At 37.6% G+C, this 72,089-nt stretch overlaps 5 protein-coding genes and 1 pseudogene across 6 annotated transcripts; 5 read left to right on the forward strand and 1 right to left on the reverse strand.

Moving 5' to 3' along the window:
• The first annotated feature begins 8,712 nt into the window (after positions 1–8,712).
• Positions 8,713–15,387, forward strand: LOC101522162 (olfactory receptor 5AC1-like). Of its 2 annotated transcripts, XM_058661275.1 has the most exons (2): positions 8,713–8,730; positions 14,482–15,387. In XM_058661275.1, exons 1-2 carry the CDS (start codon positions 8,713–8,715, stop codon positions 15,385–15,387), a joined length of 924 nt encoding a protein of 307 aa, XP_058517258.1. The 2 variants fall into 2 exon arrangements, with proteins under 2 accessions (XP_058517258.1, XP_004596611.2); XM_004596554.2 differs by lacking the exon at positions 8,713–8,730 and having other exon boundaries at positions 14,464–15,387.
• Positions 15,388–28,970: 13,583 nt separating this feature from the next.
• Positions 28,971–29,894, forward strand: LOC131479818 (olfactory receptor 5AC1-like). Its single transcript, XM_058661276.1, has one exon. It carries the CDS (start codon positions 28,971–28,973, stop codon positions 29,892–29,894), a length of 924 nt encoding a protein of 307 aa, XP_058517259.1.
• A 2,077-nt stretch (positions 29,895–31,971) lies between these two features.
• LOC101521906 (large ribosomal subunit protein uL15-like) lies at positions 31,972–32,410 on the reverse strand (annotated as a pseudogene).
• A 7,688-nt stretch (positions 32,411–40,098) lies between these two features.
• LOC101521658 (olfactory receptor 5H2-like) lies at positions 40,099–41,037 on the forward strand. Its single transcript, XM_004596553.4, has one exon. It carries the CDS (start codon positions 40,108–40,110, stop codon positions 41,035–41,037), a length of 930 nt encoding a protein of 309 aa, XP_004596610.1. The 5' UTR covers positions 40,099–40,107.
• Positions 41,038–56,064: 15,027 nt separating this feature from the next.
• Positions 56,065–57,000, forward strand: LOC101521427 (olfactory receptor 5H8-like). The gene has a single exon (XM_058661277.1). The coding sequence runs from the start codon at positions 56,071–56,073 to the stop codon at positions 56,998–57,000; it is 930 nt and encodes a 309-aa protein (XP_058517260.1). The 5' UTR covers positions 56,065–56,070.
• A 10,947-nt stretch (positions 57,001–67,947) lies between these two features.
• Positions 67,948–68,913, forward strand: LOC101527013 (olfactory receptor 5H2-like). The gene has a single exon (XM_004596569.4). The coding sequence runs from the start codon at positions 67,984–67,986 to the stop codon at positions 68,911–68,913; it is 930 nt and encodes a 309-aa protein (XP_004596626.2). The 5' UTR covers positions 67,948–67,983.
• Positions 68,914–72,089: the final 3,176 nt, after the last annotated feature.

Here is a 72,089-nt window from a genome sequence, read left to right on the forward strand (position 1 = left end):
TTGGCCACTTGCATTTTTTTCTTTAGGGAATTGTCTATCAAAGTCCTTTGCTCATTTCTTAACAGCAATTGTTTATTTTAAATATTTATTTATTTATTTTCCTTGAAAGGTATAGTTGGAGATTGAGAGAGAGTGAGAGAGAAAATGCTTCCATCCATTTTTTTCACTTTCTGAAGAGTTGCAAGCTAGGCTGCAATGGCCAGAGCTAGGGTTGATCTGAAGTTGGGAGCCAGGAGCTTCTTTGGGTTGTTCACATGATTGCAGGGCCCAAGACCTTGGGCCATCCTCTGCTGCTTTCCCAGGCCATTAGCAGGGAGCTGGATCAGAAGTAGAACAGCCATATGATACTCTGGCGCCACTAGTGGAGAATAACCTTTTATATCACTGTACCAGCCCAATTGTTTTTGTTGTTGGGTTTTCTAACTTGCTGATATTTTCCAGATATCAATCTTTGTTGGATAGGTACTTTGCAATTTTTTTTCAAATTGTATTGGATGTCTCTTCACTCTATTGAGCATGTCTTTGTTGTGAAGATGTTTTGGAGTTTGATGTAGTCCTTTTGTTTAGTTTTGCTTTTTTGTCTGTGTTTTGGGTTTCTGGTTCAAGAAGTCATTCCCTACACCAACGTTTTGGAGTGTTTCTTCTACAGTTTTTCCAGCTAATTCAATCGCTAGTCTTAAATTTGGATCTTTGGTTCAATCTGAGTTGCTTGCAAATAGTGAGAAATAGGTGTTGAATTCCATAAGTATATTTTTGTAGCTTTGTTTTGTACCTTTGCTAATTTAATGGTTTAGAATGCTGTACTACTAGTTTAAAGATCTGTTACTTGGGCCCGGCGGCGTGGCCTAGCGGCTAAAGTCCTCGCCTTGAAAGCCCCGGGATCTTATATGGGCGCCAGTTCTAATCCCGGCAGCTTAACTTCCCATCCAGCTCCCTGCTTGTGGCCTGGGAAAGCAGTTGAGGACGGCCCAATGCATTGGGACACTGCACCCGCGTGGGAGACCCGGAAGCGGCTCCAGGTTCCCGGCATCGGATTGGCGCGCATCGGCCCGTTGTGGCTCACTTGGGGAGTGAAATATCGGATGGAAGATCTTCCTCTCTGTCTCTCCTCCTCTCTGTATATATCTGGCTGTAATAAAATGAATAAATCTTTAAAAAAAAAGATTTATTACTTTAAAATTTACACTCTTTGGGTTATAATGTAGCCATGGTCTACATTTCCACTACTCTAGAATATTTTCTGAACTACACAGGGTATTCTTTTCTCAGGCCACCACCAAATAAGATTATAGAAACAACTAGAGGGCCCGGCAGCGTGGCCTCGCGGCTAAAGGCCTCGCTTTGAATGCGCCGGATCCCATATGGGCGCCGGTTCTAATCCCGGCGGCTCCACTTCCCATCCAGCTCCTTGCTTGTGGCCTGGGAAAGCAGTCGAGGACGGCCCAATGCATTGGGACCCTGCACTTGCGTGGGAGACTCGGAAGAGGTTCCTGGTTCCTGGCTTTGGATCGGCGCGCACCGGCCCGTTGCGGCTCTCTTGGGGAGTGAATCATCAGACGGAATATCTTCCTCTCTGTCTCTCCTCCTCTGTATATCTGGCTTTGTAATAGAATAAAATAAATCTTTTTTTTTTTTAAAAAAAAAAGAAAGAAACAGCGAGAGAAGAATGCCCATAGGCAGCTCTAAGTCCATACACCAACATAAAGAAAATGCACAAGATGGAACTTCACCCATGCTACCCATAAAAAGATTATGGTTTACTTCTCTTGAGGAAAGAAAATGAAAGTAGCTAGGTGAACATTAGCCTATGCATTCAAGAGGCTAAGGAAATGGGATTTTTTTGGGGAAGAAAATAGAAATTTCTTTTGTATGGTTGAATGAGAGAAGAAATGTAGAAGCAAAAGTCGTGCCAGTGTTCCATAACCTTGTTTTCTGGTTACCATCCTTCTCTATGGTGAAGCTTAAGGAAACCTTTCTTGCCCTACACCAAGGGGAATATTGGAGCTGTTGTGAAGTTTTTAGAGGAATTTCAGAAATTTCATGTCCAGGAATTCTTCTATTCAAGGTGTCCCAGGTGGACAGGGACTGGGTGAAACTGAGGGCCCATATTCCTATGAAAACTCCCCTCTGGATACCAACTGGGCTCTCAGTTCTTTACTGAGATGATTTCCTGGTCTGCTAGATGTCTTCAACCCACAAATTCCCAGTATGTCTGCCAATATTGGTGAAACTCCAAGGAATTTTTAAAAGGATTTGTTTATTTGAAGTGCAGTTAGTGCAAGAGCACACACCAAAGACAGATTAATGCTAAAATAAAGATCTTCCATGTGCTTGTTTGTGCTGTAATTCAGCAGTGTAGAGTAGTAGGTACTGTTTTCTTGTGGACTTGGCTCACTTATAGGAGACAAAAGAAACTGTATTTATTGACAACATGGGGCATGGGTAGATGTGAGTTCCCCCAGGTCCCTAACCAGTTCCTAGGGAATGGCTGCTCTACCTAGTCACACAAAGACTTATAAATGTGTGCCACTTTTGTCCAGAATAATTTTAAGGGAATTTTGGATGCAGAAACTTTGGAATCTTACCCATGGAGAGGACTCCCTGCCTGTGATCTCCAAATTGAGACCCTGAAGAAATTGTTCTGGAAATCCTTAACCATGATACTTCAGGTGTTGATAGCTTTCTCCCGATATGGCAAGGTTCTCTTAATATTTTTATGTTTGTTTCTGTTTAACTGCAAATGTATCTCTGAGTATTGAATCTGTGTTGGGTTTTGTTGCCTATGAATCCAGTCTTGCTAAATTCTGAGGCTGCACCATAAATTTTATTTTCAGTGCTACAGCCCCAAAGACAGAATCCTCCACAGAATCCTCTTCAAAATATCTGAGTCACTAAGGCGGAGCCAAGCTGAAGTCAGGAGGCTGGGAATTCCATCTGAGGCTCTCACATGGGAGTCAAGTGCCCAAGCAGTTGGGTGCTCCTCTGTTGCTCTCCCAGCCCTACTGGTAGGGAGTGTGGTCAAAAGTGAAGCTCATGTAGAATACTGGTGTTGCAAGTGGTGGCTTAATATATCTTGCTGCAACACTCATCCCCAAATTTCTTTTTAAAAAGGAATTATTTATTTGCATTTGAAAGGCAGATTTACAGAGACAAGGAGAGACAGAGAGAAGTTCTTCCATCCACTGGCTCACTCTGCAAATGGCTGTAACTGGTCAGAACTGAGTCAATCTGAAGCCGTGAGCCAAGGGCCTCTTCAGGTCTCTCAGATAAATGCCGAGTCCCAAGGGCCTGGGCTGTCCTACACTGCTTTCTGGGGTTCCAAGCAAAGAGCTGGATGGGAAGTGCAGAAGCCAGGACATCAACTGGTGCCCATAAGGGATGTCACTGCCACAGAATGAAGAATTAGCTTGTTGAATCATAGAGCTGGTTCAAACCCCAGAATTTCTTATTAAATCACTTGCAAAGTTTACCTAAGTCAACAAGAATCATGTAAATTTGAATAAACAGAAAAATCATATTGCACTAATCGATCCCGGAAAAATTCTCTACTTGGAGCTCCACCTTGATGTATCACAAACCCACCCAATTACAATTCGATTAAACAGTTTCTTTTCTGGAATGCATATTGTTTCTCTTGGCCATTTTACTGGAGATCACTCTTTTCTACTTAAATCGTACTTCTATGAATCCCCTTGGAAGAAATCTTTGAAAACTAAAATGGAGAACAAACTAAGTTTTCTTTGCACAAATAACCTTAAGAATCCAAGATTGTTCAGACACTGAGACATGTTCTTTTTTGAGGCATGTTCTTCATGCCCAAATGGACAGTTCCATGGAGATTATTTAATCCCATAATTCCATAAAATACAGAAGCAATGAGTCTTCTTGATGTTGTTGGGAATTCTGTTCTATTTTTCCATAGATATGGGGGAAATCATATCAGAACCAATTAAAATTCAGATTGACCTTTCAAAATAGCTTCTTATGCCACTTAGTACCCCTTAAAACTTAAAGCCATATTGTGGCTTGTTTTCATAAGAGGATTTTTTTTCAATTAATAATTATTATTTATGGCACTAGTCATTTCAATGCTTATAGCCTACCTTTTAAAATAGTCAAACAGTTGGGGCTGGCTCCTTGACATAGTAGGCTAAACCTCTGCCTGTGACATCAGCATCACAATGGATGCCAGTTTGGGTTCCAGATGACTCATTTCTAATCCACTTCTACACTTACGCCCTGGAAAATCAGCAGAGAATGGTTCAATGGTTCAAATTTTTGGGACCCTGCATCCACATGGGAGACCTGGAGGAAGCTCTTGGCTTCTGGCTTCAAATTAGCTCCGTTCTGGCCATTGTGGCCACCTAAAGTGTGACCTAGCAGATGGAAGCTCTCTTCCACTCTATCTTTCCTGCTGTTTCTGTACATCTACTTTTCAAAAAAAAATCTTCTAAAGTTCAAATAAGGATGGCTTTGTACAAGATCTTAAAGTCATAAATATAATTGTTATTTTCAGATTTTCTATAGTGCATAATCAAAATATCTTGTCAGTGATACAACTAAAATCAAGTAGGAAAGAGACCAATATTTGTTTGTTGGTACTTTGAAAAAATAAAGAATTTGCCTGAATGACAGTTTCTCAGTGATTCACCAAGGATCCTTCATACTTTTCCAAAGAGTTATAGTAGTACTTAAAATATTTTGAATTTCCCAATTATTAACCTTGACACATTATATACATGAATTTTTTTCTTTGTATCAAGAGAATTCCAAAGCAACCTTCAGTTCCCACAAGTAGTAATACATAAACTTGATCATGATTTTCTGCAAGTCAATTAGAACTGCTCAACATTATCCTAAACCAGTAATCAAAAGACAATTCAGAGAATTCCTGAGACTCACAGCACATTAGACTATAGATTTCTGATTTTTCTGTTTTTTAAGAGGTTTATTTTAATTTTAATTTAATTTTATTTGCACACAGAGAAATAAAAGAGAGAGAGAGAGAGAAGAGAGAGAGACATCTGCGCGTTCACCCCCAGGTGGCTGCAGTGACCAGCATTGGATCAGGCTGAACCCAGGAACTAAAAATTTCATCTTGGTCTCCTATGTGGGCTACAGGCACCCAGACATTTTGGTCACCTTCCTTTGTGTATCTCATGCCGTTAGCATGGAGTTAGATGAGAAATGAAGCAGCTGGAACTTGAACTGGCACAGTTATGGGGTGCTAACACTTTATCCCACACATTGCAATGCTAGATCCTGATTCTGTAATTTTTCTGTATTGTTTTCTCCACTTTATCAACTGATCTAAAGTAAAACTCAATGACATCTAAGGAAATACATTGTCCTTATCTACAATGTCAGGATACATTTAAATAGAAGAATGATGGATCTATGACTGTTTTAAAGGACTAAATTGCTGCAATAATATAGGGGAAATCAGTGGAGGGAAAGAATTTGAGGAGGTGTTGAGGAGAAATCCCGGAGCCTATGGAGCTATATCATAAAATAGCATATACAGGTTAGTTAAAGGCAGTTGCTGATATCACCAAAGTCATGAAATTTTCTAACTTGTTCCAGACAATAAAATTATTTTTTATTTTTATAAACATAAATTTAGAGAAATAGGAAGTTTATTCAATAATTAATACACCCATTTTTTCTCTTGTGGACTAATAACTTACAAGATTCTAGCTTTATTATCCTCAAACCTGTATCTTCTCCATCATTTCTGAATCCTTTTACCCGTTTACCTGTGTCCGTTAAAGAGAAGAGTCATAGTTGTTTGAAATTGGTTCTTATTAACTATGGAATATTTTAAAGATTTATTTCATTTTTTTTTATTGGAAAAGCAAACATACAGAGGAGGAGAGACAGAGAGGAAGATCTTTCGTCTGATGATTCACTCCCAAAGAGACCACAATGGCTGGTGCTGTGCCAATCCAAAGCCAGGAGTCAGGAACTTCCTCCAGGTCTCCCATGCAGGTGGCTGCAGGGTTCCAAGGCTTTGGGCCATCCTTGACTGCTTTCCCAGGCCATAGGCAGGGAGCTGGATGAAAAGTGGAGCAGCCAGGATTTGAACTGGTGCCCATATGGGATCCCAGCACATTCAAGGCGAGGACTTTAGCCGCAAGTCTATGGCACTGGGCGCAATTCTGGAATTTGATTTGTAAGACACAGTATTGGTTAATTTGGACCTGATACTCCATATGACAGACAAACAGTAAAATCTGTAAAGGAAAATACCAAGCTGGCTATGACATTACAACTCAACATGCCTCATTAGAAAAGATCATTTCCTCAATTTCATTCAGCTTTGTCATAAATTGAGCCTGGGATCACTTAAGAATTAGCCTGTAGATACATACAGTCACATTAGGTGCAATTTTGGATGTACCTAAAACCATGGCTCACTTTGAAAACAGATTTTGACATCTAAGAGAATGATGAAAAAAAATGGAGATCACATTTTTTATTTTATTTCTGCAATATATTTACATTCACATGCTAGAGTCATAAACATTAAAACTTGTAAATGTAAGTCAGATCCTGAGTATCAGATAAATTGTTATGGGGTACAGCCAGTGATAGCCAGCACCATTGACAGTGGGCCATCGAAATTTGGCTGTGTCCCCTACCCTCTGTCCTGAAACTGAGTGCTAACAGCAATGGAATGATAATTCCATCCTCAACCACTCCCCCCATGTCCTAATTTAGCCATGATATTGGATACAGATGAGTCCAATTAGTCTAGGTGCTTTTTAGCTGCAAGCCCAGTTCCTGTTCCAGCCCATCCGAATGAGCACTAATAAATTCCTTAGCCCACAACACTTTGGTATTCACTCTTGCCCACCTGTGACTCACCTATCAACTGAGAGGGGGTGGTATTGTATTGTTATGTAGCCACTCCCCTCACAAGCCCCTTTAAAAGGCCCGTGAAGTGGGGTCTCTCTCTCTCTCTCTCTCTCTCTCTCACTCTCACTCTCACTCTCTCACTCTCTCACTCTCACTCTCACTCTCACTCTCACTCTCACTCTCTTTCACTCTCTTTCACTCTCTTTCTGGTCAGGTGCTTCCTTTGCTCTGGCACCTCGACTCTTGGCTGATCCAGGACAGGTAATCCCCTGAGCATGGTCCCTGTTACTTCTTAGATTGGATAATGAATATAATAATGTTGTTTCTAATTTGTGTGCTGTCAGGAGTTCCAGGAAAGGTGAGGCCTAGCAGTAGTGGAATGTGGGCAGAGAAGCCAGGGAAAGGTGAATGTCTGCAGCTTTGTGAGTGTGTCCAGGTTATTCATTGCATGCATCTTAGTATAACTTACATTGCTGGGGAAGCTGGGACATGGGTCTTCAGCTTAACGGATGGACTGAGGGTAATGACCATTTGTTCCTTTTGGGATTATGTTTGGTTGGATTATGATTGGTTAGATTGCCATATGGACTTGTGATTTGCTATTTCTAGTATGCTCTATTATCACCAAGCTTGGTTAATAAAGACTCCTTAATAAACCTTAGACATGTCTGGTGTGATCTTGCTCGTACCCTGCAACAAAATAATGTGACTAATTTTCTGATAAAATTGAAATTAAGGAGATATCTAACGTACCAAAACTCTGTTAGCTGAATGAAATTCAAAAGTTTGCTTCAAACATAAAAACCCATGGAAATTTGTTTAATAATAGTATGCTATGAAAACAGAATTGTATAGACACTATGAAGGATATAAACTTATAAAAAGGAGATTCAGGAAGTTACATGTGGTTACTTGGCTCTTCAAGGCTTCCAACAATTTTCTTTCCAAAAGACTTGTATTTAGAACTTTTTCTTGATATTAGCAAAATGACAGAAGCCATGAAAAGTATAGGTGGACTGGAAGGTATATAATAATTTTTCATTTGTCAGGCCCAGCGCAATAGCTTAGTGGCTTAAGTCATCGCCTAGTATGCACTGGGATCCCATATGGGCCTGGTTCTAATCCCAGAGACCACGCTTCCCATCCGGGTTCCCCTTGTGGCCTGAGAGAGCAGTCAAGGACAGTCCAAACGTTTGGGACCCTGTATCTGTGTGGGAGACCCAGAAGAGCTCCTGTCTCCTGGCTTTGGATCGGCCCAGCTCTGGCCATTGTGGTCACTTGGGGAGTGAATCATTGGACGGAAGATCTTCTCTGTTTCTCCTCTTCTCTGTATATTTGACTTTGCAAAGAAAATGAATAAATCTTTAAAAAAATGAATACAGGAAATTGCATAGAGATGACATTAAAATGAAACTAAAGATACAGGACACTAATTAAAAAAATTTTGTTTTGATTTGTTAAAGCCGTAGTTCCAAAAGACCAGTAATGTAGAACAGGATAAAGTCCTCCATAGTCAAGACTTTTTTTTTTTTTTTAACACGCAGGAGGTCTGGTCTTTTATTCAAACAGGGTAGGGATAGGAGCAGAGGGAGACGGAGAGAAGGAGGGAAGGGAATGTTTCCTGCCACCATGGCACAAGAGGTCTACAGGGAAAAGGGGAGAGAGAAAAGTAGGGGGCAGGACTAAGCAGAATAAGGGAAGCTCCAGGCAGGAGAAGGAATAGCACATAAAAAAGGGGAAACACATCTCCGGGAGAGTGCTTGTTTTGTGCCTGGGGCGGGCTTTGTAGGGCTGTGAAGGATTGGTGGGTAGGATTGTCAGATTTTTTGGATGGATAGAAGCTTTAACTTCTGAATGACTGATGGAAATACTGTAGCCAAAAATAACTACATAATATTTAATGAATCAAATTGCTAGTGATACAGGGACAGATTTTGTTTTATAATGTCTAACACAGGTGACGAAATTGTTTCATCATTACACCAATGTTCTCCTCTTAACCTGTCTCAATTTTCAGGAAAGATTAGGACGTTAATTCTAAAATAATACTCGGCAAAATTAACTGAAACCACAGGAATACCCTGGCCTTAATTGTTGTCTTTAGTTGTTGCATCATTAACCTTTGCATCTTCTACTGGACATAATTCAGCTTCTTATGTAATTGCTGCTGAATGACCCATGATCTTAGTGATAAAGCCGGGTGTTATCCAGGTTTTGTTAATACTGACATGACTGAATATGGTTTCTAATTTTTTTGTTCATTTAAACAACTCAAATTTTAAAATAGAAATACTTGAGCCATCTTCTGCTGCTTTCCCAGGCCATTGCCGGAGAGCTGATAGGAATCGTGGCCCATATTGAATGCCAACTCTCCAGTGGATGTTACTTGTTAAAAAATTCTTGAGTGACAAGGTGAAAGGAATCTAAGACTCTGAATTATTGAGTGGCATAGACTATTCTTTCAATTAGGAACCTGTGCATTACACTTTAGACTAGGGAGAACTGAATTGTATGTAGCAATACAGTTAAAATATGGGGATTATATGTATATGCAGTGAGTGTTACATTAAGTGGTACACATATTGAGCACTCACATATCCCTCAATGATGTAGAGATAATTATGGTCTATTTTCAGCATAGATAAATGGATATTCAGGCTAAAGAATATTAGCTATTATCCTTGTCCGTGGAATAGTTATTTGCTAACTTTAACTTGAGAGATTGTTCACAGGGAGTATAGCTTTAGAAATGTTTATAGGTAGTGATAACATTTGTTGTTATGGAGAGGTGAAGTACAATGTGGTCAGTAAATGGACTGGAAGATCTTGTTAGCAGTCATAGACTGTATTGTAAGGAAGTTGTTTAGTAAGTTTAGGCAAGGTATGAAAACAGAAAGAGAGAAGAAGAGAAATTTCCTTTATTGGTTTGTTCTCCAAATCCCAAATATATAATATTCAGGACTGGATCAGGTCAAAGTCGAGAACCCGAAACTCAGTTTGCAGGTGGCAGGAGAGCAAACCCTTGCGCCGTCATTCCAGTTTGAGTATTAGTGGAGGGTAGATGGGAATAGCTGGGGTTGAAGCAGGCAGCCCTGTGTGAGATATGGGCATCTCAAGCTGTAAGTTCACTGCTGCACCAAATTCCCATGCTTGCTATAAACCATGCATATTAAAAGAATTGGCTGCAGTTTGCACACCTTTATCGAGTAAAATCTAGAGGAACTGGAAGCAGTTTCCACAACAGAATTAAGGGTAAAGTTAGTGTCACGCTTACGTGTCTTTTTCATGATGTGCATAACTGCTTTCTGGTAACCACATTTTCTGAGCCAGGAAGCACTAGATTATTGCATTTCGAAAGTGAGATAGTGGAAGACTAAATCTCAGTTTGGGACATGTTAATGCCAATGACTTTACTTCCATTTAAATTCACATAGATTCAACTTGTAGTTGACCTGTTGCAAATTAAGAGCTACAAAGAAGGAAATAAGATTATTCTAAACTCTGTTCTGTGGTATCTATACCATATGCCTTTTGAGTGAGGCCACAGGGATTTTGTAAAATTTTTAATAATAGTAGCTAGTTGAGTAGGGGTGATTTAAGGATTAGCTCACAATGCCCAGTAGAATAAATTAATTTCATCCCGCTGAGTGTCTATTGGGAACATCAAAGGAGTGTCTTTTTTTCTTTTTTAAATAAAGACTTGGTTTGAAAATAGAAGGAAGAAATATAGTCCTCTAGCTTGTAGTTTTCAAGAATTGGTACACAAATAATATTTGTTACTCTAAATTTTGTTACTTCCAGAAAGAAAATGCAACTCCGATTTCTCAACGTTTTGTAGCATTGGGTGAGAATATAGAGCTTTTCATAAACTTTTTATTATAGCTTAGTAATCTGTCTGTAGGATAGTAAAATATCCAAGCAAGAAAATCCTAGGCAATATAAATGTTTAAAATCAGCAAAAATAATCTGGATAGTTAAAAGTAAATGCCCCATCTGAATGTGTTAGTTGTCATTAATACTGTCATTAGGAAAAAATAAACTTTATTTTTTGTTTTATTTTATGTATTTAAAAATTTTTTTCATGATACAATATCATTGGCTCAGGGTTTTCTCCTTCCACTTCCCCATTTCTGTCCCCTGATTTTCCCTGTGTCATTATAATAGTATAAACTTTAGTAAACTTTAGTAACAGAGGACTTTTTAAAGGATTTATTTAATTTTTGCTGGAAAATCAGATATAGAGAGAGGAGGAGAGACAGAGAGGAAGATCTTCTGTCCATTCACTCCCCAAGTGGCCACCTGGCTGGAGCTGAGCCAATCTGAAGCCAGGAGCTCTTCTGGGTCTCCCATGTAGGTACATGGCCCTGAAGCTTTAGGCTGTCCTCTACTGCTTTCCCAGGCCACAGGCAGGGAGCTGGATGGGAAGCAGGGCAGCCGGGATTAGAACCGGCGCCCATATGGGATCCTGGCATGTTTAAGGCGAGGACTTTAGCTACTAGGCTATGGTACTGGGCCGAGTAGAGGATTTTGTTATGCTAATAAAACATCAACACAATTTGATGTAGATATTTTTAGATTTTTTTGTTAAATGGATATAGTTATGCTGAACAGTTATGCTGTTCAAGTCTCAACTATTTACTACTTTTCAGAATGAGAAATATTTGTTTTTGGTTTGTAGGCTAAATGCCTAAGAATTTATTAATTTAATTGAATCATGAGGATATGGCCTAATGTCACTACAGGTGTCTTCAATAGATTTTTTGTGTCTTATGTATCACATAACCTGTGAGAAAAAATTCACAAAGCCAAATCTTACACTTAGAATTAACACTGTGAATGCATTGTGCACACTAGGGCTTTCTGTGAATAAATATTTAAAAGAAAAATTTTCAAACATTCATTATTCATTCAGTTTTAGTGAAGACAAGCTTTTATTTCACAACTATTTCTTATGGTGATTTTTGCTCATATCTGTACAATAGAGAAACCTAATTATTGTCATATTTTCTGAGAGTAAAAATGTCCTATTCACTAAGCATGGAAAAGAATGACTTTAAAATGGAATAATTCATCCTGATGCATTCATTTTTCTTTTTCAAAATAATCTAGAATTTTCTATGTATGCCAGAATACTCTTTGGATTTCTTTTGTAGACTGCTCAAAAATCATGAAAAAAAAACCTACATATTTTTACTTTGTGTGAACACTAAATATTCTATCCATAGCAATGACAACAAATATAGGACTCAGTAATAAGTTTAGTGAGAAAATCACTGAAATCACCCAAAAGATCTCTAAAAGTCCTATTACTCTATTAAATCTGTATCTTATGGAATTGCAGAAAAGTTTGTAGTTGTACAAAAAAATGAACAGAACTAATTTCAATGTTTCAGTTATGGCCATTAGAAAATGATGATGATTTTCATGTGTTATTTCTATATTTAGATATTTGGCTACAGAAATTTATTTATAGATGATTATCTCCTAATTTTACATTGAAATTTGGTAGGCATATTCCTGTGTTAGAGAACTGAAATTACATAGCAAGAGACCGATGTGTTTCGGGTAGACGTCAACAGTCTATGTAGGAGTAAGATGGGGGTGAGCTGAGTGGTCTGGGAACAAATTTGGCTGGGGTGTTCTGAGTGCAAGGCAGGAGCTGGTGGAAGGACCACGCCTCCGAGGCAGGTGTCATTCTAAGGTAAATTACCAGGGAGTTTGTGTGCTCAAGGAGGAATCCTGTTCTTCCCTTTTCTTTGGCACATGGTGACCTCCTGGTGGTCTCAGAAGCTAATTAGTAGCGGGAATGGGGCTGTGACCTTATACTATTGCCACATCACTGGAGAAATTTCATATGCCAAGACTTTGAAAAAGCTGGATGACTTCCTCTCCCTTTTGTAGAGAGGAAGCATCTGGTATCTTACCTTTATAATTCTCATCTTGTCGTTCTTATATATAGTTCTTCATCTTCATCCTGCATCATGCAATGCTGGTCATGGAGTATATTGTTTGTTTTTCAGTAAGACAGTTTTCTTTATTTTGCTCTGTATTTTACTCTTATAAGATAAACACATGCCATGATAATTTCCATTTAAATTAGTGTAACCTTTTTGTTTTCATGGCTGTATTTATATCCATAATATGAATTTTCTACTATTGTATGTCTGGTATGTCTGGCCTATATCACCCTAAACTGTAATACATTAGACAGTTGTGTGTTTGTCTTTCTGGAGTGGTCCTTTTATTTTTAAGAATAAATAAATGAATATATTTTGCTATTCAAAAATTTGATTATATGTAAAGTTCATTTTCAAGATATTTGTTGCAATTGATGTTTGCATAAGTAGTATGTGAGTGTTCTTTCCTGACTTTATTCCAGCATCATTTTAAAATATACCTTAATTTCTGCCAATCTAATGTATGAAAAGAGAACTGTGTGTATGTATGTGTATGTGAATTTGAGCTTTGAACCTCTTTCATTTTGCACATTGATCACTTTGACATTTTTAAGTTAAAGTTTCTTTGCATCTATTAAGCTTTAATACTATTTTATCACAGACATAAATCTATTTCATATAAATTGCAGAATATATTTCTTCACTTATTATATACACTTCAATACACAAAGTTTCAGAGTAGCCATGTCTTTACAATGCATTTTTATTCTTTTGAATAAGAATTTGTCTAATCCTTATTTTTAATGTCTTCTAAAATCTTGGAAAATATTGATGGTGTTAAGCAGATTGTTTATATGCTGAAGTTGACAACACTGCCAACTGATTCCATTAAATAAATCAATCTTTTCTGACTGGATAGAAAGACTGTGACTTCTGATACATTCCTGTGTGCATGGATCTAAGTGTCTATTTTTATGCTGGTACACTGGTGTTTGATTTATTGATTTTTATCACACCTTAATATATATTTAAGCTTTATTGAGTACTCTTACTATTTATATTTCATTGAGGAAAATGGATTTTTTTTTTCTTTTTAGGATGAGTATGTGCTGTAACAGAATGTTTTGTTAAAAAGAAATGGTGCTAAATTTGCATGTCACTTGAATTATTTCAAAGTTTTTTTTTTAATTACAGGGAATCTTGAATGTAGATAAAAATAGCCAAATAAAATTCAAAATTAAAACCTCTAACAAAATGAGAAGCACATCTTAAGAACATGATAGTTTGACCTGGCGTGACAGCCTAGTGGCAAGAATTCTCACCTTGCATGTGCTGGGATCCCATATGGACACTGGTTCAGACCCTGGCTGATCCATTTCCACATCCAGTTCTCTGTTTCTGGTCTGGGAAAGCATGTGAAGATGGCCCATGACCTTGGGACACCGTACCTGCATGGGAGACCTGGAAGAGGCTCCTTGCTCCTGGGTTTGGATCAGCTCAGTTATGGCTAGTATGGCCAATTGGAAGTGAACCAGCAGATGGAAGAGCTTTCTTTTTCTCTCTTTCTTTCTGTAAAATCTACATTTCCAATAAAAATGAAGAAATTTAAAAAAGGAACATGATATTTACATAAAAGTATCACTGTTCCTGTGAGAATTTTGTTACCATTGCCTCACTTATTTCATTTTAATAATTATCTAGGTCAGCCATGGCAGAAGAAAACAAGACTCTGGTGAATGAGTTCATCCTCACAGAACTTACAGATCGTCCAGAGCTGCAGAAACCCCTGTTCTTGGTGTTCCTGGAGGTCTACCTTGTCACCATGGTGGGAAACCTTGGACTGATGGCTCTCATCTGTAAGGATCCCCACCTTCACACCCCCATGTACTCCTTCCTGGGCTGCTTAGCCTTTGCAGATGCCTGCACTTCTTCCTCTGTGACTCCCACAATGCTTATCAACTTTTTATCAGAGAATCATGAAATATCCTTTTCTGGCTGCATTGCTCAATTTTATGTTTTTGGTTGCTGTGCAACAACAGAATGTTTCCTCCTGGTTGTGATGGCTTATGACCGCTATGTAGCAATATGTAACCCTTTGCTTTATTCTGTGGTAATGTCCAACAGATTATGTGCTTGGCTGATAAGTGGATCATTTGTAATTGGTTTCATTCATTCAGCCATTCATGTGGGTTTACTAGTAAGATTATCTTTCTGTAGGTCCAATATCGTACAATATTTCTACTGTGAAATTTTACAATTGTTCAAAATTTCTTGCAGTGACCCAACTATTAATATACTCCTGGTGGTTGTTTTTTCAGCTTTTATACAAGTCTCCACTTTTATGATGATTCTCATCTCTTACTCGTGTGTCCTCTCAGCCATCCTGAAGAAGAAATCTGAGAAGGGCAGAAGTAAAGCCCTGTCCACGTGCAGTGCCCACCTGCTCTCTGTCTTTTTGTTCTATGGCACTCTCTTCCTCATGTACGTGCATCCTGGGTCAGTACCCACTGAAGAGCAGAACAAAATGTATTCTGTATTCTACACAATAGTTATTCCCCTGTTGAACCCTTTTATTTATAGCCTGAGGAATAAAGAGGTCATAGGCGCCTTGAGAAAAATAATGAAGAAATAAATAGATTTGTGATAATGTCCAAAGTATTTCTTCTTTATTGTTTGCTGGGAAACAAATATTTGAAAGTTTATGCATGACTCTGCTAGTTTAAATATGTTATTGGTGATCAGAGGATTTGATGTGCTCGGTATGAACATATCTAGCTTTGTTGTTTTTCCTTGTGTTGGGTCCTGTGAACATTCAGTAACACTATCCATAATTGTATTATTAAAAACACTGGACTCCATTTATATTTGAGCCCATATATTTTCAATAGTTTTTTAGAGACTTTCAAAATTATCAGTAGTGATTGGAAATAATACCAGGAAATATTGAGAAATATTTACTTATAATACTTCAAATTGAGGTTTCCATATGTGACTTGTTACTTACATCAATGCAACCTAATCCACTCCTGTAGACCTATTAGTTAATAAGGCTTTGTGGGTTTTGCCTAACATGATGATTTTCATAGATTGCTAAAAGTTAAGCTTTGAGTTTTGCGAGAGAATATTCCTAAAGTGAAATGTACTATTTACAAAAAATTAGAAAAACAACAAAAAGGTCTAAAAAATTGTTGGAGCTTTGAAAAAAATTTAATTCTGCCATGAATTAAAGAGTGAAACAACAAAAGCAGCCATAACCTTAGTCTACATTTATACAAACAGCATCTGTTCAGTTTGGGGTGTTGACTAAAGCATGGTATTCAATAAGTGACAAATTTAGGAACATTTTAGTTTTATAAAAATGATTTCATTTTCAGTATTTTGTTCTATTTCTGTTCCTAAAAGTTTTAGCAGAAGTCAACTTGACCAGGCAGAATGCAAGGAAGTGGTAGAGACAAGAAACTGGTTTAGCAAATAGAGCTGAAATTGAAAAATTGTGCTAATGAATTTTCACTATAAATATAAACATGTTTATATATAAACATGTGTGTATCTTTTAATTAAATACAAGTAAATAAACTAGTGACTGAGATTGGCACAATTTTTCACATTTTTTCATATTGGATTTTAATATGTAATATTAGAAGCGCAGATCAGATTTACAGAGAGAAAGAGCGACAGAAAAATTTCCCATCATGCTTATTTACTTCCCAAGTGACCACAATGGCCAGAGCTGAGCCAATTTGAAGCCAGGAGCCTGCAGCTTCCTCCTGGTCTCCTAGGTGGGTGTGGGATCCCAAGGCCTTGGGCCATCCTCTACTGCTTTCCCAGGCCATAAGCAGGAAGTTGGATGGGAAATGGAGCAGCCGGGGCACGAACTGGTGCTCCTATGGGATCCCAGCACTTGAAAGGAAAGGGTTTAGCCATTGAGCTATTGCGCTGGGCCCAGGGAGCTATATTGGAAACAGTGCAGTAAGGATCCAAATGGTCATTAGTTTCATTCACTGCCTTACAGTGCCAGACCAAAAGGATCTAACAGACATGTGCCAGACTTTCACTGAGCAGAAACACATACAAATAATACCTATATATTTAACCACCCAGTCCATCTGTGGGATAAATTTTACTTGCTATGTTGAGGAAATTTTTTATTGTGTTATTGGATTCAATTTGCCCATTGTTGACATTTTTATATATGTTCATAAAGAAAATTAATCAATAGTTTTCCCTCTGTGGCTCGTTCTTGTCCAGTTTGGTGTCAGGGTAGTTTTGGCATCACGCAACGATTGTGGCTGATTCCAGAGTTTGGTATTTTGGCAAAAGTTTTGGGAAAATTAGTGATAGTTTATTTCTAAAATTGTGGTAGAATTAAGTAGTGAAGTTGCTTGGTTCTGGGCTATTTTCCTGTTGTTGGGAGACTGGTACTGACTGAATCTCATAGCTTATCATTGATCAGATGAAGGTTTCTATATCTTCATGTTTCAAAAAAAAAAAAGAAATCGCAGTATGCATCTTTTGTCAAACATTTGAAGGAATCTGGAAATTACTAACAAATTCTAGAAAATATGTAAACATATGGAGACTGAATCATATTTTCATGAGTGTGTGATGGGTCATAGTAGAAATCAAGAAAAATAAAAACATTCCTGGAAATGAATGAAGATAACAGCACAGCATATTAAAATTTATGAGATACAGTGAAAGCATTTTTTAAAGATTTATTTATTTTTATTACAAAGTCAGATATATGATTCACTCCCCAAGTGACTGCAAAGGCTGGTGGTGCTGCACCGATCCGAAGCCAGGAGCTCAGATAATCTTCTTCCAGGTCTCCCATGCGGGTGCATGGTCCCAGGGCTTTGGGCCGTCCTCGACTGCTTTCCCCGGCCACAAGCAGGGAGCTGGATAGGAAGTATTGCTGCTGGGATTAGAACCAACACCCATATGGGATCACTGCACATTCAAGGCGAGGACTTTAGCGGCTAGGCCACAGTGCTGAGCCCACAGCAAAAGCAATGTTAAGAGGGGATTCTGTAGAGTCTATTTCCAGCAAATAAAGAGGCCTTCAGTGATTTTTCTCTTGACAAAAATATTATGGAAAAAACACGAATGAAAAACCGTACTTGAACTTTCAATGAGGAGACACTATTGGGTTTGTTGAACTTTTTATGCATCAATTAAATTGCAGAGTATTAAGATTTGCACCCACTTCTTTCAACAATAAGACCTCCCTCTGACCTTCGGACTGTCAAGCCACACTTGACTTAAAATAAAGAATGGCCTGGAGAAACTCTATGCTCTTTTCTTTTAGGGTTTTTAATGCCTTTCAGGAACTACTCATTCATTAAATGATGGCCATCAGATTCAGACGTAAAAAGAACTCAATGGATTTGCTTCTTTTTCTTTTCTTTTTTTTTTTTAATGATTTATTTATTTTATTACAAAGTCAGATATACAGAGAGGAGAAGAGACAGAGAGGAAGATCTTCCGTCCGATGATTCACTCCCCAAATGAGTCACAACGGGCCGGTGTGCACCGATCCGAAGCTGGGAGGAACCTGGAACCTCTTCCGGGTCTCCCACACGGGTGCAGGGTCCCAACGCAATTGGCCGTCCTCGACTGCTTTCCCAGGTCACAAGCAGGGAGCTGGATGGGAAGCCGGGATTAGAACCGGCGCCCATATGGGATCCCGGGGCATTCAAGGTGAGGACTTTAGCCGCTAGGTCATGCCGCCGGGTCCTTGCTTATTTTTCTTTAAAAAAAGATTTTATTTTTATCGATTTGAAATCAAAATTGAGAGAGAGAGAGAGAGGGAGAGAGAGAGGATATTAAGACCAAGAGAACAAGAGAAAGAGAAAAAGTCAGTGAGCGACAAAATTTTCCACCTAATGGTTCATTTTCCAAATGGTCACATTGGCTGGTGCCCACGCCAAAGGTAGGAGTTTCTACTGGACTTGCTTATAGGTACAGGAGCTCAAACACTTGGGCTATTTACCCCGCCTTCCTAGGCACATTAGCAGGGAGCTGGATTGGCAGTGCACCAGCCAGGGTTTGAATCAGGGCCTCTATGTTATTTAGCATAACATATGGTGGCTTGACCTGTTTCAGCCCTCTAATGGCAGGTGTTCATTAATGACAGCAACTACTTGACTCTCCATTCCAGCAACTTGCTCAGCATGACTAATATTGCTGATAGAGTAATGCAGCTCTGTTTCATCATGTTCTCAGATTGCTGAGGAGGTAAGAAAGATGGAATTGCTAATACAATACGATAAAATAAAGTGAAATAAAATGAAAACCAGAAACCTCTAGCAGAGAAAACTGTATAGATTATTAGGTGAGAGAAACATAAGTAGGTTCATTTTTGAGTGTAAAACTTGAGTGATTTATTTTGGGTGTCTGTGATGTCATATATAGAACTGAGGGGCTTCCCAAAGTGGTATAAGACAATCTGTTTTCTTCTCCTTCATGAAACATACTATAATAGTAAATCATTGTGGAATTCAAATAGTTTCCTCATTATTGCTTTAGAAATAATTCTGTAATGACTGACTCCTCAAAAATCTTATTGATTTTGGCTTCAATTAGCTTGAATCAGCTCTTAATTGCTTCTTTGTATAACAGTATTTTGTTTTTTTAATTTCTTTATAACAGGCGTGAAAATGTCCATGGAGAAAAGTAGCTGCCCTTTTATTGAGGAAGCTAGTTCAAGATTTCCATACCTAAAATATTTGTTTAGAGGCAATCACAGCAACTCAAGAGCAATTCAGCATAAACACACTTATTTGTTTCTTCCGAGTGTTTGTTTTAAAAATTTTAAGAAGCCTGATAGTTACATATTTGGCAAATAAAAGTATTTCAGTGAAGGCGGCTAAGTCAGTTTCTCTGATATGTAAAACACAAATTCCCACTTCCTTCTTTACAGTAGTCTAAATGAGAACAATTAGATTTGTTCAAATAGTCTTCCAGAGGGTTCCACATGAGAATTGTGGGTTGTGCTAACACCAGTGATTGGAAAACTTTACATCTTTTTTTAAATTTTTTATATTTTTATTAATATTTAGCATTATGTGACAGTTTCATAGGCTCTGGGAATCCCCCCACCCTTCCCCTCCCCTCCCCCCTGGTGGATTCCTCCACCTTGATGCAGTATTACAGTTCAAATTCAATCAAGATTCTTTCCTTGCAAACATATACTAAGCATGGAGTCCAGCTACTTATTGTCCAGATGGGTTGAACAGTTTCTTGGGGAGACCATTTCTGGTCCGAAGTCAGAGCTGGTATAATATCATCACAGTCAATTAAGAGTCCCAATATAACATCAACAGCAATTTGCAATATTATGGAATTGACATGGTTTTCAGTAATCAGTATGTTAAAACAAACAAACAAACAAACAAACAAACAAAAAAACCCCACAAAACAAGTCCTAACCACAACCTATGATTAGCTCATTGACATCTCAATTTTAGTTTATATACAGGACTGGACCGGCTGCTATATACCTTGAAAAGGCTATAGGGTACCATTCAGCTGTCTCGTGTCTATTTCATTTTAGTATTTAGCCATTTGTTGTGTTGATGTATAATTTTGCTGATCTTGGCAGATTTTGGGATAATCTAGACTGGCTTGTAACTCTAACAAGATATTTGTCAACATTTAAGGTGCAGAACATTTTTTTTTGGGGGAGGGGGTGTGCAGGAAAATCCTCAACACCATGGTGAGGAGTGACTAATCTTTGTGTCCCACACAGCAAGGCATGAGCCAATCCACGCCAGCTCTTTCCTGTCAGATTTCAAGCTCTACTTTCTGTTGTTTGTCTATTTATTTTAGGTTTTTTTTTTAGTTTGTATGATTGTTTGTTTGCTGTGAGGGGTTTTCGAAGCGATCCCGATGGTCACTGCGAGGGAGGGCAGGGGTCCAGAGGTGGAGCCAGGCTTGGACCAGAGAAAGCTCTCCTCCCTGGTCCCGAGGACATTTATTGTTCTTCTGTGTCTGCGGACCGCTCAGGGCTTCTGGTTGTCTTTCCAATGACGTTGGTTTCTGCGCGGTAGTGTTTGGACTTCTTCCATCCCCTGCGGAAGCTCCAGTTGGGGGTGGGTGACCTCAGAGTACTCAGCTTCCGAGGGCATCCAATTCCCTGTGGCCTCCTTGGCAGTTGGGGTATAGTCCTTGTTGCTCCTATTAATAGTTTGTGGTGAAGGTCTGGGAGTCTTCGTGGTTGGGATCCAAGCTTCCTCCTTACCACCTGCTCCACTCTGGAGTGCCCCCCTGCTCCACGCACATGACCTGTTAAGAGGTTGTCAGGATCGCACCCGATTCCCCCCTCATGCATTGGTATAGTAGTTTTACTGTTGTTTAGTGCCGCTTTGAGTCTGTTGTCTATGAAATACCAGATTTCATCTTGATAGGCTATATTGTACTTTTTTCTCACCCTTCTTATGGTCCTGAAAGATTTCCCTGCACTCCCTCCCCATTACGGATTAACATAGTGTATTGAGGGTATAGTAGGTTTTATAGTTTTACGATGTAGATCTTAAATATTCTGACATTAATTGTTGGTTTATAGATTATATCGTGTTACCTTATTGCATTGGATACAGGTTGTTAGAGATTGCACTAATATTACACTATACAGGTACTATCTTCCAAGTTGTCATCTTTTCATCTCAGATTAAGGCGAACATGTGGTATTTAACTTTTTGGGATTGGTTCATTTCTCTTAGCATGATGGATTCCAGTCGGGCCCATTTGTCCACAAAGAACTGCATTTCGTTTTTTTTAATAGCTGAGTAGTATTCCATAGAGTAGATGAACCATAGCTTTCTTATCCAGTCTTCTATTGATGGGCATTTTGGCTGCTTCCAGGTTTTTGCGATCGTAGATTGTGCTGCTATGAACATAGGCGTGCATGTTGGTTTCTTGTGTAGGAGATCTTTTGGATATATCCCTAGTAGTGCTATTGCTGGATCATATGGTATGCTGATTTTCAGTTGTTTGAGTATTCACCAAACTGATTCCCATAGAGGCTGTACCAGTCTGCAGTCCCACCAGCAGTGGAGAAGGGTTCCCTTTTCCCTACATCCTCGCCAGCAAGTGTTGGTGGTATTATGTATGTGTGCCATCCTTACTGGAGTTAGGTGGTACCTCATTGTTGTCTTCATTTGGATTTCCCTTATTGCCAAGGAACTTGAGCATTTTTTCATATGCTTGTTTGCCATTTGGGTTTGTTCTTTTGTGAAATGTCTGCCCATTTCCCGTGCCCATTTCTTGAGCAGTTTGTTTGTTCTGGTGTTTTGGTTTCTCTGTAGCTCTTTGTATATTCTGGAGATCAGCCCTCTATCTCCTATGTAGTGTGCAAAGATCTTCTCCCATTCTGTAGGTTGTTTTTTTTACTTTGTTGATTGTTTCTCTAGCTGTACAGAAGCTTCTTAGTTTGATGAGGTCCCATTTGTTTATTTTGGTCTCGATTTCTACTGCTTTTGGAGTCTTTTTTAGGAAGTGAGGGCCTACCCCTAAGTGTTGCAGTGTGTTTCCAACATTTTCTTCCAAAAGTTTGAAGGTTTCTGGATGTAGGTTTAGGTCTTTTATCCATTTAGATTCGGAAAACTTTACATCTTATAGGGACAGATCAAGCCTTCTTGGTCTAGTGTCAAAGATCAATGCTGCACTCTGAGAACCAAGGTGTAATGGTGCTTTTGTGACTATTTATTTTAACATTCTAGTCCTTGCAAAAACCACATGGGTCATGACTGATAATGGAAGAAAACAGCATACTTATTGCTGCTGCAATGCCAATGGCTATTAATTTACCAGATATGTTATTCTTATTAGAACACTACAGTGAAATATCTAGAGTGAGACATGTGACCGCTGATATGAAAACATGTTTCGATAGTGAATGTGGATCAAAATTACTTCATAGGCACCTGTAACGAATAACAGTATACAGTGATGAAATTACTCTAGGACTAAGCTAACTTTTGTCTGTGTTTGAAGAAACTTTATTCCCTGAACATTTCACAGACCAGCAGCCTGTTACATTGCGCTGGTTTGTCAGCTTGATAAAACTGTGGACACTTTTTAAAGATTCGCTTGCACATAAAATTATAGGTAAATCTGAACAGAAATTGTGAAATTTTTCAATGAGAGTGGGTAACCATATCATTAGACAAATTTTTTGTGTTTAAAGATACTAATATCTGGACAAAGAATATGAACTGCTGTTGTATTTGTTGGAAATAACAGTATCACCAAGAGCCCCTGGCTTTTGTTGAGATAGGAGCTAGTTGGAAATTGGATTTCAATCCCTATGGAAAAGGTGAGAATGACTTATATGTGGAAAGGAAAGTAAAACTGACACGTAACTATTACAGGAAGTACTTTAAGTACTTTAGAAGAAGTTGTTAAACAATATCCAGCTTATCTTTAAATAAGCACTCTCTTATAGTTCACTTCATTTTAGACCTGAAAATAAGACATCGGCTAGGCTTCTGACTGATACGTTCCTCATCCTCTGTTGGCTTTGATTTGATTTAATCCTTCCAGTTTGATTCACATGAGAATACAGTGAAGGAAGCCAGATGTGGAAAACACATGAGCACCAAGGTAGAAGGCATGCTGCAATCTGAATTGTCGAGTAGAGTATCTTTCAGTCAGAATCTGTGTATTACACTTTACAAGAGAGATAAATTACATTGAAGCATTCCACTAAAATGCTAGGATTTGAAAATACAGTGAGTGTTGCATTAATTACTACAAATTTTCAGTACACAAATGTCCCACAGTAGCATGTAGTTGGCAAATGAATGCTCATTGTTAAGAATTTTAGCTGATATCGTATGGGCAAAAAGAACTTGCAAATTTTAACTTGAGAGAATGCCGTTGTACAATTTGTTCAGTTTGAAAATGAATTGGAAGACTGCTAGCTGGTGTAGAAGGTGGAGTTAGGAGACAGTTCAATAAGTATAGGCAAGATAGATCCTATCTTGAATTTTAAAAGCTACTAATTTCATTTTGTTAAAGATCTATTTATTTTTATTGGAAAGTCGGATTTTACAGAGAGAAGGAAAGACAGAAAGAAAGATCTTCTGTAAGCTAGGTCACTCCCCAAGTGGCCACAATGACCAGAGCTGAATCGATCTGAAGCCAGGAGCCAGGACCTTCTCCCTGGTCTCCCAGCGAATGCAGGGTCCCAAGGCTTTGAGCCATCCTTGACTTCTTTCCCAGGCCGCAAGCAGGGAGCTGGATGGGAAGTGGAGCAGGCAGGACACAAGCCAGCAGCCATATGGGATCCTGGTTCAAGGAGAGGATTTAGCCACAAAACTATTACACTGGGACTTTTTTTCAGTTTTTTTAGTTACAAGTGTGACAGACAGATGGGTGTACACAGACATACACACACACACACACACACTTTGAGAGGGACAAAGGGAGAGAGAGAGAGAGAGAGAGAGAGAGAGAGGAGTGGGGGGAGAAGAGAGAATCATCCATTTACTGGCTCACTCCTCAAGTTCTCATAACATCTGTGGCTGGGTTAGGTTAAAGCCAGAAGGCTTAGAGCTTGCTTATGGATGTCAGGGATCCAATTGCATGAGCAATGATCTGCTGACTCCTCATGTAAATATTGCAGGTAGCTGCACTGGAAGGGGTGTAGTATGGACTTGAGCCACACTGACGTATGAAATGTGACTGTCCTGGTTATTGCACCAGATGCCCATCCCTTGAGGTAAACTGTGGAGGTAAAAAAAAAAAAAATTGGCTGCGATTTAGACATCTCTGGGGAAAAAAAATCTAGAGGACTTGGCAATTGTTGCAACCATAGAATTAAGGGTGAAGTTACTGTCATATGTTCTGGTGTATGTCTGGTGTTAGGGCTTTATCATTATTATTGTTATGGTTATTATATTTGTAACCCTATTCTCCAAGAGAGGAAACACTGGAAGAATACAGTTTGGGAGTAGAGTAGCAGAAAAATCTTAGCCTCAGATTTGGACATTTTAATTTTCATGCACCCATGGGACTACTAAACAGAAATAAAATTTCTTAGGTGGTTAATCTGTAGTACCATTAAGAGATATAAAAGAAGAAAAACAAGTTTATACTGTATTGTTCTTAGGCATGTTCTAAAAATGTCCTTATAGTTGAACTCCAAGGACACAGAGGCTTTACACACGTTTAATTGCTACAGCTAGTTATGTGGGGATGATTTAGTAATGAACTCACAATGTCTATTAGAGCAAACTTTGCTTCATCCCACTGGGAGTTCACTGAAAATATTAAGGGAATTTAAACATTGTTAAAGGATTGGTTTGCAAACAGAAGAAGGAAATAACATCTTCCTCCAATTTGGAGTTTTCAAGAACTAGTCAATAAGTAATACTGATTCATGTTTGTATCTTTAAGGTTATTTCCTGAATACAAGCATATCTTGTTTCTCGATATTTTGCAGAACTTTGTGAGAGAATTTGTTATTGCAGTTTTTCTTTTTTTGGGTGTAGGTAGCAAAATATCTAAGCAAGAAAATCCTAGACAAAAACTTTGTAAATAGGCAACCAAAATCTGCACAGAAAAAGCAAATTCCTCTCTAAACATTTTTATGTCAGAATTTTTACTGAATAGGCAACCCATTATTGGACGTTTTAAGATATAGTTTGGTTGATAAAACAGAAAAATGAAACATTTACATCTTTAAAAATTTCAACACATTCAGCATTAATGTATACAGCTTTTTTGTTATGATTTCTTTTTTTTGTTGTTGTTGGAAAGGCAGATATACAGAGAGGAGATACAGAGAGAAAGGTCTTAACGTGTACAATTTTTAAAAGGACACATGAGTTTCACTAGTCAAATATTTGTAGTTTCTTAGAATAGAAATCTCTGGCTTAAAGTTCACTGTTAATAACTATATAGGTAGTGATTTGGCTCTATACACTTAGCAATGTTGTTTAATGTTTGATTTAGCTTTTTTTCATTTTTTGGTAACATTCTCCATGTTGTCTTTTGTTAAGTGCTATTACTTTTCTCTTTTAGTAGGACCTCTTTAAGTAACATTTGCATGATAGATCTTGTAGGAGCAAAGTCCTTGAGCCTCTTTTTTTTTGGTGGCATTATTTTGTTTAATTTTCCAAAACAAAGGATATCTTTGCTGAGTAAATTATTTTGTACTTACAATATTTTTTTAATTTTTATTTTAGGATCTGGAATATGTCACTCCATTCTCTTCTTGCCTATAGAGTCTTCTCTGGGAGGTCAGCTGTGATTCTGACTGGGGTTCCTCTATAATTTACTTGGTTTTTTCATGTGTGTATTTCAATGTCTTTTCCTTATGTTCCACCAATGAGAACTTGATTACTATATGTCATGGTGAAGATTGCTTTTGGTCAACTCTAAAGGGTGTTCTATGGTCCTGCTGTATTTTGTTTCCCAATTCTTTTTCCATATTAGTGAAGTCTTTATTATTTCATTGAGTACATCTTCAAACCCAGCTTTTCTTTCTACACCTTCTGGAACTCCTATGACTATTTTCTAATAATTTATATATATATATATGTATATATATATATCATACATACATACTATCTATCTATATCTATATTTACATCTATATCTATATCTATACATAGATATAGATCATGTATGTCCTTTAATTCCTGAATGCTTTTTTTAATAGCTGGACTCAGTTCCTTTCCAACTTTTTTCTTTATAATTTCATTGTTACTATAGGAGGTATCTTCCAATTCCAAGATTTTTCATTCTGATACTCTCATTCTCTTATTGAGGCTTTCTACTGAATTTTCATTTGCTGTATTGTGTTTTTCATTTCTAATAATTTGGTGTGAGTTTGTTTCAGTGTTGCTGTTTACTGTGTAATGCATACCTTAAATTTCTTGGATTCCAGCATACACTTCTTGGTGCTTTTAATGAACTTTGGAAATAATTTAAAAAAATTCTTTATTCCCCAGTTCTTTGACATCCTAAATTAAAACTGAAGTTCACATAGATTTTTGCTCCTTTGTGTGGGAGGCTTTAGTAATCCAACTAGTTATTCCTCTGTCTCTTGCTCCCGATTATTGCAACTCTGATTAGCAATCCTTTTACGTGGTGCCAGGTTGACTTTACTGATGCTGTTCTGTACCGCTCATTCCTTCCAGCGAGTCTTGCTCCTGGGCTCCCGTGCTGCTACAGCCTCCCTTGTCCCTGACCCTGGCTTAGCACTCTTCACCCGCTGTGGTCCTGTGCCGTGGCGACACCATTGCCTCCTTAGCCTTTCTCCTGCTTCCAGTTCCAGCAATATCCAGGTTTAGGGAGACATCAGCTGTGACTTTATCCTACATCACATAGTTGTCAGTGTTGCCCATTGCAGATTTTTTTCTTTCTTATTCTTTCCAGAATCTGCTGGCAAGTAGGTCTGACTGCTAACCAGACCTGTTTGGGCTGGGAGAATACCAAGTCAGTATTGCTTTCCATGTGGGGCCAGGGCTATGAGTTGAGCTAAAAGTGAGGTAGGTCTCTTCTAGCTCAGCACATGCATAGTTCACTGTTTGTTCACATGCTTTGCCTCCAGACACAAAATGCTGCCTGATGTGGCACTAGTGGGCATCTGGGCCGTGGTATCTGCCTTGTTCCCACATCAAGCACTTGGATTCTGCCACTCTGCTTCTGTCATGGTTGTATGAAACGTGTTCACAGGATGGGCAATTTTAAGGCTGGCTTCACGTTCTGAGTTTCTGGTGAACTCCCCTTCTCACCTGGTTGTTGGGGGAGTGTCAGTTGCCAGTGGCATATCTGATCATTGCACTACCCCTTGGCTTCTCTGTGTCTATGGGTCTCCAGGTATCCCGCTGCCATCAGCTTGTCCTCTCCTGTTTCCCAGGATTGTGCCTCTTTGCTTTACCTTGCTAACCCTTCTCTGTCTGTTTAAACCTGTTCTTACCTTATTCTGTCATCTTGAAACTCTCCTGCAGGCATTTTAACTCCTAGGTTAAATGCCCACTCACCTTGTGGAATTCTTTTCTTGATTATTCCTCTTACTTTTTCTTCCACTTATTTCATTCCTATCTTTAATTAAAATTAAAAAAAAAACATAGTTAAAAATGTAAGATCTCTTATTCACATTTTTTTTCTGTGTAAAATAGATATAAAGCCACCACCAGTGCTGCTGGTTTCACTCATAGGTGCCATTTCTGATCTAGCTTCCTATGAATTGCATGGAAAAGTAGTGGAAAATGGCCCAAGTGCATGGGCTCCTGCCATTGAAATGGGAGACCAGGGCGAAGCTTCTGGTTCCTGGCTTGGCATAAGTCTGATGTAGCACTAGCCATTGTGACTACTTAGGAAGTGAACTAGCAGATGGGAGGTCTCTCTCTCTCTCTGTTTCTCACTATGAATTTGAATTTTAAATAAGTAAATAAATTTAACTGTTGTTTGTTTTATAATAATATGAATATATTATTTACTTTTATCTGCATCTTATTTTTTTTAAATGAATGTGTCACCTGGTAATTCCCAATTCAGTTAGCTTAGGTTTTAGGTTAGCTTGAGTGAATATTATTCCACTATATGGTCACACTGTGCTTTATCCAACAGTTGTACAAAAAATGTGCCCAGTGTTTTCACCTTGAGTAGGGTGAGAAATCTGTTTATTAAGGCGATTAATCTTGTTTACTTCCAGACTAATTTCAAAATTGAGACCCACTAGTCTCTACCAATCCAATTATTCTTTTACTGCTGGATAAAACTTGTCAGAGTCTTCTTATACATTTCAAATTACATTAGAATATATTTGTAGAGTAAGTTTTTGCATGGAACTTCCTGTCTATTCTAATGTCACTAAATGGTAACGTGAGTTATGGCATTATTACATTTTGATATGAAAGTATTTTGACTGTTCTTACTATTTATGTTTCTCTTGAAAATAATGGAAATATTCCCCTGTATATGAATCTTAAAAGTGAATACAGGTACAAAACTACATAAACAGGAATGGCATTATGTTTATGTTTCATTAGAGCCAATTATTATTAGCAACTTTTTACCAAAGACAAGTTTTATATTCTGTATGAGTAACCATGTGAAAATAAAAATTTGAAGCTACTAAAATTATTAGAAGCACTTTAGGGAATAATATGGTTACATGAAAATATTGTTAGTTCCATGATTGTTTTATGACAGTTTCCTGACTACTTTCCCACATTGTGGTGATTGTCTAGGTCAGCCATGGCAGAAGAAAACAAGACTCTGGTGAATGAGTTCATCCTCACAGGACTTACAGATCGTCCAGAGCTGCAGAAACCCCTGTTCTTGGTGTTCCTGGAGGTCTACCTTGTCACCATGGTGGGAAACCTTGGACTGATGGCTCTCATCTGTAAGGATCCCCACCTTCACACCCCCATGTACTCCTTCCTGGGCTGCTTAGCCTTTGCAGATGCCTGCACTTCTTCCTCTGTGACTCCCACAATGCTTATCAACTTTTTATCAGAGAATCATGAAATATCCTTTTCTGACTGCATTGCTCAATTTTATGTTTTTGGTTGCTGTGCAACAACAGAATGTTTCCTCCTGGTTGTGATGGCTTATGACCGCTATGTAGCAATATGTAACCCTTTGCTTTATTCTGTGGTAATGTCCAACAGATTATGTGCTTGGCTGATAAGTGGATCATTTGTAATTGGTTTCATTCATTCAGCCATTCATGTGGGTTTACTAGTAAGATTATCTTTCTGTAGGTCCAATATCATACAATATTTCTACTGTGAAATTTTACAATTGTTCAAAATTTCTTGCAGTGACCCAACTATTAATATACTCCTGGTGGTTGTTTTTTCAGCTTTTATACAAGTCTCCACTTTTATGATGATTCTCATCTCTTACTCGTGTGTCCTCTCAGCCATCCTGAAGAAGAAATCTGAGAAGGGCAGAAGTAAAGCCCTGTCCACGTGCAGTGCCCACCTGCTCTCTGTCTTTTTGTTCTATGGCACTCTCTTCCTCATGTACGTGCATCCTGGGTCAGTACCCACTGAAGAGCAGAACAAAATGTATTCTGTATTCTACACAATAGTTATTCCCCTGTTGAACCCTTTTATTTATAGCCTGAGGAATAAAGAGGTCATAGGCGCCTTGAGAAAAATAATGAAGAAATAAACAAATTGAGACAACATTCAAATTTATTTGCCTTCTACTTGAAAAAAATCCCGAGGTTCTATAATGTGGCCATGACTCTCATTTCACTACGTCATTGGTTGTCAGAGGAGTCAGTGCTCTTTATGGGAAGGATTTCAGCTTATATTATGCTTCCTTGATTATGGGAAGTATAATGTATTAGTGAAGATTTGATAATATTATCCATAATGAATTATTATAAAAGCAAAACAAACACGAAATAGGGCTCTGCTTTCTATTGGGGAGTTAACATTTTGAATATTAGCTGTTTTCTAGGGATTTCCAAAATCACAATTAGTAGCAAGAAATTTTAGCAAGAAACACTGAGAAATATTTACTGATAATACCTCTAATTGAGGTTGCCCTCTGTGCTTTCTTATATCAATGCACTCTTGGCCAGTCCTATATACCTGCAAATTAATACGGCTTCATGGGTGTCTGCCACACACAATAACTCACTGACTGATGAAACACAAGCTCTGCCTCTTGGTATATTTACTGCTTAGGAACAAAATTCAGAATCGCTGAACTTTTATTTTAATGGAATTTAGTTTTTATTTTTGAAAGATTTACTTATTTTTGTTACAAAAACAGATTTACCAAGAGGAGAAACAGGGAGATATATCTTTCATTAGTTGATTCACTCCACAAACGGCTGCAATGACTAGAGCTGATTCAATCAGGAACCAGGAATTTCTTCCAAGTCTCCCATGCAAGTGCATGACCCTAAAGCTTTGGGCCATCTGCTGCTCCTTCCCCAGGCTGTAAGTATGGAGTTGATGAAAAGTTGAGCAGCTGAGACACACCATTACTTACATGCAGTGCCAGTACTTGCAGGTATAGGATTATGGAACTTGGTGAAGGACTATACTATTGTGGTAATATAGGGAAAATCAGTAGTGGTGGGAGATGTTGGGAATGGTATGGTGGGGGGAATACCTAAACTTACGGAATTATCAAAAAATAAAAAGTATATATTAAATAAATACAACCTGCAAGAATGAATGGCAACTACCATAGCGAAACATGACAAAAGTGCAGAACATCTCAAGCAAACCACAAAAGTAACAATGAGAAATCCACTGGTAACATCACAGAACCAATTCACAATCTATTGATGTTAACCCTGAATTCAAATGTCTTAAACTTATCAGTCAAAAAACAGATTAGTCAAATGGATCAAAAACAGGACTCATCTATCTGTTGCCTACAAGAAACATTCTCCCCAACAAAGATACATGCAAATTAAAAGTGAAGGGATGGAGTAGGATATTCCAGGCCAATGGAAACAGGTGGCTGATGTAGCTATTCTTGCATCAGATAATATAGACTTCAACATGAAAAAGCATTAAGAGATGAAGGATACAACATAATGTTTAAGGGATCCATTCAGCAAGAAGAAACAATAGTAATAAACATATAAGCACTAAATGCCAGGGTTCCTAGCTATGAGAAACAGTTGTTAATGGACTTCTTAAAGCGAGATACAGATTCTAACGTAATAATAGTGGGGGACCTTACCAACCCACCAACTTCAATGCACAGATTAATGAAACAGAATCCCAGTCAATCAAGGCAGTGCTAAGAGCAAAGTTCATTGCAATCAGTGTCTACATCAAGAAATTAGGCACTGGGTAAATGAGCTAACTATATTAATCTGAAGGAACTATAAAAATAATAGAAAAATAATTCCAGATTAGCAGAATAAAAGAAATAATCAAAATGAGGGAGGAAGTTAACCAGAGACCAAACAAACAAACAAACAAAAAACCCCAACACGTAAGATGAATAAATCAAAGAGCTGGTTCTTTGAAAAAGAAAAAAAACAGCAAAATAGATTCCCCACTGCATCTTATTGGTGCAGATTTGGTTTATGCAGATCTTGATTTGCATCCAGTGGTTGAGTTTTGAGAAGCTCTGTCTGGGGACCCAAGGTATGTGAAATGCAAATGTTTTACCTGTTCAGCATTCCTAATTACAGCTAATTTAATTTGGGTAATAAATTGGCTAAATATGCATTTATTTTCAGAAGCGATGTGCTTTAATGAACTGTGTAGCTTCAAGCCACCAAGACACAGGCTCTTCCCATTCCCCTTAATATTCTCAGCTCTTCTGTGGAAGAATTCAACCTGCATGATGATAGGCTGCTTTTGGAGCTTTTCTTTCCCAGAACTCTGTAGCAGCCTGACTACACCACATCAGTGATGTTGGCAACTCCAGTCTTGTTCTTGGCAGCACTTACTGAAGTTGACAGTTGGGCAGAAGCTCTGGTTCCTCTTCAAGTGGTAATGTCTCATTCCAACTTTCCCAAGGAAACCTGGATGATAGTTGTTGAGGAAGTTGATGCTGTGGTGGTCATGATGTTACCAGCTTCCCCCTTTCCCTTGCTGCACCACCCCATCCCACACACACACTCCCGGGTGCTTCCTGTGGTTGTGGATGCGGCTGTGGCTCACATGGCAGTGCAGTTTCTCAGTCTTCTTCAGTTTGGCTGGCATGTTGGCTTGGAAAAGTAAGTACACATTTTATACTTACATATTTTGAAAATTTGATTGTCCTTGTCCACTTGAAGTCGGCTAGAGTGACCTGATGATTAAGTGACACTTTTGTAGGTGAACAAGTAGTGAAACTATTTTTGAAACTTTGGTGGTGAAGTGGCTGCTTGATTGATTGGTTGAAGAATTGTTAGTTTTTTAAGGCTAGTTATGACAAATCTCATAAAGGGAACTTACATGATAGAGCTTTAAACCTTTAGGATTAAGTGAATTATATTAGAAAACAAATGTAAGCATGGAAGATTAAGGACAGCTTTAGTGTTAACAACAGTTCTAACAAGGTGGAAATACTATTAGGAGAATACCAAGAGACAGAATGGGGCAAATGAGATGTTTCATTGGGAACCTGGTAGATACTGTATTTACTAATCAACTAAAAGTTAACATGCTCACTACTCAAGATGGGGAATACAGGGGCAAAGAGTCTCAACGAATAGAGGGGTAATTGAAAACCTGAAGCCTGTTTCAATGAATAAATATTAGAAATAAATAAATATTAGAAGTTTGTGTTAATCTTGATGACCGGATTACATAGTCAAAGGAGTGATACATATTTTTAAAATATTTTTATTACTTAAAGGGAAGAACAAGAGAATGAAAGAGGGAATGGGGAAAAGAGAGAGAGAGAGAGAAAGAGAAACTTCTGTCAGTTTACTCCCCAAATTGCTTCAATAGGCAGATGTATGCCAACCTGTAGTCAGGAGCCAGGAACTCCATCTTGATCTCCCAAAAGTGGCAAGGCCTGAAGTATTTGGGCCATGTTTCACTGCCTTCCCAAACGCATCAACAGGTAGCTGTATCAGAAATGAAATAGCCAGGATTCAAGACAGCACTCTAATATGAGGTGTTAGGGCATTGCAATTGGTAGCTTAACCTGGTATACCGCAAGTCAGTTATAAGGAATAATATTGAACAGTAGGAAACCCACTTAATCTAAATGTAGGCATTCAGTTTTCACGACTTGGCTAGTAGATGTTTCTGAATACATTTCTCATTCCTAATAATAATATACCATTGCTAGAAATAACTGATCTTCAAGAGGATATTTGCTAATGCTATATAAAATGTGTCTTTAGATAGCACAGAGATATTCTAAATGCTGGCACCTTGATTGAGTATAGATAAACTATAGAATGGCTCTTTTTAAAGAAACATGGTTTTAATTTAATGCAAAAATCTTCAAAATGCCTGTAGTTTTTAAATTTTATTTTTAATTTATTTTTTACTATCCTATGATTCAGTTTCTTTGGCTCTGGGATTTCATTTTCTCCCACTCCAAGGCTCTCCCCCCACAAAATTGATAAGAAAACATTTTTTTGAAGAAATGAAGATAAAAACAAAATTTCAAAACCATTGAGATGTAGCAGAAACAGTATTGAAAAGGTTATTGATTTTATATTTTGCATGGAGGTTTCTTATATCAGAGAGAGCATATGATATTTGTCCTTTTTTTTTAAAGATTTATTTTATTTTTATTACAAAGTCAGATATACTGAGAGGAGGAGAGATAGAGAGGAAGTGGAGCTGCTGGGATTAGAACCAGAGGCCACATGGGATCAAGGCGAGGACCTTAGCCACCAGGCCACACTGCCGAGCCCGATATTTGTCCTTTTGGGAATGACTTATTTCATTGAGCATAATGGCCTCTATTTGGGACCATTTGGTTGTCAATTGTAGAATTTCATTCTTTTTAATGGCTGAATAGTATTCCATATAGTAGATGTACCACAGTTTCGTTATCCACTCCTCTTTTGATGGGTATTTGGGTTGAAAATGGCATTGAGGTTCCACCTAACACCAGTGATCTTGGCCATTATTCAGAACTCCACTGACAACACTTGTTGGTATGGATGTGGGAAATAAGGTACCCTCCTTCACTGTTGGTGGGAGAGTAGGCTAGTACAACAAATATGGATGTCAGTATGGAGAGTGCTAAGACAACTGAAAATTAATATGCTGTATGACCCAGCTAACCCATTTCTGGAAATATACCCAAGGGAAATGAAATCTGTAATCTGTAATCTACAATAACAAAGACATGGGAACAACCTAGTTCAAAAATTAGAGTGGCTCTAAGTGCAAAATGCCTCAAACACAAACTGACAAAGTCATTGTTAATGATAATCATCATGTTTGGTATCTTAACATAATTGTTTTCAGAATATTTAATGTTAACAGATAATCATGACGAATATGTTAGCAAGCATATGCCTGGCCTAAGTAATGGGCAAATATACTTATGCCTTCCAAGAGAAAAAGAATGGTTAAAAACTGTTTAGTCATAGGAATGTATTTATGTGGTGACTAATTAAACTATAGTGTAAAAATGAATTGGTGAATATACTTTATAAAATATAGTGATGAATTATTACAGATGATGAGGTGGAAAACTGATAGTTTTGCCCTTGGAACTTGTCTTGACATAGCTGATGAATTTGCTCTATTTATTCTTATTTGAGGTATGTCAAGTGGAGCTGGCAAAATAAACTGGGTTAGCAAGGTGCAGAGGATACTTCCCTTAAGACAATACAGTAAAAAAGGTTAAGATCTAGTTGTAAGATTTGAACAGTGAAATCCAAACTTTTGTATTCTAAAAAAGGTTTAAAGAGCAAAAAAAAAAAAGGAAATTCAAAGCTGAATGCTAATTTGAATGGCTTTAGGAGATGAATAGAGACCTTACACATGAGAAACTGGAATATAATACACAAAAACAGCAGTAAAGGGCAGAAAAAGTGTGGTATTAGAGGGCTACTAGAAACTGTCAACAGTAGTGTGATGCCGTGGTTGTAGGCATCGCAGTCATATTAAATAATATAATAGGAAATGTGAAAGCAAGAATCACATGTAATAATGTCACTCCTATCTGAATGCCATGGTGTATTTAGTATTTCAGGAGAACTGAAAGGTTTACATGTCGTATTGATTTCTAATCAGGTATTTCTTGACTATGCTCCTCTAAAGCTGGTGGCAGATGAAAAGAAGAGGTTATCTGAAAAGGATGGTAATTCAGCTCCTAAAATCGATGGTCTAGCACTGTAGTGGTCTGTCAGGTGCAGTAATTTACCCTTCACCACTGCTAGTGGCTGATTACCTAATATGCTCCCATAGGACTGAGTTCCAATAGTGTCCATATAGGCACTAACTTGTTTTATTATTTAAAATATTTTTTAAAGATTAACCTATTTTTATTACAAAGTCAGATATACAGAGAGGAGGACAGACAGCGAGGAAGATCTTACGTCCAATGATTCACTCCCCAAGTGAGCGCAACGGCCAGTGCTGGGCCGATCCGAAGCTGGGAACCAGGAACCTCTTCCAGGTCTCCCACGCAGGTGCAGGGTCCCAAGGTTTTAGGCTGTCCTTGACTGCTTTCCCAGGCCACAAGCAGGGAGCTGGATGGGAAGTGGAGCTGCTGGGATTAGAACCGGTGACCATATGGGATCCCGGCGTGTTCAAGGCAAGGACTTTTAGCTGCTAGGCCACGCAGCCAGGCCTCACTAACTTATTTTAAATGAAGATTGCCAAGTCCCACTCCTTACTGAAATGGAATCTGCATTTTTACAAGATGAACATGTAACTTACAGACATTTCAATCAGGAAAGCACAAATTTAGGTTACTTCTCCAAAAGATTCTGTGGCTTTGTTTTGTCTTTTTCTGCCTTGTGACCCTGTCCTAGCTCATTTGGGAGCTAGGTAAATGCCTCAAGTTTGGAGAATTTCACTTGAGTTCAACCTAAAGGGAGCTTACATCTTTAGAGTTTTCTTTCTTTCTTTCTTTCTTTTTTTTAGGGCTTATTTACTTAATTATTTGAAGGGTGGAATGACAGAGACAAAAGGGTTTTAACAATTGCAGCTAAGTTAAACCAAAACCTGGGATTTCCATCCAGGTCTCCTACCTTGCTGGCAGGAACTCAAACATTGATGCATAAGCCATTGATGCATTAGTAGGAAGCTGGATGGGAAGAACTGCCTGGATTGAACTGGCACTCGACATGGAAAGCTGGCAGCACAGGCTGCACTACAATGCTTATTCAGTCCTTGGTCTTCAAAATTATGCCTTAATTTAGCCCAAATAATTAGAGTACCAGATTTTATATGTAAATTGACATGATCATGATACCATCAAATGTGAGATGTGCAAGGGGGAATAATGGTGTAATGTGTAATTTCAAAATTTTAAGTCTAGAATTATCTACAGTGTCTTGATATTAATGATTCCAAAGTCTGTAATACATGGGGGATGATCTGGGTTTCTTATACATATCTAAATAAGCAATGCCCAGTTGAAGATCCTCACTGAGTCCTATAGGGAATCCTCAGGAACTCTGGGGAATTTCATTTATCCACACAAAGATATGCAATTCAATGATGCTTGTGTTGAAAGCAAATGAATAAAAATGACATTTACTGGGGCATAGAGAATTAAGCTTCCAAAAGGAATCTGTGTTCTGAATCACCACGCGTATAATGGTCATTCCTGTGCTACTGCGTGCACTTTTTCTGCTTGAAACAGCCTAATGCTTTCAAAGATCATCATCATTTCTTAGAAGATATTGGTAAGAGACCATTTCTACAATATTCATTATTATTTACAATGGAAATTGAAATTAGTCTTCAATTCATAATAATTTTGGATTATTTTGATAATATGCCAGGAATGGAAAACAAAAGGCTGACAATATTTACACTTTATATTAAAGGCTGAAATCTGGATAATGAAGCATCAGTGAGATGAAATGTTCCCTGTAACACCGATTTAGTATCTTTTTCAATCAGCCACGATGACTTTTTGTGTGCTGGTGCTCTAGAGCATTAAATGATTTAAAACCGAGTTTAAAGATTCAAATCATAACAATACAGAAGAAATAATTCTGATGATTTTTATATAAGGATACATTTTATACAATCGCATTTTCTGAATAAAACTTGTAAGGATATATCAATTAAATGTTAACTTTTTGGTAGCGAGCATTGTGGCAGAGCAATAGGCTCTCTGTCAGGGATGTCTGGTTCATATATTAAGTGCCTTTGTTCTGTGGGCACACACCCTGGGGATGAAGGATTCTGTGCTTGGACTGTGTACCCCCTGGGGAGGTCTGGAGTAACTGCAGGGTCCCTGGCTTTGACCCGGTCCAGCCCAGGTTACGGTGGGTGTTTGGGGGCGTGAATCAGCAGGTACTTGGAGGCTATCTCTTCTCCCTTTCTCTCTTTCTCTCTCTCCCTGCTTATCTCTGCTTCTGACTGTTTCTGTCATTCTACTTTATAAACAAAAGCAAGCAAATAAACATTAAAAATGCTAACTTCTTTACATATTACTACTTGTGATAATAAGTTCATTAAATTATATGTTGTGTAATGCAACATGCATTACTTATGTAATTTAGATGTTTCAGAAACATGCATTGAAATATATAAAAGTACATATATTTCATTTTGTGTAAATGTGTGTGTGCATGTGTGTGTGTCAGAGTACATGAGAAAATGCCCTCCCCCTACTCTACTTAGCAATTCTGGTTTAAAAGTACCCATATAAGAATCAAATTTTTAATTTTGTGATTTAGGATTGTATTGAAGGAAGCTATTTCAACATAAAAGATCTACTTATGTTTCATTATTGATATTTGTTCTTTGTATTATCTATATTAATATCTAGTCTGGTTAATTTTATTCTGCTAAAAATTGAGAGAGAAAACCTATTATAGAAGAAAGTGGTCTCAGAAAATAAAAAAAACCAGCACAAGATCTGTAGACATTAAGTTCTAACAGACATAGTAACAAAGAACACACAACGTTTAAATGCGGAATGAGCTTTCAGACGAGGCCAATATATTTGTAACTAAAACAAAATTTATGAAATAAAGTGTAATCAAAGTATTTATCATATACAAATTCTAGGAAAATAAACCTTTAAAAATGTATTTGTTTTATTCGCCGTCTGTCTTATGAGAGATTGCATAATGATGAGAGCAACAGAAAAGTCATAAATTGTCAATTTATTAAAATATCTTAGCAAAGTACATTTTTTTTTAACCTTTGGTTTTTTCTTGCTCACAGTGTAGCACAAAAAAGATTGATGATAACATAACCTTTAAATATCTTCTTTTTTTTGTCCTCAGGTATCTATGCTTTTCCCTCTTCCTTTTCTTAGCCATTTTTGTCCTCCCATCCAAGTACTAGTCAGGCCTGATCCTGCTCGGCTTCTAAGACCATCCGTACTGTTCTGTTATTCTCTTGTTTTCCTTCCTTTCACCCTCCTGCTTTATTTTCACTCTGCCAAATTTGTCTTGCCACTCTGCACCTTCTCTCCACTGAGTATTTTCCAGTCCTCACTTTGCATGTAACCACCATTTCTTTGGAAAGTTTTGCTTAAAATATTTCAACTGTATTGTCACTTCTTTTTATATTCACCATTTGTTACTCTCTGACCTTAATTCTGTTACACAATGTAACATTGTCTTTAAAACCACTAAACTTTCATCCTTTTCAAATGTGCTGGTCTCCATTTTTTCTTGTCCTAGAGCATTCATTTCAGCAGTTTCCACTTGTTATTAGCAATTTCTCTTTTCCTGATCCAAACACTCAGCTGTTGACCTTCTTGATCCTGTGATTACTTAGTTTGCCATCTGTTTGTTATATTTCCCTTATGTTTTCTAGACATTTACAACTTGTGTTCCAACAGAAAATGAATTAACTAAATGGAAATCAGTTGTAATAAAGAAATGCTAGGGAATTTGAGTAAATCAGCTAGTACAAATGGCAGGAGCAGAAGGAAGCATCATAGCCAGCCAACAGCCAGGATCACGTCCTAACAGTAGCTCACTTACTGTTGCTGTCAAACCCAGCCAATTCATTGCACGCTCACATTGCTCTTGTTTGGTACACAGCAAATGTGCTAGAGCCTCAGTATGTTTGTCTTGGCAATCTGGGCACCAAAATCATTTTTCATTCAGGTAGTTTTGTCTACAAGTCTTTTTACTCATATATAGATTGTGCGGGTTTGAGAAGACAAATCAAGTTCCAATGGATTTTCTGCTGCAAAAACCCATGTGATGAAAACTTGGCTCAGATACTGACCATTTAATACTCTTAAGTGACATCAACTGTCTTTATGACTTCTGTTGTTTAAATTCCTCAATTTTTTTATCTTATTCCATTCTTATCTTTGTGTACTCACGAAGTGATAGATGATCCACTGTTATATCAAGTAGGCCAATGACTCCCAAATTCTTGTCTGTTACTCTAGTAGTATTATAATACCAAGTGTCTAAAAATTGAAGATGCTCATGCAACAATTTTGCAAGACTATCTACCTAATAACCAAGTGACTCCTCTAATCTTTACTAACTACTAACTACTATTTTCATTTCCCCCATACTTCTGTTATGATTCCCTGCATAGACTAGAAAACGTACATACATTTAAAAAACCTGTGACGCATTTAAAAAATTGTAATTGAAACAATTACATTTACTTCAAGCTTTCATTTCACAAAATAATTTCCAGTAATACTAAATAAAATTAAAATATAGTGTGATAAGAGTATGGTTTTATATAAAGCTATTCTTCCAAAATAAATGTTACAAATACCAATACATTCTTTTATTTATTTTGTTTCATTACAGGAGATACCCAGTGAAGGTATGGAAAAGGAAAATGCAACCTTTTTGACAGAGTTTATTCTCACAGGAATTTCTTATCAACCACAGTGGAAAATCCCCCTGTTCCTGGTGTTCCTGTTGATCTATCTTCTGACTGTTGTTGGGAATGTGGGACTCATTGTTCTCATCTGGAGTGACTCTGCCCTCCACATCCCCATGTACTTTTTCCTTGGGAGCTTAGCCTTTGTGGATGCTTGGATATCATCTACAGTGACTCCAAAGATGCTCGTCAATTTCTTAGTCAAGAGTAATAGGATATCACTCTCTGAATGTATGATACAGTTTCTTTCCTTTGCATTTGGTGGAACAACAGAATGTTTCCTTTTGGCAGCAATGGCATATGATCGCTTTGTAGCCATATGCAAGCCATTGCTTTACCCAGTTATTATGACAAATAGACTATGCAGCCAGCTGTTAGTCTTGTCATTTGTAGGTGGCTTTGTTCATGCCCTCATTCACGACGGAATTTTATTTAGATTGACCTTCTGTAATTCCAACATATTGCATCACTTTTACTGTGACATTATACCTTTATTTAAGATTTCCTGTACCGATCCTTCTATTAATTTTCTAATGGTTTTCATTTTATCTGGTTCAATTCAAGTGTTCACCATTGTAACTGTTCTTGTCTCTTATACATTTATTCTCTTCACAGTACTAAAAAAGAAGTCTGAAAAGGGTGCAAGGAAGGCATTCTCCACCTGTGGAGCCCATCTCTTATCTGTCTCTCTGTATTTTGGTCCTCTTCTCTTCATGTATGTGTGTCCTACATCTCAAAAAGCAGATGACCAAGACATGATGGACTCCTTATTTTATACAATCATAATTCCTGTGTTAAATCCTATGATCTATAGTCTGAGAAATAAGAAAGTTATAGCCTCACTGTCAAAAATGTTATACAGAAATGTTTAGAATGTATACTAATATTTATTATCTTTTTTTAGTGTAAATAGTCACAGAATTTTTCATGTTTTTTTCATTTTAAATTTTATTTAAAGGGAACAAATTTTATGTGTTTTATATATACAGTTTTACTTTTAATTTTATGATACAGTCCCATAGGCCTTGGGGTTTTCTTCCCACTAACTCCTCTCCCCACACTAATTTCCCCTATATTAAAATAGTCCTTCAAAAGCAGTAAATAGTCCATCATTCTGCTATTTAAGTATATGCTGACATTGTAGGTATATACAATGGCAAAATATCCAGCATCCTTTTGTCAAGATATATTTAAGTTTCATTGGGAGTCCATCTTTTATCGAAAAGAAAAGATGCATATTGTGTTGTACGTTTGCATCTCAATATGATAGTCTCTATTACACAGTTCTTCTAAATAACTATCTGCACGTGCATGTTTATCTATCTATTGATCTTGCAGTTTGCGTGAAGGTTGTCTTGTATCAGAGACAACATATGATATTTGGTCTTTCTGCTGCTATGATTGTTGGAAAAAAGATATCCTAGTTTACAGTTGCTGGGAAGTCAGTTGCTGTGGAAGTCAGTATGGAGAGTACTAAGACAACCGAAAATTGATTCTTCATATGACCCAGCTAGTCCACTTCTGGGAATATATTCAAATGAAATGAAATCTGCCAATGTGAAACTGACCTGTAATTCTATGTTGATAGCAGCACAATCAACAGTAGCAAAGACGTGAAAACAACCCAGATGCCCATCAAAAGAGGGAAACTGTGGTACATCTACTCTATGGAATACTACTCAGCCATTAAAAAGAATGAAATTCTACCATTTGCAACCTGCTCAGTGAAGTAAGTCAATTCCAAAAGGACAAATATCATATGTCCTCTCTGATACAAGATATCTTCATGCAAAATACAAGCTATCTATATAGAGAGAGATATAGATATATGCATAATTATACTCCACATTTTAGCCTTCCTCTCTGGCTCACTCCTATTTTTGTTCCTTCTTTTCTTATTTTTCTTTTAACTTGAGATAATTTTAATTTTCTTTAAAACCACTTAGGTGTGACTTTGGGCAAGTATTCAAACTTATCACAATTATAATTTCACATTATAATGACTTAGGTGTTACACCAAATAAACTACTTAAAATATTTGTGTTTTTAATTTGGAAATACAAAAACTTTCAATTAAGAATCTAGATTACACTAGAATAATGATATAAAAAAGCATTTACTAGCCTTTATGGTCCCAATTATAGCTTTATTAATGCACTAAATGCTACAGTTTCTATAAAAATTTGTGATTAGGATGTAGAAAAGAACTTACAGTTTTTAGAAGTTGGAGACTCATATCACACTTACTTCCATTTGGTGGCAGACTTGTGCTTGGTTGAGTAAATGAAAAATGAGATAGTCTTCCTCCATATATTATTTATTTCAACTTGCTGGAAAAGTTTTTTTTTCCTTCTTATAAGATTTTTGTTTCCTATTCATATTGGGAAATAAACATAAATAAAAATACAATCAAGGAACAAATGAGAGTGGAAGGGCCAAACTATAAGAGGACATTCTTATCTAAGTTACTATGAGTCATGAGAAGAGGTGAGATAGCTTTTTTATGTTAACGATGCCTTCAAAGGATTTTTTCCAGCTGTATTTGTAGATATTAGGCAATTAGGGAACTATGTTAATTTAAAAATGCTAACAGATGAGATTGATAAGTAATTTATGAGTGTGCTAAAAAATTAAAGAAAAATTGCAGAATATGAAGTAAATGGCAATAGTTTTCCCAGAATTAAAAAATATAGTAAAAGAAGACATTAACATCTTAATACTCATTGCATGGTTTTGCTGAGAACAACTGTATTTTAATTACCAAATACCAAGTAATGTGAAGAAACATGATGTCCTAATTGTGGATGGCTTGAAAACAAATTAAAATGCGAAAGTTTAATATTTCATATAAAAATTTCCTTGAAATATTTTCTTTTCTCACACTAATCATTTTCAGGTATAATGAGAAATCTTCATTTGTTTTCACTGCTACCATTCTCCATGTTGACACTCAGCAGACTTTTCCACTGATACCACACAGGACCTCCTTGTAGAAATCACTCATGTGTGTGTTTTGTAAAACTTTAGTACTTGTGTTCTACATTTTGTTTGTATTCTTTGTCTGATACTGCTGCCTGATAATTCTCCCGAAACGAAGCTTGGACTAAATTAAATACTCAGTAAACTTTAATGGACAGTTATCATTACCAGGTTGTCTCTGCTCTGAATGCACAAGTACACACACACACACACACACACACACACACACACAATTCTCAATTTGTGTTTACTCACCCATAGTTGTCCAAGATCCCACATTTCCGCAACTCCAATAATATCTAGGAGTGAATTATGAGACCTTTGAAAGGTACTTAACAGGTTTTGAAAGAATAACATAATCTTCTATGTATAATTTAAACAAATTCAATGTTTTGTTCGAGTGTACTAACAGTAATAGTGCCATTAATAGTAACAATATCCTGAAAAATTTTCATAACCTGTATTTTCATGCTGTTATTCATTCATGTTAAAGTGGGAAATGGAGATAACAAAATAAGCATGTCTTAAGTATTCCTAAACTCCCCAGTCTAGAATCTCTAATGCTATATTTCTTCCAGTGGAACCTGTATTGTAGCCAAATAAAAAGCTGAAAATGTTTTCCTCAGGTTTTTTCTTTTCTCACACATTTCTTAAAAGTAAGAATCACTGCTATGCAACTTCCCCCAGAATTATTTACAATTAAAGTTAAGATTATTCTTTCAAGGTCTGTCTCAAATATTGTGCCTTTTATGAAGCTTTTCATGTTACCTTAAAGAACAGAGGAATGTTCACTAGTTAGAATTAATTAGCCATTTATTTATGTTTCTTAATTTGTATAGCGTATTATATAGAACTTGGTATCACTCTGAAAGCTCTATCATGGGTGGGCATTTGACACAATAGTTAAGACGCCTCCACAGATGCCCACATTCCATATTGCAATGCCTAGTTTTGAGCCCCAGATGTGCTCCTGATTCAAGCATAATGCTAATACATGCCCTAGGAGGCAATAGAAGACGGCCCCATTACTTGGCTCCCAGTCACCAGCATTGTATTGAGGTTGAATTCTGGGCTTCTTGTTTCGACTTGGCCCAGATTCAGCTAGTAAGGAATTTAGGGAATGAATGTATAGATGGAAAATTTATCTCCCTTTCAAGTAAAATGAAATAAGTAAATGCATAATTTCATAGTCATATTGTTTATTTATTTTGCAATGGGCAGTCCAGTGGTTCATACATGTAACACTCTAAATAAGTATTTGTGAAGTATTCACCAAAGTAAATAGACCCTGTCAACATGAACATGTAGCAAGCAGTAGAGCATATTTAACTTTCAGTGATGGAAGTGATGTGTAAAGAATATAACTAGTAGAGTATTACTTTAAGTTGGATAAAGTTATGTAAGGTAAGGACCCAGAAATCATGATATTCATCTAGCACTTTCTGGTGCAAGTCTATTCTATAGATTTCTCTGATTTGTCATATCCTTCAGTTATGTCTAGACTACTTAGTATCTTCCAGAAATTTACTAAAATCTGCAGTCCATTGAAGTGAACTCCATCATCTCCATCAGATAAAAATCCTTTTTGCACACATTTGTTTTCTTATTATTGTACAAAGCTTCCTGTTCCGCATGATATTGCTAACAAAATTATACTGTGCTCAAGGAAATAACATATGGCAATTTAGATATTTTCTCAAATTTGACAGGAGGCAGAATCAGCTGGAAAGCAACATCAGTTCGGCAATGTCACTTACATTGCGAGTACACTTAGACATGTGATAGTCAAGTGCAATAAAATCCTTATCATGATATATAGACTCACGTCAAAATGGAGCGTCTCTACATCTTACTTTGTTTAAACACCAGCATGCAAATATTCTGTTTTCTCTGTTTGCTTTTTAAAAGATTTGCTTATTTTTATTGGAAAGGCAGGCATACAGAGAGAGAAGTAGTAACAGAGGAAAAGATCTTCTGTCTGTTGTGTCACTCCCCAAGTGGCCACGATGGCAGAGCTGAGCTTATTTGAAGCCAGCACCTAGGAACTTCTCCCTGGTCTCCCAGCAGGTGTAGGGTCCCAAGGCTTTGGGTCACCCTCTACTGCTTTGCTAGGTCACAAGCAAGGAGCTGGATGGGAATTGGAGCTGCCAGGATGTGAACCAGCACCCATATTGGATCTCGACACATGCAAGGCAAGGAAATTAGCTGCTAGGCTACCACGACAGGACCCCCGCTTTCTAATTTTTTGCTTTCTGCTGGTTTTGGAACTTAAATGTAGAATTCAGTAGACTATCAGTTGCAAAAAATGGAGTGTTGAGTTTTTTTTATTATTTTTTCTTACGAACCATGTTTAACCATAATGAAGGAAATATTGTTTATGTAATGCAAACAGCTAATTTGGCTTTCTACCTTTTTTGATCTTGGAAAAGGGACTGCATACAAAACTTACCTGTAAGTTTAAAATGGATAGTTCAACATAAACTGCCAGCAAAACTTTTTAAAATTTCCAGTAAGATAGAAAGCTGACAAATTTTTGTTCTAATTATCTCATTCTCCAATGTACTAGTAAGTCACAAGTAATTACCACTTATTTCTCACTGTGCTAGTCAACATAAATTCATTATTGCGATGGTCCATTGTGGTATCCTGTGGAAGATGCTCTTAACTTTGCCAAAATCTCTTATTCCCACCATCACGAATCTCTGTTTATCATTGTCCTATTAGATCATGACCTTTGGCTTGTAGGACTGCCCTTCAGTGCCCTCCATAGAGATATTTCCTCTCTTGTGCCCATAATATTGAATCTTTCAGGTTCCTTTCTGCTCTGCTCAGTATCATTTTCAGGTTTTGCCCTAATCTACCCTTTGCTTAAAAATAAACATTTGATTAAAATAAGAATGAATTTATTCAATGATGTATTAACTTACAAGGCTGCTAGTCAAAAGCCATAATCATGTCCCAGTACAATCTCAGCGAAAACTGTTTTTTTTTTCATTTTTTATATATATTTTTTGAAATTTATAGTACAATTTTCTGTAGTCTGGCATTCCGTCCCCATGAAAACTGTTTTGACTGTTTTGAACTTGGGTGAGGCCCACTGTTGATAATTTCATTGCTGTGTGAAGTGTACACCTTACGGAGTCTTCATAATTCTGCAATTATCAGAAGTTCTTTTTTTATTTTGTTTCTTTTCCAAATTCCAACTCAAGTGTGGATTAATGCATAGGACATCACATCTCTACTTTGAACTACCACAATGACTCCATATGATCATTTAATTATGTACTAGCAGTCATATTGCAAATTACAACTCATCTGAATGTTCAGAGTTTTTTCTTTCCACATAGCTGCCAAAGATTCCAAGTCCTCCAACTAATTCTGCATCACCAGGTGGCTATATTCTTTCACTGATCACATATTTCACTTGTCATATCTATTCTATCATGGAGTCTGATTCAACAGTATGCCTTCTCCAGAGCATTATACTTGTCCTCCTCATCACTCTAAATATCATGGTACATGAAAATCGCATGTTTCATGTGCATTTCAATAACCTCAACAGCATTTCAAAACTACAAGTTCTAGATCTCATTCTTAACCTAATTGATGTAGGTAATTTGCTTATGTAAATAATAATTTGCTCTGTCATGGCAAAGAGGCTCCCCAGAAAATTCTGATGTGGAATCTGCATTGAAATCTAGAAATAGAAAAAATTTCCTGACTACTATCGCTAACTCCAAGTTCCTTCCCTTGTAGCTTACAAAAATTATTTGATTTAGAAGATGTCTTTCTTCCCTGATCTTAATACATACTTTTGCCTAAGAAATATGCTCCAAGTCCATTAAATGGCATTCAACAAATCCAGTACTTTACAATGATCCTTTCCCTTGACTCTGCATCCGTATCTCAAACCCAGGATATTTCAACATATGGAGCAATATCCAGATAAGTTCAACACACTCACAGAATGGCTCTTCTTAAAAATGTAGTTATGCTTGCACCATCTATGAACTGAAATAACTAATTTTCTATTTCCTTTAGTTCCTCTCAATCTCTCTATAACACAATAACTAAATTATTCTGTGTCTGGTTTTATTTCAGCTCACCTAACCCAGTACAAACTTAATAAATCTTGGGCAAACAATTCTATTTATACATTGCCTTTCATTTCAGGGAACACTCAGTGAAAACAAGAAAAAGGAAAAAGCAATGTTTCTGACACAATTTGTTTTCTTACATATCAACAGCAGTGGAAAAATCCGCATTTTGCTTGAGTACTTGCTGATGCATCTCATCTTCCTAGGGAACCCAGGAAGCATTGCTTTTCTTTGGAGTGATTACCATCTTCATATTCTAATGTGCTTATTTCTTGGAAGTTCACTGTGTGGATACCTCAGTGTCATCTGCAATGACTCCAGAGGTGTTAGTTTACATTTTATATCTCTTGATTCCATATCTTAGCTATTGTGAATTGAGTAAACATGGAGCTACAGATAGCTCTCTCAAGAGCTGACTTTATTTCGTTTGAGTAAATTCCCAGCAAAGGAATGTTGGGATCATATCTTAGATCTATTTTCAGATATTTGAGGAACCTCCATACTGACTTCCATAATGGTTGCAATAGTTTACATTTCCATTGACAGTGGATGAATGTGTCTGGCTCCCAACATTCTTCTCAGAATTTATTGTTGTTTTGATTTTATGGGGGTGATAGGCATTTTAACTGGAATGGGGTGAAACCTCATCTTGGTTTTTATTTGCATTTCTCTGATGGCAAGTGGTCTGGAGCACTTTTTCATTTCAACACCTAGATATTGGTCATTTGCATTTCATCCTTTGAAAACTGTATTTTCATGTAAACTGCTCTGTTCTTGACTGAATTGTTTGTTTTACTGCTGTTGAGTTCCCTGGGCATCCTATATATATTCTTTTTCTTCCCCTATACTTTTTCACTATTTTACTAGGCTTATTAATAGGGAGATGAATTGGAAGTAGAGCAACAGGACTTGAACAAGTACCTGTATAGTATCCTGGCAACATAGACAGTGGGTTAACCTACGGTCTACATGACTTCTTGTTGCTGAAACTCCTGGATGAATTCAGGTGCTCACTTAGCAATGGGGTAAAGAAGTAGCACACATATTTTTGCGAAGTGTGTATCTTCTATATTCTCAACATTATCTCCATCAGATGTACCTTCTGCAAATATTTTCTCTAGTTTCATCAGATTGTAAGATTTATTTTACTTATTTGAAAGGCAGAGAAAGAAAGAGAGCGAGGAAGAGAGAAAAAAATGGGTCTTTTATCAGCTGATTCAATTTTCAAAGGATTGCAAAAGCTAGAGTTGGGCAAGACGAAAGCCAGAAACCAGGTGTTTCTCCCAAGTGGATGCAGGGAACACGCACTTCAGCTGTTCTATGCTGTTTTCTTGTGCCATTACAAGGGAACTGAATTAGAAATGGATCATTTGGGACTCTAATAGGCAGCCAAAATATGAAATTCTCTGGCTTTATCTGCTACACTACAATGCTGAACACTGTTTTTGCGAGTTGACACTTCATTTTGTTGACGGTCTTTTTCCCTGTGTAAAAGCATGATGCAGTCCCATTTATCTACTTTCTTTCATTGCCTTTGTTTCTCAGGTCATATCTAAGAAAGTCTCTGCCTATGCCATTATCTTACAATGTTTCCTAATATTCTAGTAATTTGATGGTTATAGGTCTTACGCTCAGCTCTTTGATTAGATATTATTATTTTTATTTAGGGTTTAAAGTAGACATCTTGTTCATGTATCCGAATGTAGAGATCATATTTTCCCAATATTATATGTTGAAATTCCTGTTTTCCATGATATTTTAGTTTTCTGGTAAATGATTAGTTGATTCGAGTCATGTATTAGGAGAAAGGCAAGATGGCAGTATAGGGTATAGACACATTTAAACTGCTTGAGAATTGTTAGGGTAAAGCACAGACGAAAGATATAGGAAAAGATAGAGGACAGGATGATGGCAGAGGGTTACTTAGAGACTCCTGGGCACAGGAATGTACTTGCAACACCGGATCAGTGTTGCAGTGACCAGATAACCCAGCAGTAGTAGGAAAGCAGCGTCCAGGCTCAGCAGCAACCATAGCTCCAGCAGCAGCCAGGTGGGAAAAGGAGTTCACCAGGAGATGTGGAGGTGAACACAGAAAAAGAACTACCCATCCTGCTGATTTGTTTAACAAAACCATGAGCAGAGAAAGCACAACAAACTCCATGGGCAGAGCAGGAACAGGGAGGATCTCATAGCTCTGACCCACACCAATGTTGCATTGGGCAACATTTGTGTAGTGGGGCAAAGCTTGTGGATCTGGAGAAATGTCTTGGAGCAAACTCATTTCTGGCTCAGTGCATTGCACTGAATCACAGGCAGAGGAATCTTAAATCCCTAGGAATTAATCTAACCGAAGATGTGGAAGAGCTCTATGAGGAAAATGATAAAATATTTTTTAAAAGAGATAGAAAAAATCATTTTAAAAAATAGAGAAACTGGGCCAGGCGCAGTAGCCTAGCAGCTAAAGTCCTAGCCTTGAATGTGCCAGGATCCCATGTGGGTGCTGGTTCTAATCCTGGCAGACCCACTTCCCATCCAGCTCCCTGCTTGTGGCCTGGGAAAGCAGTCGAGGATGGCCCAAAGCCTTGGGATGCTGCACCTGCATGGGAGACCCGGAAGAGGTCCTGGCTCCTGGCTTCAGATTGGCACAGCTCCAGCTGTTGTGGTCACTTGGGGAGTGAATCATCAGATGGAATATCTTCCTCTCTGTCTCTTCTCCTCTATCTATATATCTATATCTATATCTATATCTATATCTATATCTATATCTATATCTATATCTATATCACCATATCTATATATATCTGACTTTGCAATAAAAATAAAATCTTTAAAAAAATGGAGAAACTACAATATTCCTGGATCGGCAGGATCAACATCATCAAAATGTCCATGTTACCAAATGTAATATACAAATGCAACACAATTCCAATCAAAATCCCAATAACATTCTTCTCAGTAGAAAAGAAGATACAAAATTCATCTGGAAACACAAGAGAACATAAATAGCCAAAACTATCCTGAAGAATAAAAATAAAGGTGGAGGAATCACAATTCCAGATCTCAAGACAAACTACAGAGATGTGGTCATCAAAACAGTCTGGTACTGGAAAAGAAACAGAAAACAGAATAGAAATCCCAGAAGGGAGTCCACAAATGGGAGGAGGATCTGTAATCATATTTACAGCAGCACAATTTACAATAGCAAAGGCCTAGGCACAACCCAGATGCCCATCCAAAGAGGAGTGGTTAAAGAAACTGTGGTACATTTACTCCATGGAATAATACTCAACAATTAAAAAGAATGAGATTCTACTATTTGCAACTAGATGGTCCCATCTAGAGACCATTATGCTCAGTGAAACAAGACAATCCAAAAAGAACAAACACCACAAGTTTTCTCTGCTATAAAGCAACCTTAATGCAAATTATAGGATCAATAACTTCTTCAATACTGCTTTTGCTGCAAACCATGAACTTTCATATATTTGTTTTTGTTATCATTTCTTCAAAATAGTTTCTTTCCTCTTATTAAATTCTTCACTGATTCATAGGTCATACAATATCATCATTTTGTCCAAGAAAGTTTTTTGTTTGCTTTTTCATTTCCTCATCAAACATTCAGTACCAGGTTATTTAACTCTATGGTGCTGCAAATTTTAAAAATTTTATTCCTGTTATTGATTTTGTTTTATGACTTCTCATTTAAGGAAATGTAGAGTAACTGTGCAATAGAGACTATTATATCCAGATGTGAAGGTACAATACGGTATGCATCTCTACATCCAAATCAAAGATGGTCTCCCAATGAAACTGTTAGATATATCTTGACAATAGGATGTGAAACTGTCTGCATTGTCTGAACCCATAATGTCATGGTACACCAAATAGCAGAATAATGGACTTAGGATGGCTTACAAAGCACTATACTACTGTAATAATATGGGGAAAATCAGTAGGAAGGAGGGAATTTGTTCTTGATTTTCTTTTTGGACACATCAGTCATTTAGTAGAAAGTTATTTAACTTCACGACTTTTTAATTTTTTTCTTCCTGTTTTTGATTTTGTTTTGTGGCTTTTCATTTAAGCGAATGCATAGTAACTGTGTAGTGGAGACTATCATATCCAGTGACATGTTGTTTAACTTCATGGTATTTAACATTTCTGTTTTTCTTCCTGTTGTTGATTTTGTATTGTGGCTTTCACTTGGGCGGGACTGTGTAATGGAGACTGACATGTCCAGATGCAAGAATATGGCGAAGTGCATCTCTACTTCTGGATTGAGGATGGACTCCCAATGAAACTGCTGTATGTGTCTTGATCTTGGGATGCTGGACTCTGCCATTGTCCATGCCCGCAGTGATGCACTACGACTGTTTGTGAGGAACTATGCTTTTGTAATGATATGAGAGAACTCAGTGTGTGTGTGAGGGGGATTTGGGAGGGGGTAGGGAAATCCCAGGGCCTATGGAACTGTATCACAAAATGATTATAATAATTTGAAGAATGAAAAAGAAAGAGTGGCTTGCTGTTCTTAATTTCTCCAATAAATCTAGGGTTGCAACTGAGCTCTGACAAAATACCAAACATCTAATTTAAAGCCCTTCTTATTCTTTTCCTTTATTTTGTCTTCTGATATTTTTTTCTGGCTAAATCTCTCCTCAGATTTGAAGTTAAATTCTTCTGTGTCTGGGTTTGGGCATCAGTTTACATGAGGCTAGACATCAGTTTTATTAAAGTCATGTTTTGTCAGCTCAAGCCTTTAGAATATGACATTGTATATAGAATCTGGTGCTTATATAATAAATATTTCATTGATGACATCTGTGATGCAAAATGGTGAATTAAAGTGAAATTGTAATGGTTAAAGCTAGAACTATACAGAACTCATTGACATTTATGATTATAAAATGTATAAACCTCTATAGGAAAATCTGGACTGTTTATTCTTGTCCAAATTGATAGTTCCCTGTAGCAGAGCTTCACTCTGCCCTATAGGGAATAAGTGAGTTCTCTGCAACTTCAGATCTCCACTCCTTACACTTCTGGGAAAAGCACATATTACGCAATAGGTTGACCCTTGAGTGCATGCAAATTTATATAGACAATACTTTTTTCTGAGTCTGGAAAACCGTATTTTTAAAATAAGCCAGTAGGCAAGGAAGGCTATCTTTGTTGTTACGAATCCCACACTATTTCATTTTTCTGCTTCAAAAAGACCAATATATTTAATGGTGCTCCATATTTTCTCTCACTAAATTGGTAAGATAGAAAAGATTTATGTTTTTTCTGTATATATTAAATGTAAAAATGCTGATCATAACAATTTATATTCCAAAATTAGCCAGGTGATCAATGGAAACAGTGCGTGTATCACCTTCACAATTTTGTGGCTAAAGTTTGGATAAATAATATTATTGTAAGATTTATTTATTCTCTTTAGCAAGGTGTCATTAACTTGTTAGCCTTACAATAATGAATTTATAGGATTAGACTGTCTATACATTTAAGCATCTTGAAATTAGGTTATATTGGTTATTGGTTTTATTGGTTATTTATTTATATTGTCTTTTTTTCGGTTGCCTGCCTTCTGTTCAATTTGTTCTGCTAAAATCTATTGCAGAATTGAGTACTCTGAAGTTAAATGGCAGGATTTTTAGAGAAAGCATGTTTTAATCACTACAATAGCATATAAAAAGCAGGTCATGTTTTTTCGTGAAGTGATTAACATGCTGTGTTGAAAACAGAAACAGAGTGAAATGATTAATATACAGAAAAGCACATTAGCAGATCCAGCATCTTCTGTGGTTTCCTTTCTTTGCTGATGGTGGTACGAGTACCTGAGATGTATCCCCTTGAGAAATCACCAGGATATATCATAATGTTATTAATGACATATAAACTGATAATTTTAAGTACCTATCAATGTTAGCATATGTATTTCTAATGCAAAAATCAGGAAACAAAATGTCTTGTAGAAAAAATATATTACATCTGTCACATGTTATATGCAAATGTCTAGTGATCGTTACATTATGTGGAATTCTTCCTTCAATTATCTTTACAATCCTAAAGAAAAACTAAATTGTATGATTGTGCTACTGATTAGCTATTCATTTCTAATTATTTTCTACCCTTAATTAATATTCAAATTTCATAAGAAGAACTATTGTTTTAGAAAACATTCCCATGTTTGAAAACTTTAATATATTTCAGGATTATGACATTTACATCAAAACATCAGAGCCTGTTTATTTAGTGTCTGATGTTCCTCTGATATGCCTCTTTCCCCATTGACTATGCTGGGAATGTGTCTCTGTTTTGCTATTTATGCTTCCTGCCTCTTGTTTCCTCTTAACTCACTCAGATTTCCCTTTCCACTACTCTGTCTCCATTTTCTTCTATATTCTACCTTCTCTTTGTTTCTCTTTGGAAAGACATATTAAAATGTCTTATAGAAAAAATATATTACATCTGTCACATGTTATATGCAAATGTCTAGTGATCGTTACATTATTTGGAATTCTCCCTTCAATTATCTTTACAATCCTAAAGAAAAACTAAATTGTATGATTGTGCTACTGATTAGCTATTCATTTCTAATTATTTTCTACCCTTAATTCAATCACATAAAAATATGCCCTTACTGAAATTCAAAATTCAAAATTTCTTTTTATGGGGGGGGTGATTGAATGGTTGTATATTGAGAATCTCTGTTTTTCAGATACTTTCCAAAACCAAACTTTACGTTTCAGGGTGCATTTAAAGTCTTCAAAAAAAATTATTCAGCTCCCATATGTATTAACTGCACTATGCCTATTGATATTGTACAAACAACCACTAAATCATATTGATAAATTATCATTAAATAAAGTCTATACGGGCCCGGTGGCGTGGCCTAGCGGTTAAAGTCCTCGCCTTGAATGCCCCAGGATCCCATATGGGTGCCGGTTCTAATCCCGGCAGCTCCACTTCCCATCCAGCTCCCTGCTTGTGGCCTGGGAAGGCAGTCGAGGATGGCCCAAAGCTTTGGGACCCTGCACCTGCGTGGGAGACCCGGAAGAGGTTCCTGGTTCCCAGCATCGGATCGGCGCGCATCAGCCTGTTGCGGCTCACTTGGGGAGTGAATCATCGGATAGAAGATCTTCCTCTCTGTCTCTCTTCCTCTCTGTATATCCAGCTTTCCAATAATAACAAAATCTTTAAAAAAAAAATAAAGTCTATACACTAATTTTTCTAAATTTCTTTTTTACTTCTTTTTTTTAGCTTTTTTCTTTTATTTTTCAAAAATTTTAAAATTTATTTATTTTCATTGGAAAGGCAGATATACAGAGAAGAGGAGAGACAGAAAGATCTTCTGTCCAATGATTCACTCCCCAAGTGACTCGCCATTCTAATGCTAGGAGCCAGAAGCCTCTTTCAGGTCTTCCACATGGGTGCAGGGTCCCAAGGCTTTGGGCTGTCCTCAACTGCTTTCCCAGGCCACCAGCAGGGAGCTGGATGGGAAGTGGGGCCACCGGGGCTAGAACCAGCGACCATATGGGATCCCGGCGCATGAAAGTCTAGGACCTTAACCACCACGCTATCACGCCGAGCCTGGCCCTGGGATTTCTCTTGGCCATTCCCCTAATCCCCCTAATTCCCCTATATTATTACTATAGTATAGATCATAAACAGTTATATGTCCATCACTGAGGGCATGGGCAATGGCGGAGAGTCCATAATCCTATTGTCAAAATATAGCTTGTCAAGATATAGTTTATTGTTGTCCATTGCCCAGCACGGTATGCTAGCAACTAAAAGTCCTCACCTTAAACACACTGGGGTCCCATGTGGGCGCCGGTTCTAAACCCAGCAACCCCACTTCCCATCCAGCTTCCTGCTTGTAGCCTGGAAAAACAATTCCAAAGGCTTGGGACTCTGAACCCACATGGGAGACCCAGAGGAGTGTCTGGGCTTCTGGCTTCAGATCAGTGCAGCTCTGGTTTTTGCGGTCACTTGAGGAGTGAATCATTGGAGGAAAGATCTTCCTGTCTTTCCTCCTCTCTATATATCTGACTTTCCAATTAAAAAAAACTCTTTAAAACTGTTGTTCATATGGGATGCTGGTACCTCAGGCTGAGGATTAGCCTGATGTGCTACTGCACCTGCTCCAATTCTTGTGCATTTTAAATAATGAGGTAATTGAAATCTTACTATTTTATGCCCCATGAAGTATCTTTTTATATTATAGCAAAAATAATTTTAGAGAGTAACCTGGTAGGGGTCTGATACTATTTTTAACTCTAATCCTCAGATTTTCTATAGTAAATTATTGTAAATATCCCTTTAACTTTTTATTTTTATAATGTGAGTATATTTCATCAATTTTGCTATACAGAATTAGTTGTAAGACGATATGTCCACCCCACCCATGTTCCAAACATCCCCCTCCTTCCATATTGTTCTTTGAAAGTTTTACAATGATAAAGTTTCACTTCCGTTAACACTCACAGGCTTAAAAATGTTAGGTAAAGAATTCAATAAACAGGAAGCAGTAAAAAACAAGCTCACTGTTCCTTAGTAATGATGACTAAGACACTAAACAAAAATCAAATTTAAGAATGTCCATTTCATTTATATAGAATATGTTTTCCTTTACTCTGCATTTTACATAGCACAGATCTGGAAAAGAAATACTTGTCTTCTTGGGATTGACTTTTTACTTGGAGTAATGGTTTCCAGTTACATACATTTTATTGCAAAAGTCAGGATTTCATTCTTTTTTTGTTTGTTTTACAGTTGAAAATCCTTTTACATTCCTTTTCATTCCAGGGAGGATCCAGTGAGAATATGGAAAATGAAAATGTAACATTTCTGACCGAGTTTCTTCTCACTGGACTTACCTATGAAGCACAGTGGAAAATTCCCCTGTTCTTAGGGTTCTTGTTGACATATCTGCTCACCATCGTGGGAAACCTAGGATTAATTGCTGTCATCTGGAATGACCCTCATCTTCACATCCCCATGTACTTGTTCCTTGGGTGTTTAGCCTTTGTAGATGCTTGGCTTTCATCCACAGTGACTCCAAACATGCTGGTCAATCTGTTAGCCAGCAGTAAGATGATCTCATTCTCAGAATGCATGACACAGTTTTTTTCTTTTGCAGTCAGTGCAACTACAGAATGTTTTCTGTTGGCAGCAATGGCTTATGATCGCTATGCAGCTATATGCAAACCTTTACTTTATCCAGTGATTATGAATAATGGATTATGCATTAGGCTATTGGTCTTGTCTTTTGTGGGTGGCATTGTGCATGCCTTAATCCATGAAAGCTTTCTGTTCAGACTAACCTTTTGTCATACTAACGTAATATATCACTTTTACTGTGACGTTATACCATTGTTAAAGATTTCATGTACTGATCCTTCTATTAATATTCTAATGCTTTTTATTTTCTCCGGTTCCATTCAAGTATTTACCATTGCAACTGTTCTTGTCTCCTACACACTTATTCTCTTTACAATCTTAAGAAAAAAGTCTGAAAAAGGCATGAGGAAGGCCTTCTCCACCTGTGGAGCCCACCTCCTGTCTGTTTCTCTCTATTATGGTCCTCTTCTCTTCATGTATGTGAGACCTACATCTTCACAAGCAGATAATCAGGATATGATTGTCTCCCTGTTTTACACTGTCATAATTCCTCTGCTAAATCCAATGATTTACAGCCTGAGAAACAAGAAAGTCATAGACTCACTTTCAAAATGGTTGCAGAGAAATGTATAGATGTCATGCAAATACTAATCATCTTGTCATCAACATAGAAAACAAGGCATATGAGTGCGTTTCTGCTGGTGTTCAAAACAGGTTTTCAACATGACTTTAAAGTATTAATAAATTAAGATGTTAGCAAACAGTTTGGTTTTTTTTGTGAGCAAAGCAAGATTTATTAAATCAGAAACTTAACCACTGTAGCAGTCAGGAGTGGGGCTCCAGGAGGGGAAGAACCAAGATAGTGGTGGCAATTGTGTCTTTTAGCACAATTCAGGTGAGCAGAAAAACAGGTAATAGTCAACAAGAGGGCATGGACAAAATCTAACGGACGGCCAGAACTGTAACCCTGCCTAGCCTGTTCATGATAAAACAAAACTCATAAGAAGAGTGTGATCTATAACGTCTTTCCGTTCTCACAATAAGAGAACAACTCAAAAAGGTGGGATGGCACTTGTGTCTTGCTAAAAGCATCTTGTATACCTTTAATGAAATTTCCCCTCATCTCATTCCAACAGGGAGAGGACAGTAGCTACCTGTTAGCCCATTTGTCATATTCTGAATCTTCGGGTGAGTTTTCTCACTCTCGGATTTCCTGAGGCTTGGATGGTCCTTGAAAATCATCCTGTTAGCAAACAAATTGTTAAAACATTTATGTCAGTTTTTCAGACATACAAGGGATTTTAATCAAATTTTTGTCTCAGATGCAAAGAATTATAGCCAAAACACATTTACGTTCACAAGCTCATATATGTCTGCATCATAAATTTCCACAAATTATCTAGTTATGACAGTGTTAGTTTCCCTAAAAAATTACCAGAGTACCAGCATTCACCCAACAGTGACCTATAATTATTGAAGCCTTATGCCACATTTTCCCTCACAGTTGTGGTATTTGGGTGTGTAGGAAAATCCAAGGAAAATTTGTTGGCCATTAAACCATCTTTCGTTCTTCTTGGATGACTTTAACTTCTTGGAGCAATTCAGTTCACACTTGATATGAGAAATAAACAGGAGTCAGGTGATCACACTGGCCACAGCAATTGCGCCCACTGTGGGCACATGGGCTCGTGGAATCCTGGTGCTGTGGGTTTGCAGAAGGCCTAGAGGATAGCACCAGCAGGGGTGAGTGGAGACCTGGGGGCTCACACTGAGGCAGCCACTGCAAGCCTGAAGATTTCCCCATTAGCTTGGTCCAGGAGAAGTGGGGTCAGCTGAGGGGATAGCCCTGGGTTAACATGCTGGTGCACTGTGATGGTGGATCAGGCTTCGGAAACTTTGAATGGGCTAGGAACTTGAGTGGGCAAAGGGGTAAGGGTCCCAGGCCAGCACACATGTCAGGAGCTAGGGACCTTAGTGGCCGGTTAGAGCTCTAGGCCAGCACACCACCACACTGGAAAACTGGGCTTCAGAAGACTAGGGTGGAGCACAGGGACGGTGAATTGCTCAGGGAAGTGGGTTTGGGGATCTGTGGGAGGGAGGGCAACTGAGGAAGTATGTTGCAGGAGGGGAATGACTCCTGAGGGACTTCTATCGACAAGCTTACCATACTTGCAGGTAAGCAAGGGGGCTGAGACCAAGCAGATTAAAGAGGGGGACCTGGAGAACCTTTATATTTTTTTTTGTTTTTTTTTTCTTTCTTTTTTTTTTTATAATCTATTTTATTGTGTTGTTGTTGACAATCTTTACATAGTTAATTACAGTTAAAGAAAGAAAAAGAAAAAAAAAAGTTCAGGGGGATAGGGAAGTGGGCAATACTATTATGTCCATATTGTTTCCATCTTGTATCTGAGGTAAAGGAGGATATTGAGGGAGAAGCCCCACCAGGTTTCCCGCCCACCCCAAGTCCCGGATGTGGGGCATGCTCTGAGATATGTGCTCGAGTGGTGTTAATAGTTCTCCAGTTATGAATCGCTGCCAGTTTCGCTCGATGAGGTCGTCCACTGATTGATATGGTCCATCATAAAGTCTCCGTTTGCCCCATTTTTCACTGCTAACATATAGCTGAGATGAATGATTGATCTGCTCTGTCTTCTGTCTTTTCTTGATTAGAGTTCTGAGTCCAGCAGTTCGATTGGGGAGATCTCCAAAGAAACTTTGAGGTATTCCCAGACTAGTTTCTTGCATGTTCTAGCAAGCACAGGGCCCGGCACAGTCCATCACCCCGATCAGCTGGTGGTTGCAATTGCTGGGTTGGTTCTGTTTTCAGTCCCGAGTTGCACTGGAACCAATGGGTGTTGCAGTCCAGTCTGGTTCTGCCCAGCACGTACTCGGCCCTCACACTAACCAGTGGGAGCTGCAGCCTAGTTGGGGAGACCCACGATAACCCTCACCCGGCCCGCCCCTGGTTTGCCAGTATGTGTAGCAGAAGACCAGTCTGTCCCCCATCCCATTTGGCTCTGGCACTTGTCAATGGGTATTAAAGCTTAGTTCTATCTAACCAACTCAACCATCCAGCCCTCACGGGTGTTGTTGAGTGCCTCTCTATCTAGCCTCCCAGCCCCTGTCCTAGTCTTCATGCCCTCCCACGGGACTAGTGACCCAAGAAGGGGGAACCCACTTTTTCCCTCCCAGGTCTCTCTGTCCCAGTTTATGCACTCTTTAGGTGGTTCTGTGATTTGACTTGACAGAATTAGTCCCCATTGCCAGCTTCTGCGGCTATGCCCAAACATCCCTCACCCACTCTAATTTATGCTTGTACCAGCAGGAATAATCAGCCCAGCCTGGCTTTTCCCTGATCTATTCCACATGCAGCGCACAGGGTTGTAGCCTTGTATAGTCTAGTTTAATGGTCATTCAATGCACCAGCCCAAATGGGAGACCTGAGCTGGGCTAGTTAGCATTGGCCATTGCTGAACACCATTCAACGGTGCACACTAAAGCCAGGACTGAGGGCCTATCTGGCAGGGCTGGATCACAGTACCAACCAGTGAATGTCAGAACAGTGTACCAGTGATGTTAGACTGGACCATGACATTAACCAGCATGTGAGAGAATCAGATCTAGAGGCAGACTCTGTGGGGGATATGTGGGCCCACCCCTGTGGAGCTGCATTTTCCACTGGTTCTCTTAAGAGCTGGAGTAGTGATGGACTAAGCTAGGCATGACCATGGAATCCCCCGCCGCTCATGGGTATTGGGGTTGGGTACAGGCTGGGCTGGTCCAGGCTGCAACATCCACAGATGCACCCAAGAATAGGCTGTGGAGCAGGTTGGGTGGCAACATCCACCAGCTCGTATAAAGGCTGAGACAGAGGAGGCAGGCTATGCTGGGTAAGGGCCTAGTACCCACTGGTGTGGGCAATCACCCCAGACCCCTGCCCTGCTGCCTAAGGGGTGTGGCTTAAACCTAACATTCCCCTTGGCCTGAGGCACAGCCTTCAGGCCTACACATGAAGTGTGACTTCCAACATGGCTACGAGGTCAAGGGGAGTATACCTGAACATGATCTCTGACATCACCGGAAGATCTAGGGAGATAGACCTGTCATACAGCCAATTACAGCATCTTTGGTGGGCGTGGGGTCTGCCAGAACGATCCCTCCTGCCCTCCCCTTCCTTAGCCTTTAAAACCTGTAAGTTTTGCATAATAAAGCAGGCATTACTTACCAGGTCTTCTCTGGTGGTTCTTGTGGCTGAAGGCCACCTTCTGCCTCACCCTCGGTGACCTCGGGGCCTGCTGGCAGGGCAAAACCCCGAGACACGTGCACCTATGAGCTCTGGGTCTGGGAATGCGCCTCATGGGCGAACTTGGTCCATGGCCATAGACCCTACCAGCACAAGTGGACCAATGATGGAGTGGAAGGAGTGGCCCAGCACAGCCCCTCTACCAGGCTCACACCTCCCTCCTGGGTCTCACATGTACTGATGGATGCTGTAGTGCAATTTGGCATGGAGTGCCTCGCCTTGGCCCCAACCAATGGGTGCTGTAGCCTGGCCTAACCTGGCCTGCACCTGGTTCCAGCTCATGCTGGCGGGTGCTGTCACCCAACCCAGTCCAGCCAGTCCTCACTCCTGGCCTCATTGAGAACTGTTGGTGTTATGGCTCAATCCAACCTGCCCTGTACCCTGGTTTTCAGATCTGTCAGTGGGTGTTATGAACTGGCCCAGTCTAGCCTGTCCCTTAAACTGACTCTCACATTTGCTGGCAGGCACCACAACCTGGCCTGGTCTGGGCTTCTCCCAGCCTTGATTCTTGTGCTCACTTGCAGGGGCTGTATCTTGACAGAAGAGTTCCCTAAGCTCCTCTATCAGGTCTCTTCCCAGTGGAGGATCTTGGTCTCAATGATGGGTCCTTGGTTTGGCCTAAAACCTCCTGTCCTGGCAGAAACAGTGGCATTGCCTGACCGGGCCACACGCCTACCAGTTCTTAACTGTTGGGTGCTACAGCCCAGTGACACCTAGTTTGTAAAGATGGCTGTTCTTGTTTGGTCTAATTTTTGTTTGCATGGAATAAATTCATTGTTTTACTTTTGGTTTGTGTCCACCCCTGTTTGTGAAATGTGTTACTTCCAGGAAGAATATAGACAGGTCTTCTTTGTTAACTCATCCATTTAGTGTGTATCTGTTATTTGGAAAATTTATATCATTTATATTAAAATCTATTTTTGCTAAATAATTACTTTGTCTTGTCATTTATAAAATATTTCCTTTGCTTATTTTGAATTTTCTTTGTGTTTTTTTCAGGACTATTCCTGCCTTCACATTCTTTCATGATATTGATTCTCTTCTCAGTTTCAGTTTGCAGTTTATCCTAAATATCATTTATAAGGATGGCCAAGTGATGACAATTGCTTTTTTATCCACATGGTTTTTATTTCACCTTCATGCATAAGTGAGAGCCTTACTGTGTACAGCATTGTGCATTGGCAGTTTTTTTTTAGTTGTTGGACTATATTTCTACATTCTCCTCTAGCCTGTAGATTTCCTGATGAAAATTTTGCTATCAAATGTAATGGGAAATAGTAAAATAATCTACAATTTCTCTAGTATATTTTAGGATCTTTTGTTTTTTATTTTTGAAAAATTGATAATAATGTGTCATTGTGGAAGATATTTCGTGATCATCTGTTAGGAGATTTATGTGTTTTTCATACTTGAATGTCCATATTCCTCTAAATTAGGGACATTTTTCTGCTTTTAGTTCACATAATAAGTATTCCAATTTCTTCTGCCTTTTCATATGTCCATAATCTCCTGTGGCACATATATTTATTCGTTTGATGATATCCCATAAATCTCAAATACACTTTGAAGTATTCAATCCTGATATGTCACATTGATTTGACTTTAAAATCTCTATGTCTCCATAAAGTTCATCCATGTCATACACTGATTGCTTTCTCATCTACGTGCTTCTCTGTGTTTTTAAATAATCTTACCATTCTTGTGAAACTCTTTTCAGCAATTTTGTCAACATCTTTGTCCTCACACCTTATAATACTGAATTTTTGTAATAATTTGTTAGTCATATTGTCTTCCTTGTTCATATTCAATTTCTATAATAATTTTTAGTCATATGCAGAAACAGGTTTAGTGTTTTTTGGAGGGATATTGTTCTTTGATATATGCATGTAATGGCTTAGTGGACTGTCTGGTCTTTCACTCTATATCCAGAGGTGTGGGATAGGAGGGGCCGTGGAGCTCTGCTCAGTACCTGAAGATAGGATGAGAAATCAGAGTGACAATAAAGTTGACCATGTTCATTGATGTCTGTCATTTGGAAAAATTAAACTCATGGAAAATGCATGGAATTTCAGTGTTGAGAAATATACAGCAGGGATACACCTGAGTATGAATGTCTCATATTTAAAGCATCTGTAGTGGGAGGAAATTTATCAAGGCCTATTCAGGCACAAAATGTTCATCTCTTGCTTGCTTTTGTGGCTTTCTCAATCACGCACTGGGCACTGTGAAATCTTATCATGCATATATTATTTTAAATTTATACAATACCTTTAAAGACGCTTATGTGAACAATGCATCTCAACAACCTTTATTACTGCTGCTTTATTTTTAACTTTTTTAAAACTTCATTCTAATATGAGAATGATTTAAAAAGTTTCAATTCTGTTGCTTTTTTCCTAGGACTACTTTTACCTAATTCTTTAGCCTTTTAACTTTTAGAATTTTGAGGGAAAAGCAGATTGCTCAATAATACCAAGAACAAATGGAAAAGAGCCTTAGCAGGCAACAAAGGAGAAAGAAGGCCTTTCAATGAAATGGCCCATTACGGCTCATTATCAGATCTTCCCTCCCACTTCTTCGTATGTAAGATGAATTGCTATAAGAAACAAAATACATCAGTTCCTTATAAAGTGTAATGAAAACTGTTTCTAAGGGATAACAAAGTTACTGGTGATTTTCCTAGTAACTCAAATACCAAGCTACCATTGCTGTGGGAAATGTGATGTAAGCACACTTTCTGCATCACTATTAGCTGAATATATCATCATGCTCAAGTCATCTTGAGAGTGACTAAGTTATTTTAGCATTTAATATATTTGCCATGCAATAGCATAGTAGCCTATGGAAGCTTTCTGCTTCATTTCTGTATGACATGGAAACTTGAATAACATTCCTTATATGTGTTTGAATAAGAGATACAAATACTTAAGGAGGTAACTATTTTATAACAATTCATACAAATATCGAATCATGATCACATTAAAAGTGTTTAAACATTAGAAAAATAGTCCTGTTTACCCTCTTATTTTGTAACTGTTTTAATAAAAAGATATCCAATGTTAGCATGAGATTTATACATTTCTTAACCATTTTGAAAGTGATTCTATGAGTTTCTTGTTTCTCATGCTATAAATCACTAGATGTAACAAAGGAATTATGATAGTGTAAAACAGAGAGACAATCATATTATGGTCATCTGTGCAGATGTAGGGTGCATATATGTGAAGAGAAGAGGACCATAGTGTAAAAAGACAGATAAGAGGTGGGTTCCTCTGTCTCTGAATTTACAATATAAATAAATAAATCTTTAAAATAAATAAATGAATAAACAAATACATTTTCCTTTAAAAAACAGGGGGAGATAAAGATGAAAAGTTCTGATCTAGCATTTGAGTCTACCATAATCTTGCCTACACTGAAACCTTGCACACACGTGCTCCCACTTGTTTCTCTCTTTGAGCACCAGTCATATTCACATCTCTGTCAACCAAGATTTTCTCTGACATTCCTGGCTTCCCACTGCTGAAGGCTCCTTGGATGGCACATGTCCATAGGCACTGCCTGTTAGAAACCAGGACTACTGAGTCCTACCTCAAAATTACAGAAATAGAGTCTGCCCATTTGTAACATCTGCAGGAAATTCAGTTACTGATGTTTGGGAGCACAGCTAAATAATACCTCTTCAAATGGTCTTTATATTTTTCTTCCCTCTTACTCCTTCCCTGTTCTTTGCTTAGCAAAATTCTGGTCATATTTTAGCTTCAAGTGAAGGAGCTAAGTGCATATCTGAATTTGAGCTGCAGTTTACGTGTGTGGGAAAACTTAGTGTTGACTCCTAACAGGAATCTGGATTACTGGCATTGTTGAAATTATAGTTTGATAAACTCAGACAAGGGTATACAGTGTACTCAAAAAGTGTTCAGATTCTGTGCAAAAACTGAAGTTTGTGTTAAGCTATTAAGAGTGCCATTTGTTGGGGGAATAGCAACCCAACCCTCTACCAGTGGTGCCAGTATCCCATACTGGAGCCAACTCGACTTCTGGTGATTTCCTGCTAATGGCCTGGGAAGGCAGCTCAAGAGGGCCCAAGTCCTTGCCCTGCTTTCTTTTGGGAGCCTGGAGAAGCTCTAGTCTCCTGACTTTGAACCACCCAGCTCTGGCCATCGTGGCTATTTGGGAGTGAACTGGTTGATGGACGATATCTCTTTGTCTTTCCTCTCTTTATAACTCTTCCTTTCAAGTGTAATAAGTCTTTTTTAAAGTATAATTTGCTGTGGAACATAGGAGTGTAAACTAACTTTAATTGTTAAAATAGAACATCTGCAATGATATGATGTTTATAATTTTTAAGATTGTAATGCTCTGTGGGATAATTTGAACTTTTGGCAAATCCAAACCTACAATGCCCAGTAGGGCAAGTTTTACTTGTCCTGAAGGAAATCCTTGAGCTCTCTGGGGATATATCAGCTTGTTACCCTTTTCTCCTTTGTCTAAAGCAACAGCTGTACAAGTGGTTGACTCATATGATAGGTAAATTTACACACATATATATCCTCAGCTTGGGAGACGAAGGCTACAAATTGAGTCAGCATGCCAACATTTTCTTATATATATTATTGCCACTCTTGTAACATAATTAAATTTCTTCTACTCTTTAATTAGAATACTTTTAAAGGCCCTTGACAACTTCTTTCAAGAGATAGGTAAGAGAAACAATTTCTATTATATTCACTACTTTCTACAGAATACAACACATTTTAATTTAATTTATAGTAATTTAGATTGGGTTTGCAAGATTCTAGAGAGGCAGTCAGAATCTATTGCTAAATTATCTATATACTTAATTTTCATGATAAAGTCAGAACAAGCAAAATAATTAGCTGTAAGACTGACTTGATTCTATCAGCTTTGTGCTGTGTAAACTTGGTAATCAGAATGACATTACAAGAGATGATTTGTACCTCAGAATGTAAAAATTTGAAACAGTTCAAATTCTTATTGTGATTCTTTAATATCTCTGTTGATAGTGAAGAGCCTTGCTTTTACTTAATTAAAATCATATTCAAATTAAACTTTTTAATTAAAACTTGAATATTAACATCTCTATCCTTGGACCCACCTCTGAAAGTATCTTATTCTCACAACCAAGGATCTCTGAAACCCACATCCTCTTAGAACAACTGTTTTAGTAGGTAAGACTTGACTCTGCCCTCCTTAGAAATATTTCCCCTCTTGTGTCCATGACATTCAGCTTTCGAATTTCCTTCTACTTCTCTGATCACTGCTCATAATCTTTTTCAGGCTCCTCTCTGAGCTATTTTTTTGCTCAATACAGAAAAGTTGATTGCACAAGAATGAAATTATTTCTTGAGTATGATCTGAGAAAGACACGGAAGTTGTAGGGATCAGTATGATTCAAATAAATAATCAAATGAATAGAAACAACATAAAGCAAGGCTGCCCATCAATAACCAAAGTAGTATCCCAAGAGCAGCTCTGTGAAACCTGCTGTTAGTGCTGTTAATCTTGTAGATGCTACAACAGATACTGTCAGTGATGAATTTTGTTTGTGAAGGGTGGATTTCCTTGAGTCTTGACATTACTTCCATGAATGCCGTTGTTTCCAAATTTGTTGCTGTTGTTGTTCCTTTGCCTAATTCCAAATTAATGGTTAGTTACTTTGACTAACAAAGCCTGAATCAAGTCTTCTCACTCTGAGGACAAGAGGGATGGGAAAGTTCATCTCTAACTCTAGATTTGGTGCTACTCTCTGTCTATCATCAAGATTCATGTGATTGCAAAGGCCATGCATTATGTATCTAGCAATGGCACGTTGCCACTTTACAATCTCGATCGCCTTCTCCAGTTTCTTTCCTTGATATTCTTCTTTTGCTTTCGTTCCATACTTCAATTCATAAGATACCACTTCTATGCCTTAAACTACATTGACTTCCATGTGATTCTTTCTATTACACTCAAAAAGAACCATGATGCCTTCAACTACCCCAGTGGTTTTCATGCAATTTTTATTATGCACTAACAGTGTGATATGACTAACATCTCATCCCGATGTTCAGAGGATGCTCCCTCTGCATATCTGCAAAGAAATTCAAATTTTCAGCCTCATTTAAAATCACCAAGTGACTCTATTTTCTTTAACCGGCCATTTGTTTTTCATAGATATCATATCTTGAAGTCTTAACACTGTGGTTTACCTTAAATCTATTCTATTGTTTTAAATATGTTTAGATAGATAAACCAGATTCTTCGTATGCATTATGAATGCATAAACCAGATCCTTTGTATGCATTATGAATAACCTAGATAGCATTTGAAAACTGCATCTCCATAGACTTCATTCTTAATATAATCAATGTATTTCAATAGTAATCTCACATACTCCAGTTTGATGATGAGCCTCCCTAAACAATTCTTACATGGAATCTGTTTTGGGATATCTGTAAGTTTATTGGTCTGTAATTTTCCTGAATGCTCTTCTTTTAATCCAACCTCCCCCTATACTTGCAACCAGCAGCACTATTTAAGGTACTAAATTTAAAAGATGTCTTAAATACCAATCTCCATCTTAAAAGTTTCCATAGAAGACTGTTGTCTTAAAGTTCAAATTGTGTAAAATTGCTTTCAGCTCTTATATTGTAAGCTTTACAAAGATTTTGTCCCTAGACCATGAATTTATATGACAGACACAGAATTTAAGCAGAATTTCCTTCATTTATCTGAAAGACAGTGTTACAGAAGGACAAAGAAAGTAACAGTGAGAAAGTGAGGTCTCCTATCTCCTGATTTACATCCCAAGTGGCTGCAATAGTTGGGCCTGCCACAGGCTTGAGCCAGGAACCTGGAAAACCATCTGAGTCTCCTATGTGGTTGATACAGCTCAAGAATTTGGACCATACTCTGCTGCCTTCATAGGAAGTGGAATCAGAAATGGAATGGGTAGGATTCAAACTGGTTCCATGCTTGATGGTAGTGGTCTAGATTCTAACTTAATCCATTGACCCACAACACTGGATGCAAGAGATTTTTTTCTTTAAACATAATGAAAAGTATTCAGATAAATTCAGCATATGTACAGAGAGTTTCTCCTTAAAAAAGGTCAATTTATTTTTGTATTTTTTCACTTCCTTCCATTCCCCTCAAAGAGTCTCTATCTACTATAGTATGACATAAATTATTCTATTAAGGATTTGATTTTGTTTCAACTCCCCTCCCCTAGCATTAGCTTTATGAATCCAGGTGAGTAATTCTGTCACATTTGTTGCATTTCGTTTCAGGATACATTCAGTGATGACATGGAAATAGAAAATACAACATTATTGACCGAGTTTGTTCTCACAGGACTTACATACAAACCACAGTGGAAAATTCCCCTGTTCTTAGGGTTCTTGCTGACATATCTGCTCACCATCGTGGGAAACCTAGGATTAATTGCTGTCATCTGGAATGACCCTCATCTTCACATCCCCATGTACTTGTTCCTTGGGTGTTTAGCCTTTGTAGATGCTTGGCTTTCATCCACAGTGACTCCAAAAATGCTGGTCAATCTGTTAGCCAGCAATAAGATGATTTCATTCTCAGAATGCATGATACAGTTTTTTTCCTTTGTAATAGGTGAAACTGTAGAATGTTTTTTGTTGGCCACAATGGCGTATGATCGCTATGTAGCTATATGCAAACCTTTACTATATCCAACGATTATCACCAATAGACTCTGCATCCAACTCTTAATCTTAACGTTTGTGGGTGGCTTTATTCATGCTTTAATTCATGAAGTACTTTTATTCCGATTAACATTCTGTCATTCCAATGTAGTTCATCACTTTTACTGTGACATTATACCACTGTTACAGATTTCATGTACTGATCCTTCTATTAATATTTTGGTGGTTTTTATTTTTTCTGGATCAATTCAGGTTTTCACCATTTTGACTATCCTTGTCTCTTACACATTTATTCTTCTCACAATCTTAAGGAAGAAATCTGAAAAAGGTGTAAGAAAAGCCTTTTCCACATGTGGAGCTCATCTCTTCTCTGTCTCTCTGTATTTTGGGTCTCTTCTCTTCATGTATGTGCGTCCTACATCTCAACAAGCAAATGATCAAGATATGGTGGACTCTTTATTTTACACAGTCATAATTCCTCTGTTAAATCCAGTAATCTACAGTCTGAGAAATAAGAAAGTAATAGATTCATTAACAAAAATGTTTAAGGTAAAGTTTTAGATTTTCCACTGTGGCATATTCTGTTTCTATTAAAGTTGTGTTAGTTAGACTTGAATATATTTTAGCAAATGTTGAAAGATTTCTTGCAATTATCATTCTAAGTTTTTTAATGATTTTTATTGGGAGCACATAAAAATCCTTTAAATATTCATGTGTGTTCTATATATATAAATGCAAAGGCAACAACATCTCAGAGTCCTGTGTGTTTTTCAGTATCACTTTATAATGGCATATGTGCTACAATAGTGTTGGACTTGAAAGTGGCATCTTTGAGACTAACATGGGTGTAATGGCTGCCAACTCATACCACATTTACTCCATGATAGTAGAATATTGCTGTTTGTTTCAGTATGGACAGATCTCATAAATTTGCCAGCCATCAAAAGTCTTTTATTCCATCTATTTGGGAATTGATAAAAATTCAGTTCACACACCATGCAGAGAATTAAACAAACAAACAAAAAAGAAATGAGAATTAAAACACATAGCGTAAGTGAACAGAGGATACTCCTAGTTCAGTATGTCTGTATGACTAAGGAGGGATTTATCATGTTTATCATGACTTTAAAGAGTCATTCCAGCTGGGTGTCTCTGTTCTTCAGCAAGTTTAAAAGTTCAACCAATTCAAAAATCTCACAGACTGGGTTGGAGAATTAATTTTGGTTGTGTGTGTCACAGGAAAAGAGAAGAGGCCAAAGAAGAAAGAAATGGTATCATTATTACTAAAATTAACATAAAAACGGTGAAGGTAGATGATTAAGATAAAATTGCTGAATTTAATAAAATTGTCAGAATGTGTCTGACAATTCAAGCTTTTGAATTCATAATACGAAAGTTCAAATAATATTAAGAGGAAATGATATCATACTGTGTGGTAGATGCTGTCAAAACATGAAGTAAATGAGAGTTTGGATACTTTGTTCCTGAAAAATTCCTGAATAACAGCTTTTCTCACGATTGATACTCAGTAACTACATGAGGAATTAGTTTCCAGCTCATTCCTGCCTTTCCTCACTCAGCCCAAATTCCATGATCATTTCTGCTGGTAACACTGGGGACCTGCTCGCTCTACACTTATTCATCTATGTGTTTGTAAATCTTCATTTACATATGTGCTCCAAAACTCCATATACTGCTTCAAGATAATTCTTCGTAAGTAGAAATCTGACTTACTGACAATCCTTTTCACCAAATCATGTTGTCAAATAAGATATATATATATATATATATATATATATATATATATATATACACGTATATCTGAGTGTACTTCAAATAGTTCATAAAAAATAATTAAAAAGTGCAGTATTGAAGCAAAACTTTTTGAAATCCTTGCATTTTTATGAAATTTTTGAAGGTCCCTTGTGTGTATATCATATAATGTCTGTGCATTCATGTGAATATATAAATATGTGTTCATGTGTATAAATATGGATATCTACATCATATATTTAACACAGATAGCAATGACACTATATAATCCTTTTAATCATAAAAGTTATAAATACTAATTTGTGATGAAGTTTTGGAAGAGTATGCTTGTTTGCATACACATATGTACATTATATAAATATGAGCAAATACGCACACACAGAATATCTGTCATGCTGCTTATCCTGGCAATATTTGAACCGCTTCACAAGGAAACAAAACTGGAAGCAGTTCTTCTATGCTGTTTCTTTACCAAAATTTTTTTTCTACATTGTTTCTTATGGGACATGTGTTGCATTCAAAATAAATTACTCAGAATTTTGAGCACACGTTAGTCTCTCAAGTACACACTTTGTCTCATACACATGTCTCCTCAGAGAAACCTCTTCATCCTTAGTGTCTGCATTTTCATTGAGTTAGACTAGCATTCTTTCCTCTAGCTCATCTTGAAAGATGACCCATTTTCAGATTATGGATTAGAATAGCTAATTTATCTGAAATATTTAGCTTTGTTGTTGTTGTTGTTAGTCACATTATCCTAGCACAATACTTTGTTTTGGCCCAAAATACTTATATCAGTTAGTTTAATTTTTCTGTCTATGCAGACAGTGGCTTACACACACTACACACTAAATAATTATTTATAAAATTGAGATGTATCTTAGAACAAAATGTAGATAAAATTTAAAATTTTTAAAAATTTAAAAAATTTTAAAAATCAATATTATTATCTATTGAAAAGAGAGAGAGGAAGAAAGAGAGAGAATCTCTGTCTGTTCATTTACTCCCTAAATGGTCGCAGAGGTCAGCAAAACCAGGAGCCCAGAACCCCACTTGACTATTCCATATGGATTTCAGGGACCCAAGAACTTTGGCTGCCTTTTAGTGTGCTGGCAGGAAGCTGGATTGAAAAGAAAGCAACCAGTCCTCAACTGGTGCTCTGACATGCAATGCCAGCTCACAACTGGTAATTGAATCTGCTGTTAATACCTTAGTACCAATACCTTAATACCTCATCTACTGTTAATACCTTAGTACCAATCTAAGGGTATTTGTCAGTTTGAGATGGCTTTTTCATGCCAAGCCACCTTGTATTTCCCTTATGACAAGCAAAAATATTACGCACCAAAATGAATTATTGTTATTCTTACCTTGTATAAATAAATAAGTAAATAAATAAATAAATAAATAAATTCACTCCTTGTATAAATAGTGGGGAAATATCAGGAAAAAATATTAAATTAGTTGTTTGTATAAAGGTTATAAAAGCAAGTATTTATAATGTATCATTTTTCCCACAGTTTGGAGGTCTGATTAACAAGCAGGTTATCAGCTTTCTTTTTGTAGTCCTGAATGTTAATGTTTATCAGGAGTTTTCAGAAAGTTTGTGAGAAATGCCTATTATGGCAATAACTATGCATGGATTTCAAAATCTTTATTCCAAATGCATGTATCTTTAAATTTCACTTTCCATAAATTTTTGAGGGGCCCTCATATGCTTGTTCTTATGTACATTCAGATTATATGATTCATATGTCTCAATCTCACTATGTGCTTGTTCACCCTCATGTTACGTAAAATTCTTCCTGACCACACTTTGGATTAATGCTAAATTTTCTCCTTCCACAGTTCTAAATGGGATATCTTTTATGACATTATGAGTTATTGCAATCTTCCTGGGAATACCTCAATTTCCCAGCTATCTGCTTTTTGTTTATATATGTATGTTAAAATAATCATCCCCT

Source organism: Ochotona princeps, chromosome 3 (assembly GCF_030435755.1).
Source record: "Ochotona princeps isolate mOchPri1 chromosome 3, mOchPri1.hap1, whole genome shotgun sequence".
Lineage (NCBI taxonomy): Eukaryota > Metazoa > Chordata > Mammalia > Lagomorpha > Ochotonidae > Ochotona > Ochotona princeps.

What these genes read in the sequence shown, in the direction of transcription:
- LOC101527013 (XM_004596569.4), top strand. Translation starts at nt 67,984, where the DNA reads ATGGAAATAGAAAATACAACATTATTGACCGAGTTTGTTCTCACAGGA.
- LOC101521427 (XM_058661277.1), top strand. Translation starts at nt 56,071, where the DNA reads ATGGAAAATGAAAATGTAACATTTCTGACCGAGTTTCTTCTCACTGGA.
- LOC131479818 (XM_058661276.1), top strand. Translation starts at nt 28,971, where the DNA reads ATGGCAGAAGAAAACAAGACTCTGGTGAATGAGTTCATCCTCACAGGA.
- LOC101521658 (XM_004596553.4), top strand. Translation starts at nt 40,108, where the DNA reads ATGGAAAAGGAAAATGCAACCTTTTTGACAGAGTTTATTCTCACAGGA.